This window comes from Mesoplodon bidens (assembly GCF_964165515.1).
Source record: "Mesoplodon bidens genome assembly, chromosome: 2".
Lineage (NCBI taxonomy): Eukaryota > Metazoa > Chordata > Mammalia > Artiodactyla > Ziphiidae > Mesoplodon > Mesoplodon bidens.
This window is the reverse complement of record NC_138177.1, coordinates 38,457,891-38,529,370: the sequence shown is the minus strand read 5'-3', so window position 1 is coordinate 38,529,370 and position 71,480 is coordinate 38,457,891. Positions and strand designations below refer to the sequence as shown.

General features: G+C 44.0%; 2 protein-coding genes across 4 annotated transcripts; one reads left to right on the top strand and one right to left on the bottom strand.

Moving 5' to 3' along the window:
* Positions 1 to 8,218: 8,218 nt before the first annotated feature.
* On the bottom strand, positions 8,219 to 18,142 carry LOC308629516 (major histocompatibility complex class I-related gene protein; the record flags this gene model as incomplete). Its single annotated transcript, XM_081257462.1, is given in 9 exon segments — positions 8,219 to 8,319; positions 8,932 to 9,028; positions 9,032 to 9,100; positions 9,102 to 9,121; positions 10,726 to 10,957; positions 10,961 to 11,002; positions 11,686 to 11,741; positions 11,744 to 11,941; positions 18,088 to 18,142. Coding segments are annotated over 9 exon segments (870 nt in total).
* Positions 18,143 to 24,654: 6,512 nt separating this feature from the next.
* Positions 24,655 to 70,525, top strand: STX6 (syntaxin 6). Of its 3 annotated transcripts, none has more exons than XM_081254640.1 (8): positions 24,655 to 24,999; positions 42,023 to 42,192; positions 43,913 to 44,007; positions 52,427 to 52,489; positions 55,436 to 55,561; positions 56,807 to 56,913; positions 60,647 to 60,741; positions 63,211 to 64,561. In XM_081254640.1, the coding sequence occupies exons 1-8, from the start codon at positions 24,965 to 24,967 to the stop codon at positions 63,273 to 63,275; spliced, it is 756 nt and encodes a 251-aa protein (XP_081110766.1). In that variant the 5' UTR covers positions 24,655 to 24,964; the 3' UTR covers positions 63,276 to 64,561. The 3 variants fall into 3 exon arrangements, with proteins under 3 accessions (XP_081110766.1, XP_081110764.1, XP_081110765.1); XM_081254638.1 differs by lacking the exon at positions 63,211 to 64,561 and adding an exon at positions 64,573 to 70,525 and having other exon boundaries at positions 24,662 to 24,999; XM_081254639.1 differs by lacking the exons at positions 24,655 to 24,999; positions 63,211 to 64,561 and adding exons at positions 33,675 to 34,009; positions 64,573 to 70,525.
* Positions 70,526 to 71,480: the final 955 nt, after the last annotated feature.

Genomic DNA, 71,480 nt, shown 5'->3' with positions numbered 1-71,480 from the left:
CTGCTGTATAAAAAAATTAAATTTAATTTAAAAAAGAAGCTATTTTCTCAGAAGTTGTTTTTCTCCTTAGTTGTTGCCACTCTCTGGCCCCTGCTTTGCTTCTTCGCAGGTCTGGCTGCTGCCATGGCACTTGCCTCAGCCCTGGCCTCGGCTTGCCAGGGCTCCAGGCCAACCCAGCCTTCCAGCTGCCCCTCAGCTGCTCACTCCAACTGTCCAGCTCCAACCGACACAGAACCTTCTGGTCCCAAACATTCTCTCACACCCAACCCACACCAAGGAACAAATGCAGAAGCTTCTGCTGGGTTCAGCTAACACTGAATGGGAGGAAGGGGGAAAGGAGAACAAATACATGATCAATTCTCCTTAGAACAAGCACTTTCCTATACTTTATAGGTCATGGGTAAGAACTGATAGAATTTGTATTTCAAGAACTTTCTCTCTCTCTCTCTCTCTCTCTCTCTCTCTCCCTCTCTCCCCCCGCCCTCTCTCATTTTTGGCTGTGCCACGTGGCTTATGGGATCTTATTTCCCTGACCAGGGATCAAACCTGGGCCTTCTGCAGTGGAAGTACCGAGTTCTAACCACTGGACCGCCAGGGAATTCCCAAGAACTTTCATTAACTAAATACCCAAGTGATGATAGAAAAGAAAATTCAGATTATACAACAGCTCTACTGGCCTTAAGAATAAAAAGATATATATTAAGTATCAGATATTTGGGCCCCCAAGATGGTTGAGAACTCATTTCTCAGTGCCTCTTCTCAAAGCCTTCCAGAAAAAGGTGCCTCATGTAAGAACCTCTGAAATCTGTCCTTGTCCCTAATATGTGTGTCAGGGAGGAGGGGTGTGGTTAGAATATTTGGGATCCCTAAGCTCACAGACAAGGCAATAACAAGGTGAAGTATTAAATAAAGAATGTTAATGCTGATGAAACCTTTGAAGAATTCAGATGAATCCTTGGAGTGTTCATCCTGGACCCCTCAAATGTCATACAATCCTGAGTGGGATATTTCTCCTCTATGACTTCAGCTGTAAGATGACACTGTTCTTTTGCACCAGTACATGAGGACTAGCTAATTAAAATACTGTACTGGTTCATTCAAGAAGTATTTACTGAGTTCCTACTACATACAAGGCATTGTGCAAACAGACTGTCTAATATGACATAGAAATTTAAAAATAGATCGCCATAAATAAATTCGATGATAGGATTATGTAAAACCTTTCAGATAATTTTAGCTGTTTATATCCACATACAGGGCTTCTAATTCTACCATTTCGAATGACTTGACCTGTATTTTTCCATCATTACCCCTCTCTTCCAAACTAATTCATTCATCTTAGTCTGCAGCCAATTTCCATCCATTTTCTAATGGTAGGACCAGAGCTGTCATATAAAGTTGTGCTCTGTACAAGGGCACCCCACCAAGGGGGCAGACAGGGTAGAAATCCACTCTATGTTCTTCTGGCTAAGCCCTGCGACCCGGCCTTAGTCAGTGTCCACCCAGACGAAGGGAACAATTTTCTAATTTGCACAAATGTCCCTTATGGGTTAGCTGTGGTCCTAACCCACAGAAATAGAATAAATGGGCAGAGTTTAGTGTTGTAATCAAACAAGATTTACAACAAAGATACATTTAATGGCAGATATGGTGTCTATCTAGCTACATGGTAAGTCACTCATGTATGTGGCGGTATTTGGTGTTCTTTTTACTCAGCCAAGCCAACTATGGGGAAGCAAGAGAGGAGGAGAAGGACACATCAGTGAAAGCTTGGGGAGTTCCTCTGGAGTCACAGTTTGGGTTTCTTCCTCAGCAGGGGGTGCCCACAGTCCGAGTGTTTCCAGAAATCTTATGTCCAGGGGTCTGAATGCATATTTAACCTACTGAAAGACACAAGCATCCCCCCTCTGGCAAAATGGGACCTTCTTATGAGAATCAAAGACAGCAGGCATCAGCAGCCTCAGTCTCTAGGGGAGAAGCTATTGGGCAAGTAGATCAATGAGCAACTACCTTCACCAGCAGGGATAAAAGTTGGAGGTCGAGAATACCTTTCCTTGTCCTGCAGAGGTTGGGAGATGAGCCTTATAAATGGAAGACAACCAAGTGGTGTGATTTAAAGAAAGGATTGCTGTCCCCCAAATTCCCCCAGAACCACCGAAAATTCTGCCAGATTCATTTGACCTAACTCTTCTCATGGAGAGTTAAGGTAAGGTGGACTGATTACTAGTCAATCTCACTATAGGGAGAATTCATTTAATTAGTTTGATTTCCTAAGTGCTAGCTGATTCACTGGAGCAAAAGGAGCTCTTGCTGGATGGAGGGGAGCCTGCAGAGGTTTGGTACAGGTGTGCTATGGGTTGAATTGTGTACACCCCCAATTCAAGTCCTAACCCCAGTACATAGGAATGTGACCTTATTTGTAAATAGAGTAGTTGCAGATGTAGTTAGTTAAGATGAGGTCCTACTAGAGTAGCATGGATCCCCTAATCCAGTATGACTGGTGTCCTTATAGAAAGGGAAACTGGACACAGAGACACACACACAGGAGAACACCATCTGAAGACTGGAGTTATACAGCCACGAACCAAGGAACTACCAGAAGCTAGGAGAGAAGCCTGGGACAGATATTTCCCTAGAGCCTTCAGAGGGAGCACAGCTCTGCCAACACCTTGATTTTGGACTTCTGGTCTCCAGAACAGTGAGACGAAAACTTTTTGTTGCTCTAGAAGCCATCCAGTTTGCGGTATGTTGTTACAGCAGCCCTAGGACACTAATACAAGGTGGAATGGGGAGCAGATGGTAGGGCATGGCACTTGTGATAGGTTCTATCTTTCCAAAAATGGCCACAACAATACCTCCCACCCACATGTTCTTCTCACAACATGACTTTGACAATCTTCCCATTGAGTGTTGGGATCTCTATACCCGCCCCTTGAACCTGAACAGGATTTTGTGATTTCTTTGACTACTTAGAGTAGGGCAAAGGTGACATTATGTGACTTCCAAGGCTAGGTCAGAGGAATGCTATGCACTTCTGCCCTGATCTCTTGGGATACTTGCTCTGAGGGAAGCTAGCTGCCATGTAAGCGGTTTTGCTGCCCTGAGGCCACCATGCTGTGAGGAAGCCCAATCTAACCCACACAAAGAGACCACATGGAGAGCCCCCAAGTCTCCACACAGAGAGAGATGCCTGACCACCCCCCACCCCCAGCTCCTCCAGTACTGCACTGTTTTAATTCCAGCCACTATTTGACTTGAAACCCCAAGCCAGAACTGCCTAACCAAGCCCTACCCAAATCCCCAACCCACAGAAACTACGAAAGATAATAAAGTGATTGTTGTTGTTTTAAACCACCAGGGTTTGAGATTTGTTACACAGCCTGCAGGGTTTGGGACAACCAGAAGATAAAAGAACTTTGGAGAGAGGGAGCCCAGAGTGAAAGAGAGATGTAGAGATGTTACAGTGAGATCCAAGGCTAAAAGCTGGCAAATGTCCAAAGGAAGAGAGGTGGTGAAGACATTTCAGGAAGGGCAGTGGAGACTCTTCCTGTGAGAACGGCAGTGCAGTCAAGTGGAAAACACCTGGGCTGGGACACAAGCGACCCTGAACCCCTCCAGCGCTGCTTCCCACTCTGCCTGGAGAATGTTCTGTGAATGAATAGTATGTGAAAGAACAGCTAACCCTGGAAAGGGGGAGCTAAAGAGCAAGAATTGTCCCACACCGCCACCCCACCCCATGCACCAGTTGTGGGACTACTACACACAGCTCTGCCTGTGGTTAGCTGTTCTCACGTAGACTCTGCTGCTGGAAGATGTACTGACCAGCTGAGACAAATATCTGACCCACTTGGCAATTGTGTTTCTCACAGTAAATGAATACATTGGCACTCCAGTTTATGCACCCGTGGGATGCTTGACCTGCACATGTTAAGGCAAAGACCCCAGACATGGGCAATCAAAATAAGGTGTGGCCTCTCAGAGGGACCCTGCCGGAAAATGATCAACTGGCTTCCCTAGTGGACGACTATTCCTCATGGCCACAACTGCGAGAACAATCTCCTCTTAGGTCAAAAGTAAACAGAAGGGCTTCCCTGGTGGCACAGTGGTTAAGAATCTGCCTGCCAGTTCAGGGGACACGGGTTCGAGCCCTGGTCCGGGAAGATCCCACATGCTGCAGAGCAACTAAGCCTGTGCGCCGCAACTACTGAGCCCATGAGCCACAGCTACTGAGCCCATGTGCCACAACTACTGAAGCCCGTACACCTAGAGCCTGTGCTCCACAACAAGAGAAGCCACCACAGTGAGAAGCCCGTGCACCGCAATGAAGAGTAGCTGCTGTTCGCGGCAACAAAGACCCAACGCAGTCAAAAATAAATAAATAAATTTATTAAAAAAAAAAAAGTAGAAGAGGAAAAACCAAGTACATCGTTCCTCAGAAATAAGGAATGGCCCAGAAGAACTTGAAAATAGTGGAAGAGGCAGAGAAGGCCAGCCCTCCGATGGGACAGCTCACTCCTACAACAGAGGAGCCTGGTCCAAGAAAACTTTGCCTGACTTTCACCCTGCTCTTCAAACTGCTTTTCTTCCCTCCCTGTTACACTGCCATTTAAATATACTATATTTTGGTCTGTATGTGCTTCAAAAGAAAATAGACAATAGAGTTTTAAAAAAATATGATGAAGAAGAGAGTGGAACAGATTTCTCATCCAGTGTTCTTAACAAATATTAAGACAATCCAAAGTCAAAACATGGTTGTGGTGATGGCACAGTCCTTTGTTTTTAATGTTTAGATCACATTATCAAATATTTCATAGTTTCCAAGTACCAAGCATCTGTAATCAACTAACACAAGTTAATGAAGCAATAAGCCTAAAATTATTAAGAAATAGGGCTTCCCTGGTGGCGCAGTGGTTGAGAGTCCGCCTGCCAATGCAGGGGACACGGGTTCGTGCCCCGGTCCGGGAAGATCCCACATGCTGCGGAGCGGCTGGGCCCGTGAGCCATGGCCGCTGGGCCTGCGCGTCCAGAGCCTGTGCTCCGCAACGGGAGAGGCCACAACAGTGAGAGGCCCGCGTACCGCAAAAAATAAATAAATAAATAAAATAAAATTATTAAGAAATAATGTAATCTTGAGCCACTTGTAAAATGAAGGTGCAAAATTTTAGGTATTATTGAAAAATCATCCCTTTATATTATTTTATATGATAACTCTCTTTATATTATAAAATCCCCAAGGGAGAAACAGAGACGCTGCAATTGCACTACAGAAGGTCTCACCACCACATCCTTGCCCTTGCTTCTGCCTCCCCCTCTTCAACCATGTGGACACTTTTATTACATGTTAAGTGTAGGGCAAGACCCTGGGAGCACAAGAAGGCTTTGACCATTCACGTCTTTGATGAGAGTACCAGGCAGTTGGAGAAGACATTTATATCGTTACAGCATCTGAATCACTGTAAGTGTCCATCCAAAAATATTTTAAGTCCTAACTATTCTAATTGTAAGAAGAAACCATTCCAGAAATAAAGCTGCTCTCTTCACAGTGCAACACTGCTTAAAATATGGTATGGCAATTGCCCATGGCAGCGCTCAAAGCAAAATAAACAAACACAGTTGTGCTCTTATGCAACTCAGCGGGCACCAGTAAAGACACACGGGGTGGGACCTTCAACCATGGAAGGAGGTGGGGACAGTGGAGCAAGGAATAGCCCTAGCATGCTGAGAGTGTCTGTACCTGCGGCTGTGATGATTAAAGCCAGAGGGCAAATGCATTGGTCAAGGGAAAGCAAAGGTCAAGTCTGACATACATGTTCAAAGTCAGTTGTCCAAGTTGGGGCCACTGAAGCGAGTATCAGAGCTGACATGTGCGGTCAGACAGAGTCAGTGAAGTGGGACAGATGAATGTATAACTGATGGTCAACCCAAGGACCGGTAGCTACACAGGGCAGGACAAGAGGTAAATGACGGTGAGGATTTTAGGCGGTTGGGAAGAGTAAGGAGGATCAAGGGGATGTTAATTCTCACGGTGGGGCTTTTATTTATTCCCAGGGCAGATGTATGGAGAAAAAGCCCATGTATAAAGGTGAGTCGGGCCCATCTACAATAAGCCAGTAGAGGAAGGACAGAAATTAGAACTGGATGCTCTTCTGAGACACACTATCATTTTTACATTAAAAGATAGCAACTGGGTTCAAGTCTCTGTATTTCTACTAAAGCTGATAATGTCCGATACTTATTTTTCTTACTTTCTTACAAAAGACAGAATGAGATCACCTCCACAGAGCTGACCAGGTATATTTCCAAGATGCCAAGCTACCAGGCAGAGCTGCCTGGCAAAAGAACAGGGCACTTTTGCTTTCTCTCAGGCCAGGGAAGGTGTAAAATGATCCCACCAGAGCACAGGCCATTGTAGAGACTGGCTGACTGCTCTCATGGGGTGGTCCAACCTGTCTGTAGGGTCACAGTCATGGCATCCACCGCTCTTGCCTAGTCAACACTCTCATGAAAGAAGAGAAAGGCCTTTTGTGACGTAGTGAGGTGACGTTCACTGGTGGAATTCAAGTGGAGGCTAGATGCTCAAGGCAAAGGCATTGGAGAAGACATTTCCGGCCCTGGATTGAAGTTTTCTCCCAGCCCTGAGATTCTCTCATCTACCCGCAAACCACTGTTGACAAATGGGACATAAGGAAGTGTTGTGCCATGAGAGCAGCCACGTTTAGAGGAAATGTAATGAAGGAGTCCATCAAAAGAGCCTGATAGCTGACAGTCTTTTTGGAGCCAAAGAACAAATAACATTTTGTAGCTCCTATCTGTCTGCCATAAATAATTAATCCTATAATGTCCTTGTCTGTTGTGGGTGTGGTCAAGAGCTTTGAGCGCTGGACTTGAGTCCATATGGGACAGAGGAGACCATGGTTCCTAGAGGAAAGACAGCTGGAAAATAGCCATCTCCCCTCAGTGATCTGGTGTAGGAAGGTAGACAACTCCATTTTGCTCTGAAAGGAAAAGTTTTTAGTCAGATATGTGCATTTTTCCTTACAGCTCAGAAATAAATTATGCAATGTCCAGCGAAGACTGAGAAGCTGGCATTGACATTTTTAGCGTACTTGGTCAAGATTCTCTTAGTACTTGACAAATTTTAACTCAAATTCACAAACTCCGCAAGATAAAAAGCAGGAATTCACGGTGCGTATCATTCTTGAGAGAGGTGTGTCACTGTATAAAAAGAAAAAAAAATTTTTTTTTGCTTCAGCAGCTATCACTTGCTGGATTGGGATTAGTGCTATACTTTGTAAAGAAAACATAATGGCCCATTAACTCTGAGTTAATTTTCTAGTAGAGGGTTGGTTTTACTTTGAACTAATAACATGCTTTGCATGGTATCACCTGAATCGAGGTTTAAGTCTGTGGCTATGAAACAAAGCCAATTTCCTGGCCCACACTGGCTTCAAACCCATTATCCAGGACTCATCAATATTATGCTGTGATCAACTTGAGCACCTAGTGAGGCCAGAGGTGGGGAATGACCTTCCAAAACTAGACTGTAAGCTCTCTAACAGGGATCATGTCTGTCTTTTGCATTGCTATATCCCAGCATTTAATACAGTGCTTAGAACACACTAGGCATTTAAGACATGTTTACTGAATGAATGAAGTTTTTTCCCCAAGGTACTAAGAGCCTATATCTCTCCCATTTCTCCTTCCCCTTTTTCTTACCCTGAATTCCATTTTCCAAAGGTATCTCTTCCACATTTCATGGATTGAAAGGTGAATTTAGAAGAAAAGTGACTTCCATATGATTGAAGCAGAATAATGTTTGTCAAAATGGGAAGACTTACTGAAGTTTTGAAACCAAGGACAAAGTTCCCTCAAAAGTTGATAGTAATTAATCATAACAATATCACTTGGGAAAAGACAAACCAATGTCACCGTATCTTCTCTGACCCAACTTCTAGGAGGACTGTCCACCTGGACAGGAACTGTACTACTTTGTTGATGTCAGGCACCACCTATGAAACAGACCACTCTCCTTACAAGCATCATCCATGGCGTGTGTTCCCTATCTGGTGAAAGGGGTGTTCTAGGTCCTGTGATTGCAAAGTGAGGCCCAACCCATTTCTAAATGGAGCTTAGACTAGCAGATGCAGAAAACAAAACTCAATGGAGCTGTGGAGAGACAGTCTGTCAACTCTTAGGATCCTTCCACAGGCCTCTCACCTCAGGGCTTCCTTTGCCAGGCTACGACACCAACTCCCGACAGGGCAATGGCGAGGACAATGAACCCAACAGCTTTCATCGCCAGAAGCATGGTTTCTGATTCTAAAAGCAAGCAAATGAGGGAAAATCCACAAGTGCTCCTCCTCTTCTATGGGAATGTTTGGGAACTTTTGTACCCGCAATCATCCGGAAGCCCAACACTATTTTTCGTACAGTCACTTCTTACTTCACAGCTCCATGGAGAACAGTCTAAAACAGAGGAATAGCAGCTCCCAAAGTATGGTCCGAATGCCCCAAGGGTCCTCAAGACCCAATCAAGGTGTCCATGAGATCTAATTCATGATCTCCCCCCACCACCTTTTTTTAAATCTCCATCTCTCACATGGGCATGGTGGAGTTTTCTAGAGGCCACATGATATGAAATGACATCATCACTCTGATAGCAAATGGAATATGTGCTTGTGTTTTCTAGTGTTTCATTTTTTTAAATTTTTTAGTTTGTAATACAGTAAATAGAAACAGATATAACCTAAATAAACAAAAGCTCTTTGGGTTACTCAATAATTTTTTTAAGAGTATAAAGGAGGCTTGAGACCGAAAAGTGAGAGAACCTCTGGTTTAACAGACTCATTCTAAAGCACGCAGTGATCCGTGCTTCCTGCTCACCCCCTTTTCTTAGTCTCACTCCCCAGACAGCCACAACCCCATCTCTACCCTGGGAACCCTGAAGAACCACGTGGACACTGCCGTGCTCCACATGACAGGAGTAAAGGTCGCTGCTCTGAGGATCCAGCTCAACTGACACCCATGTCTAATAGGTCCCATCCCCACTGGGAAGAAGGCCTCCATAGTCCATTTCTTGGACAATTTCTTCCCCATTTTTTCATCCAGATCATGGAAATTTCTGGGAGGTAAAAGCCGTGAGCTCTGCAGTAAAGAGTTGCAATCCCTGGAAAATTTCTTTGCGATTTACTCTGACCAGTGGGGCCTCTAGGAAGAAGTTCAAGTTAAACAGAAGTATCTTATGTACTGAGTACACAATATTAGAACTCAGCAACTGCATTTCCCAATTAATTTTCTTCTTTGCAGGAAACATCTAAAACCAAGAATGACCCAGAACCCTGGTTTGCCAACAACAACAAATTCTTTGTGCTAAAGCCAGTTTGAGTAGTTTTCTGTTACCTGCAACCATTAAAATTAAGATGGTTGGGGCTTATCTGGTGGTGCAGTGGTTAAGAATCCTCCTGCCAATGCAGGGGACACAGGTTCGAGCCCTGATCCAGGAAGATCCCACATGCCATAGAGCAACTAAGCCCATGAGCCATCACTACTGAGCCTGTGGTCTAGAGCCCACGAGCCACAACTACTGAGCCCACGTGCCACAACTACTGAAGCCCGTGTGCCTAGAGCCTGTGCTCCACAACGAAGAGTAGTCCCTGCTCGCCACAACTGGAGAAAGCCCATGCTCAGCAACGAAGAGCCAATGCAGCCAAAATTAAACAAACAAATTAATTAATTAATTTTAAAAAATTAAGATGGTTATTCAGCTAGTGAGTGAGACAACTGAAACAAACTCGTCACCTGCCTCCAAAACCAATGCACTTGGACAGAGAGTCCATATTCGTACCTGTGGCCCAGATGCCTCCCTGAGGGGCCGCCATAGCTCTGGAAAGCTCCGCCATTAAAAATCACTCCTGTGGGAAAAGGCACATTTTGTCTGGGAGTTTCCCACAGCATGATGCAGGCGTAATTCATTTTGAATAATGAAATCGTACATGAAAAGTCCTGTGTTAACTAAAAGTTGACCAACTGAATCATATCTTCTTCTTTTTTTTTTTTTTTTTTTGTGGTATGTGGGCCTCTCACTGTTGTGGTCTCTCCCGTTGTGGAGCACAGGCTCTGGACGCGCAGGCCCAGCAGCCAGGGCTCACGGTCCCAGCCGCTCTGCGGCATGTGGGATCTTCCCGGACTGGGGCACGAACCCGTGTCCCCTGCATCAGCAGGCAGACTCTCAACCACTGCGCCACCAGGGAAGCCCATTACCTGGATCATATCTTTGATGTATAAGAGGAGCTTTACTGAAAGGAATATTATCCTAACTCCTTTAGTAAAGCAAAGACCCTGTTTGTCTTCTTGGTAATTTCAGACTTTCACTCATCTTGGTGTTGTGTGAGCCCTTGGTTACTACACAACTTGAAGAATTGCATCCCCTCCCAAAGTATTTCCCAACTTATCATTGACAGGAGGTGGAAGGATTTGTCTCACTGGATCCCCCCCACAAAAGGAAGTGTCCCTGGAGGTACTCCACTCTGTCAAGACAAGAACTGCTGCATGTTGTCAAAATGCTGATAAAAAGTAATTAGGGAAAGTTTTCATGGAGAGTTACAGAACATGATAGTAACAAAATGGATTTCAGAATAGGGACGCTATAACTTAGATGAGAGGAAGTTACGTATAAAACCATGGGTTCTGAGGATATGAGGACAAGGTGTTCTCCCTCCTCTTTACCTGTCCTTTGTCGGGTACCTTTCCCATACTCCAGAAATCTCTTTAACCAGGCAATACATTCTTCTTCCAGCCAATTCTTTTGATATCGTAGCTCGTGCTGACTGGCCTCCCATGCCCGCTTGGTGATGTGAGCCACATTATTCAGAGCCATCCAGGAGAGGGTATCTTTACTGAAGATACTGAAATCCTGTCCCTCATATGCATGTTGGAGAAACCCCGTGGTGTTTCCATCCTACAGTAACTCACAGCCAATCATTCTCTGGTAAGTGTGGAAACCCTGGAATAGACATGCAGGCAGGAAGGGAGGGGTTGACATGGGGATGCGGAGGTGGGTTCCCAGGTGACGTGACAGGGGGCATGACTGGAAACATCTTCTACCACAGAATACATCACTGCACAGGCCTGCCATGGCATCACTGAGTCGCCAGGAGGTTCCTGTGATGTAAGCCCATTTATCTACAGATATCTGCGGAGTACCTACTGCATACAAAATGAGTATGATAATTCCCTCCTTGGGAGTTATCCTATATGGGGAACAACTAACTGATAAAGTTTTTAGTGCAGTGGAGAAGGGAGAGATATGCAGGAGCCAGATATATCCCTGGGAAAGTTAATATATTTAGTAAGTTACTGCGCATAAACAAGCACCTCACTAAGCCTGGCCACCAGGAGATGAGACGTGTGCTGGCCAAATTTAGGAGGAGAAAGGAGAAGATACAGGTCAGCAGCCTAAATGCGAATGGGATAGGGATATGGGGGTCAAGGGCTCCTGGGGGAGAAACAGACAATTTGAAAGATGCACAGGACAGAGGGCAGGCACTGAACCCCATCAACCAGATTGTCCAAGTTTTGCCAAAAGAATGCAACTCAGCAACTGCTCACATTCACTGTCAGCCCAGGGACCTCTACCGGGTTGGGGGTTAGAGATGGACAGCATTCGTCTCTGCTGCCTTCACCACCTGAGTGATTGCAGTGATGCTGCTGCTGTTTCAGTTCCACCTTGAACGTCTGCTGCCGTCCCGCAGCAGCTGCGTGGACCTCTCCCGGTGATCAGGCGCCAGGTTCTCCGCCATCCACAGGGCCTGTGGCTCCTGCCAAGAGACACTGTCATACATGGTGATGGGATGAGAATCCACATACCCAACGGAAATAAATTCAGGCATCCCATAGCCAGGATCTGAGATGCCCAGGTGAAAATATCTCAGAGAGTGAGTCCCTGGGAGAGAGGCAAAGAAGGCAGATATTTAGAGTCACGGCTGATCTAGATCCATAAACTGCTGGATTCCATTTAATCCCCATGTTCATCCTCCGTGTTCAGTTACACCCATTCTTCCTGGGACCCAGCTGATACTTCCTCTTATGGAATCACAGAACCCCAGGAACTGGGATCTGGAAAGGACTTTAGAGCTTTAACCAAGACTTGGAGCCTGGTTTTTCAGGTTTGGAAACCTTAGAATGAACTTTTACAGGTAACTCAACTTGTAAGTGAAGTAGAGTGTTCTGGTCTGTGGGAGAAGGGCCCAGGACCACTCACTGGGCCCCTGGGGGAGAGCTGTCCGAGGGACACTGAGGGTTTGAAAACCCTGATAACCCAACCCCCATGTTTCACCAACAGAGGCTCCAGGTGGATAAGTGCGGGCCCCCATCTCACTGCTGTGCTTGCACATGTGTGTACACACACACACACACACACACACACCAGTTTAGTCTGCTTGACTGACCCACAGTGAGAACCCACATAAGGACTCAGGCCTCCTGAGGAAAATTTTTTAAAAGCATAATGCTTTTCCTATTATACCAACCCAACTCTATCAACAATTTTCCTATGCCTTCTTTACTTTTTCTTCTGGCCAAACATCACTATAAGAACTGTAATAATCACTAAGCGTCAAAAGTAGGCTAAAATGAAATGTTTGACGTTGCCGCTTCTGCACTGAACGTCTCTCAGCTCAGCAAAGAAGCTCCTAGGCTGATAGAGACAGGGCAGTTTTGAGGTAGTGGTATGCGTGTTGTGATGGGGTCAGTGCGGGGCATGGGGCCTCAGGGAAGACTTTCCAGAGAAAGTATGTCTTAGGGGAGATCCTGGGACAGGTAGGAGGTGAGCAGGCAACGAGGCTGGGAAGGGACATAGGAGAGAGGACAGTGGCAGTAGAGTAGAAGCCATGTGTGCAGACAGGGGATAGGAGAGCGTGGCCTGCTGTGGGAACCAATGGCCTAGGACGCTGGAGGACAGTGTGCGTCACAGAGGAGAGGAGAGATGACGCCCAAGAGGTAAGCAGAGCCAAGGCTGAGAAGGCCAAGGGCCCCCATGCCCTGCCAAAGAGCTGGAGGGGCGAAGGCATGCAGCATGGTGGCTTTCTTCCCCGGCTCTGCTCGCTGTTGTCTGGAAATGCCCACTTCTGAGCCTTTTATCTTGTTACTTCCTGCCATCCTGACCCATCTACATCCTCCCCAGTCATCAAAACCCATCTCCAAAGACACTCCCAGGACCAGCACTGACATTTGCATGGCTGAGTCAAGAGGACAAAGGAGGCCCACGTTCCAGAGACCCAATATTTTAAAGGAATAAATCAAGCTAACAAACTGTTAAATACGTTCTATCCTACCTTGACAAATATCCCTTCATATGACCTCAAAGTGCCACAGAAGAGGTACCAATGGGGTGTTCCAGCAGCTAGGAGAGAGATCCTGCTCTCACACAAAGGGATCCACAAGGAGGAGGTAGAAAACCTGCTCTGAAGTTAGGCCTTCCGCGAGCCATGGAGGGCAGCAAAATCTGAATCATAACCCTCAGAACCGCACTTACTTCTTGAGCACATGCCGCCATGTGTTAGTTACCATGCTAAGCCTCTGATAAGCATGAGTTACATTTATTCCTCACTGCAACCTTTTGAGTCTTAAAGGTCTTAAAATTCCCATTTCACAGGTAGACAATGGGTGCAGAGAGTTGAAGAAAATTGCCCAAGATCATCCTTAGAATCCATAAGTGGAGGACCCAGGAATTACACTGTGACCTCTCAGGCTAGAAGCCCCTTTGCCTTAGACTGCCCAGCTGATCCAAAGCAGAGGCACTTCCCCATCCCAGGCTCTGTTTCAGGCTCCTCGCCCAGATCACCATTGCTCTCTCCCGCCCTCTTGTGCCCAGGATGACTCACTGTCCTGGATTTCCCAGTCCCTGGGGACCCCGGCTCCAGATCTTCCTACAATTGGCTGTGGGTCCCAATTGGATATCCAGTTCAACAAAGTCCCAATTATCTGTTGGCCCTCCCAAGTAGCCCGATGCCTTAATACAGTCAAAATGATTATGATTCCTGGGAACTACTCTCTGGAATTTCAGGCATCGTGGGAATGAGGGGGAGAAGTAGAGGGTGATATTTTTAGTTAAGAGGGCCTTTGGACACTTCTCAAACTATGCAGTGATATAGGTAGTTCTATACGCATCAAGAACTGCCAGTCCCTCTCCTAACAACTCCTCTCACTACAGGAAGTCATCGGGGGCCCGGAAGTGCTGAATGTGACAGTTTGACTCTTTAGCTACTCTTCTGAGGCTACCCTTTGGAGGTTACCAATGTCTCTTTTAAGTTTTACCCTTTTCTGAACTTCCAGTAGGCACAGTCCTAGCTGCTAGGGATATGGCAATGAACACATCAAATCCCAGCCCTCTGAGCTCCTTTCTAGAAGGAAGACCTGCAGTAGGTGAAGATATAATACAGGATCAGCTGCTGATAAGAGTTGTGAAGAGAAATAAAGCAGGGAACGGACATAAACACACACACACAAATAATAATAAAGAAAAAGGGAAAAAAAGAAAATGAAAAGAAAAAATGTTTAAAAAGAGAAAAACAAATTTAAAAAAGAAAAAGGAAAAAAAGCAAGGAAAGGAGGTAGAGTGTGAAGAGGGCTGACCTTTTAGGTAGAGGGGCCAGGAAAGGCCTTCTGAGCAGGTGGCATCTGAGCAGAGATGTGAATGAAGTGAGGAAGTGAGTCATAGGAGAAGAACCTTTCAGATGAAACAACAAGCCGGAGTCCTCAAGGAAGTTGCCTGTTCCATGTATTTGAGAAATAGCAAGGAGATCACTGTGGGCCGTGTAGAGCTTTGGAGAATGAATGAATGTGCCCTGGTGGGGTTTTTTCCCCCAGTACTCTCTGTATACAATGACGACCATATGTTCTCCTATTTCCCAGAAGAATTACATTTTTATGAATTTTATTCTTTTTAAATGATTCATTGAAGTTGTAACAAAATGTGATTTGGTACTTACAGTCTTGAAGGGTTTTCCATAATAAATATAAATTTGGCTGTCAGAAAGAATGTCCTCTGTCATCTGTCTCAATTTGGGTTTCATAAAGCAAGTGTTTAAAGAGCCACTTGCTTGATCTTTAACCTAGGCCCCTTCCTTCGAGTCCTTGGCAATCCTTCTGGGGTAACAGGATGACTGAGGTCAATGCGTTTTAGTGAGAACAGACAAATATTGCAACTAGTCAGAAGAAAATCTACAAATTAGTTGAATTTCTCAGATTTAGATAGATTCAATGTCAACTAAGAAGGCCTTAAGGGAGTAAGACAGTATCTTGGAGAAATTTCTACTGCATGTGCCTTGGCAACAGCTCCAAGGAAACAGATTGAAGTCTAATAATGTCTATAGCAAATGCCCATATTTTCTCATGTTAACTCTTGGAACTCAAGGTCATTTCTAAGCAGATAATTTGCAAATCTGTCTTTTAACACTAGCCCAGTTGACAGTTCAGGGGACTTATCCATCATTACTCCTTGTCTGTGAAGGACTTCATCATTCATGAAGCAGATTGATATAGCAGATTGAAATATCCATAGAGTTATGAGTAGTATCAAGAGACTGACCTTGGCTTTTTCAGGATGAAACACACAAACCACATATGCCTCTGCAAGAGAGATCCCATGCATGCCCCCGTCCTGATGACACCCACCCATGTCACCAGCTCACAGTCTCCCACAGGCTGAAATGAAGAACAAGAGGAGCTGTAAAGCATGAAACATCTTTCTTTTTCATACAAATTCTGCAACTAGAATAAACCACAGTTGTGAATTTAGTCATTATTGCTGACCAAGTTTTCTATGGCACACGGTCAGATCACTTCAATTTCTTAGGGACATCACCTTGGAACATAAATTCCAGGAGGCATTTATTAAGTGCCTATTCGTCACTAGGAAGTACGAGGAAAATAAAGAAGAGAAAAATGAGAAGATCTCTCTCCCTGCCTTTAAGGAGAGCCTTGAAGGAAAGATTTTGGTAAATAGAAAGTTATAAAGCTGTGAGCAGGAGCTATGGAAGTACAAAGGAAAGCACAGTGTACTGCAGGCCATGGAGTCAATGAAATCAACACACTGGAAGTGATGTTGGAGTGATCTTGTCATTGAGCTGTGACCCCCATACACTCTGGTATCTCCTCCCTGCGTTTCCATGTCTAGAAGCTCCTATCAGGGCTAGCATTAGGCCCAAATATCAAGTAGACCAAGACCTTTTTCATAACCCCATTTCCCTTCCCTGTCATCATCCCTCAATGCTCAGGACACTCAGTCAGGATCCTGGCAGGTAACAACCTTCATCCCAGATGAGTCACATGAAGAAACTTTAATGAAGGGACTTCACGCAGGGGTATGAGCAAAGTTACAGGAACAGATGAGGGATGATAGGGCACCCATAAGCTAACAACTATAGGAAGCCATTACCACCCTTAGGGCTGTAGAGATTGGAGGAGCAAATAGTGCTCCTGAGGCCTAATGGGAGCTAGAACCATGAAGAAAGGGCTGTTCAGAGAAAACTATATTGCAGAGGGACACAGCTACCACCAGAAACATTAAACAAAGTGGGGAAAGAGGAAGAAGGAAATATCCCAACCTCTCTCTCCTCTGTGACTGCTCTCCTTTCAGCATCTCCCATTGGGTGAACCCAAACAGAAATCAGCCTGCAAGAGAGACTGGGTGATGCCGTCTGTAGCAGTCAGCCTCCCAGGGCACAAGACAGGCCAGAGAAGGATGGAGTGGAAGGAGTCAAAAGGAGAATAGCCAGCACAAAGCAACCTTCCCTACCCTTTATATATGACTGGTTCTATTTCTCATTCCACCTATTATCGAAGTGCCAAGCGTCCACATCCAGAGGTGCTGTGATATTGTGGGAAAGCCCTGGACTGTAGACTAAAAGACCTGCATGTACTTCAGACTCTGCTCGTTATGTGAGCTGAGCCCACCTCTCTAGGCCTGGGTCTCCTCATCTGGAAATGGGGATATTTTCTTAGCCTGCCACAAGGGTCAGTTAGACCATCCCATGAAAGATTATGTTTAGGGGATATTGTGGTCATCTTATTGGAGAGTTCTTTGAGGATTAAATACAGGTAATATATAGGCTTTTTACATTCTAGAAATATCACTCCTTTCCTCTTTTTATCCTCTGTCTCTTACCCTCACCCTCAATCTTTCCCATTTCTGACTTGAATGGTAGGACTTTTTCTGGATTAAGTTTCTATAGAAACAGGACCTTTGTCTGTCTTGTTCGTGGTCATGTCCCCAAAAGTGCTGTCACACAGTAGGTCATCAACCAACATTTGTATAATGAACACACAGATGATTTGAAAGAGCTCCTTCCTGTCATGCTCATGAATCCCTGCCTATGGTGGTGGCCCAGACTGAGATGGAGACATTGCCCGCCAGCCACCTGGGAGTGCTGGCCCCTAGCTGGGAAAGCAGTTGCTTAGGGCAGAGAAGCCTGGTGCTTCCAGCCCACAGGTCTTTTGGTGTATTGCGGGCAACAGAAAGCAACTGCTTCCCTAGTAACATAGGCTCCCTAAACAATGAAAAACTCCTTCTACTCAGTTGATATCTCTTACACCTAGTAAACAAGTCCAGAACCATGGTTCTATCTTTCTGGGATCTTGTGTTTCAGGTTGGGCTTGTGGTGAAGAGACAAAACAAGTAAACCTGAACGATGGATCTGCTCTACTGTTCAATGGCCCTGAAACTCTGACCACATCCTCATGAGACTTACCAAGCTAGTAGAGAGGAAAAACAAAAGTAAAAGAAAAGACATGAGCAGAAAAGAAAGGGAGCAATGCTCAGAAGGGAAGTAGGAAGTGAGGAAGTTACCCAGAGGGTCTTTCCAGAATGGCTTCCAACCCCTCAGAAGGCAGGTGACATCAAAATCCTACACACATGAACTGGAAAACTGTACAGCTAGTCCAACCCTCTGACAAGTCCTGGGTTTAATAAACACAATTTTCTGCCCCTGGCTTCTTAATCATTTCACCAGAAGTTTTAGGAAGACAAGCTCTTTCCCTGAGGCTGCCTCAGCTGAGGAGTTCAGGGCAAAGAGAACTTGGGGTACTCATGAGCATCACTGTGCATCACTGCTAATACAATGATGAGAGGTAACAGGAGCACCATCAGCCCCTCTGAAATCCTTCTCTTTCCGATTCTTTTAACCAAAACACTGACATGTCCCTGCTGATCTTTCAAGAACCTATACTCTACTGGCTCTTGAGTGATTCAGCAACTGAGTGACACCTAGGATCCTCTCCCAGTAAAAACAGGGGAAATAGTTAGTGTCATCAGTTGCTGGGTAGAATAGAGAGAGAGAAAACAAAAGTACTGCCTGCCTTCCGCAGTGGCCTTTAACCTGTTGGTCTCAGACACTGCTTGCTTTTTGCTGTTCCTGTCTTGACCCTGTTCCCAACTTTCGAATATTTATGGAACACAGTTATGGGAAAGACACAAGGAACACAAAGATTAATCATATCTGGTCCCCCAGGAGGCTCAAAAGAAAAAGAAGTCTTTGCTTATTCCCTGGAGCTTAGATTTCTCCCAAAGTCCATGACAAAGATTCACACAAAGTTCCCAGGACTTGCTCTGGCTTCCTATAATGCTTCAGTCCTTATGTCTGATATAATATGTATCATGTAGACTGTCCTGACATTTTTAGCTTAGGCCTATCTTCCCTGCTGCTCTAGCACCCAGCCCAATAGCTCAAAAAATGCTCGTTGAATAAAGGAGAATAGAGAGGTAGAAAAAAGCCTAAAAGAAGATTCTGAGGGGCAGCTGGCTTGGCTTGCTTGATTAGCAAACCTCAGCACCAAGCCACGGCTGCACTGTCATCACGAGAGCACGGACGAGTTGGGAAACAGAAGTTTAAGCTTGTTCAGGGAGTTGGAGGACAGGCCCAGACAAAAAAGAAGAAACAGAGGTGAGTGGGAGAGATGAGTGGAGGCAAGGCCACCAGGCAGGCTGGCTTGAGCTCCAGCTCAGGGACCGGGGCTCGCATCCCGGCTACTGGACCTTGCGCAGAATCCCAAATTGTGCTGAGGCTCAGTTTCCTCAACTTTAAAAACAAATCCTGGCATATATTTCACAAGGCTTGTTGAAGAATTAGATGAGGCTCTGTTTACAATGTACCAGATAGGTAGGAGAACATACTGGTTTCCTTCTGCAGCAGGCTGAATAATGCCCCCATCCTCACCCCAAAGATATCCACATCCTAATCTCCAGAACGTGTGAATATCTTACCTTACATGGCAAAAGGGACTTAGCAGATAAGATTAAATTAAAAATCGTGAGATGGGGAGATTATCCAGGCTTACCTGGTGGGTCCAATCACAAGGATCTTATAAGAGGGAGGCAAACAGTCTCTAGAACTGGAAACAGAAGGAACAGATTCTCCCCTAGAGCCTCCAGAAGGAATGCAACCCTGCCATCACTTTATTTATTTAGTTTAACATCTTTATTGGAGTATAATTGCTTTACAATAATGTGTTAGTTTCTGCTTTATAACAAATTGAATCAGCTATACATATACATATATCCCCATATCCCCTCCCTCTTGCATCTCCCTCCCACCCCGCCTTTCTCACCTCTCTAGGTGGTCACAAAGCACCGAGCTGACCTCTCTGTGCTATCCTGCCATCACATTAATTTTAGCCCATGAGACCCACTTTTGGACTTCTGACCCCCAGAATTATAAGAGAATAAATTTATGTTGTTTTAGGGCACTTAGTTTGTAGTAATTTGTTATAGCAGAAACAGGAAACTATACGTCTTCCATTTCCCAAAAGAAAAAAGGAAGACAATAATGAAATTAATATTTGACAGCTTCTCAGCATCTCCTAGCACCTTCTCTTCTCAGACCTTTGTATTTCTTTCTTCCTTTCTTTCCTCCTTCACTTCTTTGTTCTTCCCTTAACTCTTCACTTAAGAAATGTAGGGCACCCTTGTGCCAGAGACCCAGAGACCCCAATAGTCCCAGAGATCTCTCACTAGCACTGGAGTTCCATGGCAGTGTATTTATTTGTTCCTTTGAATTTCTGTTCGTATCTTGTTCCAAAACTGCATACTGTACTGCAGTCTGCAGCATTTACATTAAAAAGTGGGCATGATGACCACACTTTTTAAAGTCATATTATCTTAAGTGCAAATTAGCAAAAACCATCCAGAAGGGAATTCCCTGGCAGTCCAGTGGTTGGGACTCAGCCCTTTCACTCCTGAGGGCCCCGGTTCAATCCCTGGTTGGGGAAGTATGATTTCACAAGCTGGGCTGAGTGGTCAAAAATAAATAAATAAAATAATAATAATAATAAATAAAAAACAAACAAAATCCAGAAAACTTCAAAATACACCAAAAAAATCAGAGTACTAAGATAAAAATCACTCCTCAGAGAAAGCCACTGTTAACATTTTAGTATATGTCTTTTCAGTGCTTTTGCTATGACTATATATGTATGTATACAAACATACTTTGGGGGGTTCATTTTACCAAAACAGGGTTTCACATCCTAACATTATTTGGTAATTTATTTTTCACTTAACAATTTCCCAATACCAACATGCATTTTTTATGGCATAGCTTTAATAGTCCTTAAGTTTTTAAATAAATAGATTTGATAACAGTCAAGATCTTAAAGGACAAGTGAAGACTGCCCAACTAAGCTGGGAAGCATTGAAGTGGGGAGCATCCTGTGCACTCTCCTTGGGAACTAGCTCTACCTCTGAGCAACTGTCTATCCTTGAATCTCAAGTTGTATTTTTCAGAGTGGCTTGTGTTTATCTTGTTTACTACGGATCCCTCTAATTATGTCTTTGGCTTTTTAATACCTGCTTTATTATATATATCTTCAGGCCCTTCTGAAGAATCTGACCCATTTGCAAATGGGACAAATCATCCTCAAAAACCAAAAGACAAATTATTAAGTTAGCAAAAGGGTCTTCTTTGTTAAATATATTGTTTTCAATATACTGTAATTTTTTTTATCATGTTCAATAAGCAGTTTCCTCTGGGCTGTTTTAAAAATTCAATAGGTGTGTTTGTTTGTGTGTGTGTGTGTATGTGCATGTGTGCACATGCATGTCTGTGAAATCTGATTTGAGCCACTTTCTGTGCTTAGGTAAAATCCATTCACCAATTTTGGGGCAAGGCTAGCCCTTATACAAATCGGCAGGAGAGTACTGTAACAAAGAACATGGGTATAGGAGTCAGACAAACTTCTTTTCAAATGGGGCTCTCACTTCCTGCCTATGAGACCTTGGGCAAATTATTAACCTCTCTAAGCCTCAGATTTCTTTTGTGGAAAATGGGGGTAATAAGCAGAGCTGTTGTGAGGATTCAGTGAAACCAGCAGTGGTGGAACCAAGAGGTGACTTTTCACTTCTTGGGACTTTAGAGCACCACTATCATGCACATATAATCATGGTCCCAAATAAACCCCAAATTTAAGAAAATACAGTGGGTCTGCCATGCAACCTCAGTTCAAGCCTCCTAGCCCTGTTGTCCAAACAAGTTACATTCTAAAACCTGCCCCATGTAGAAATTTTGGAGCCACTTCTGAAGAGTATGCATGTATATTACTTAGCATAGTGTATATTACTTAGCACAAACTTACATAGTAAGTAAATGCTAGCAATTGCTATTACTATTATTGTTATTCACTAGTTTACCAAGAGAAATTGTGATTTTTCCTCCCCTATGCACTAACGAATTCATAGAGGAGGGTAAATTCATACCTGCCCTTCTACGATGGTTCAAATTCACTGTTATGTCAAGAAGATCACTGAATTCCAATAGTGTATTTTAACTTTTAGTACTCACTAATATCCATTCATTCATACACTTCTAACTTGAGTTATTCTAAAAAGGATTTAAAATTGCTAACCTTTGATGTACTTTTGCATATGTAGTCACTTGGCTTTCTCACTTATCTTTCTTCAATTTTTCTTTTCTTTTTTACTTTTTATATTTCTGATTATCCAAGTAAATAGTCCACTGTAGAAAACTTCCAAACTTTAAGTACATTTTCTTTTTCCTACGTATAAAAAATCTCTATGCATAAAACTGTTTCTATATATAAAAATGAACAGAATTGAAATCATATCATATATACAATATTGTCTTGCTACTTCCAATACATGTCATTACACACTTTTAAACATTTTTAGTGACCATCAGATGAATGTCCCATAAATTTTTAGTCACTTCCTTGTGTTGGATATATAGATTGACTAAAATTGGTTTTTTTAATCCAGTGTGTAGATAAGGGTGGAGGTGATGGTAACAACTAAGGCAAAGAAAGAAAACATGACCAGTATGTGGATATTTCCTGTGGCTGGTGCTGGGAAATGTAGACAGCCATGGTCAAGTCAATGGATGCCAACAAGAGCAAGTGTCTTCTGGAGTGTTCCAGGAAAGAACATGTATCTCAGGGCTTTTAAAAGATTGGGATAATAATTCACCATGTCCCCAGATTTTGCCTCTAAAGGATTTCTGAAATGTATCCCTCCTTTCTGTCCTCCAGTGAGCTTATTTCAGGACACCCTCATCCCTCCTCTGGATGAAGACCTCCTAGCTGACCTCTCAGCCATTGCTGCACCTGTGTCAAATGCCAGTATTATCCTGTCAATTCCCTCAGCTGCCATGATCTTTAGCACAGTGTCCACAGTTCTTAACAGCACAATCAAGGCCCCCCCCCCCATAAACTGGCCCTGCCCCTTTCCAGCCTTAGTTCCTGCGGCCGCAGTCCCATTCCTTCCATTCCGGCAATGCCCCCTGCTGTGGCTCTCCACCCTCCCCACCCCCACTGCCCCTGCCACAGGCTGCCCTGATGTCTCCAGGCTGGGTTGTTTCTGTGGCAACCCATGCCCTTCTTTCACTGTGTAACTGGCCTGGCTCTCCCACCAGTCTGAGAGTTCCTTGAAGTCAAGGACCAAGCCTGTGCATCTCTGTGTCCTTAGTGCCTAGCACACAGTAAGAATACAACACGTGCCAGCACTGTTCTAAGCACTTCTCAGACACGGATTCATTTAATCCTGATGACACTCTCTATGAGGAAGGTTTTATTATAGTATCCATTTCATAGTTGAGGACAATGAGAGACTAAGCAGCTTGCCCAAGACACAACAGTCAGGAAGTAGCAGAATTAGGATTTGGACTCAGGTAATCTGGCTGCAACTATGGCTCTTAATCACAACTCTCATCTTCTCGATTTCTGTGTGTTTATTGAATGAATGAAAGATGATCCCTTTTCAGTTCCCCATCTCAATATGTTCAGAACCAAAACAGTTCTCTTCCAACAGCTTCTTTTTCCCCCCATACCTGACCTCCACTGCTCCTCCAGGGTCTCAGAGAAGACTGGAGTCTTTGGCTTTCACCTCTCTCCTCCTTAACCCTATTCAATCTTTCGTCATGTCTAGGTGTTTTGTTTTTCCTTGGAAACATCTATCAGATTCTCCCCTTCCTCTCTATTTACAATTGCTGTCATCCTAGTCTGGTCTTCACCCCTTCAGACTAGATGACCACAGCAGCTTCTGGACTGGTTTCCCTGACTTCACTGCTTCATTCCGCTGGGGTTTTGGGGTTTCCATGCATTTTAATTTAACCTTCACAACAATCCATGAGCTAAATATTATTATCCATGTTTTATATATGAGGAACTGAATAATAGAACTCAGGTTCAAACAGGGTTTTTTCTGGCTTTGAGCACTCTCCCATCTCCAAAAAGACTGGTGACTTTAAGCAAGTCACTTAACATTCCAAGAGCCTCAGACTTCTCACTTGTAAAATGGGGATAACAACAGTAATTACCTCATTGTGAGAGCAACTGAGATAACACTTAGCACAGTGCTTGACATACAGGAAATGCTCAATGATACTCAGCAAGTAAAGTTCACAAACCCTACAGCATATCTAGCATATAAGTTTGATAACTGTTCTGACCAAAATGCTTTCTGGAATCGCTTTTGAACCATTTAGCCTGGAAGAAGTTGCTATACCTGGCCCTTTCTTTGTCCCTCAAAAGTTTTCTCTCTTGGGAAGCACCGTATGCTGTATGAAAACAACGCACAACAAAAGAAAACACACCCCAGTCTGGTAGACAGTGTACAGATTCTCCGGCTCTGCCCTGTCCAGGTTGTGTGAGCACAGGAAATCTTGAAACCTCTCTGAAATTCTCCCATCTACTAAATGGAAATAGTAGTACCGCCCCCCCCACCCCAAGAATATTGAGATAATGCACATACAGCCTTCAGCGCATTGCTGGATATAGTAAGACCTACCTAAAGGAGTTGTTCAATATTATCATAGTCAGATAATGTATACGAGCACGCTTTATTGTAAGTCGAGGACGAGATGGCTTTCTAAATCAACATGTTATCAAAAATCAAGTATCAAAAGTAGAGGAAAGGTGAAAGGGTTGTGCAAAGCAGGTACTACAGCGTATCTAGGAAACCCGACAGCCTTTCCCGCAAGGGAACAAGCAGCTCCTCCCCCTGAATCCTGTGGGGCGAGGCGAGAGAAGACCCGCCCTCCCCCACCACCCCCAGAGCCCCGTCTCCAGGGTCTTGTGACAAGGTGCCCAAGCCCCGCCGACAAGGGGCGGGGCCGGGTCTGGTCACGTGAGCATGGGTGCGGAAGTGGTGCGGCGGACGGCGTTCGTGACTGGCGGAGGCTGAGCAACCCGGGGGCGGAGCCAGGCGGCCGGACGCGCTGGGAGGAGCCGGGGGAGGGGGCGGCCGCGGGGCCGGGCAACAGAGTCAGGGATTCGGTCTGCGGTGCTGAACAAGTGCTGGGCCAGCGGCGGGTCAGTGCACCCGGGCCTGCGCGCGCAGAGGCTTCGGGTCCCCCAGGCCGAGGCGCCGGCGGCCGCGCGAGGCGGGTGAGGTGGGCAGAGGGAGGTTCGCTGGGCGCGCTGTGCGCGGAGCAGGCGTGAGGCGGCCGGGGGCCGGGACGCCATGTCCATGGAGGACCCCTTCTTTGTGGTGAAAGGGTGAGTGTCGCCGAGGGCTCCAGTGGAGGAGGAGGTGGCCGTGCTGCCTGCCCGCACCTCCCCGCTCTCCTCGCTGTAGGGGGTTGGGAGACAAGTAGAGGCTGGCGAGGGGACAGTGGGGACGGCTTAGCCTTGAGGGCCATGATCAAGCGTCCAGAGACATCCCCTCCCCGTCCTACCTGGACTTTGAAACCCGTGACCCCAATTAAGCCCCTGGGGAGGGGGTCCCCTTTGGCCTGTACGCTGCCCTACAACTTATTTGGAGGGGTGGAGGGGTTCAGCAGCTCTGCAGGTGGGAAGGGAGACAGGCATCCCAGACCAAATTGCAGCTGTAGTGGAGAACGGGGCCCTGCTTCGAAGGGGGAAAAACAGCATCTGGGCAGGAAAAGGGAAATGGCCCTCCTGAGCTTTGTAGTTGGCGTGCACGGGGGTGAGCTCCCATTGTCCATTGAGTTCGGAGCGCTGGCCCGCAGACTGGTGAGACCACAACATACCCAGAGGCGTCTGAGCACGTTTGCAGGCTGGGAGGCGGGGGCGCGAGGCTCCGGAAGACAACTCAATTCAGTGGGGGAGTTTTTACTGAGTAATGGGAGGGGGGAGGAAAGCAGTCGTTCAAACTCAGTGATGATGTTGGAAGGAAAACAAAATGAAATCAGCCAAACCAAACTTTCCTTAGCTTTCTGTTAGCACCGGGATTTTCCCACAGTGCTAAAGGAAATGAGTGCTTTCTTTTTAACTCCCTGATTTCATCCAGGCTGTTTGACAGGTTTCCCCCGTTTCTTCTGCCTTTCAGGCTAGAACAGCCTTAACTTATTTTTCCCTATGAGCTGTCGTGACTCCATCTTTGATTGCTCAGTCGTTTGGAGGTAGAAACTTTATTTGCACTGTTACATAGGCTTTATAACCATGAAACAAATTCAGGAAAGATCGATTCTGTTGTTATAATTTATAACCTTGTTATAGTATATAACCTCCTCCTCCAGTGTTATAATTTGTCAGCTTTTGTTTTAAATGTCAAACGTTAAAATTCTGAGAACTGCAAAGTTCCGGAAAGATCAGTGCTGATAATCATAAAGTGTCCCTTTGCTTTCAAGTAGTTGCTGCTAGCTTCCTATTTTTGTAGGGGTAAAAGCTGACCAGTTGCTTGAGTGTGTTTTAAGGGTTCCTCTCAGAAAATTTAAGTGGTACTTTAGGTGAAATACTTTATTATCAATGATACAGTAAGATATATTTTTTAACATTTCCCTAAAAAGATTTTCCTTCACCTGACTTTAATTTAGATGGGAAAATGCTGAGTTTAGATTATTAGTAATATGTGGCTCTCTATCTGGAAAATGTGTTGCTTATTAGAAGGATTGATTTTTAGGGGTTGATTTTTAAGTGTGAAAGCTGTGTGTTTTTTTCCCTTGAATGAATGTTCTTAATGCTTAGGTTGCAAAGGTTATCTCTGGCAGTGGAGGCCATAGATAATCAGAATTTTTGGTTTGATTTTTAATGGAATTTGTGAAAATGCTAAATTGCTCTGCTATCTTGACTTTTTTTTCCTGCTAGTATCCAATACAGTTGGCCAAGGCTTGATCACTGATTAGATATCACTGCTTTATTGGAACATTGGCCTGGAGTGTTGGTTGACTTTTGCATGGTTTTAGCTCATGTCGTTAAGGCGTCAAAACCTTCTGCTGAGGAAAAGTAAAATTAGCTATACGAGTGTCTCCAGATTATGCGACGGAATATATGGGGAGCCATTCATGTAGTTCTGTTTATTAAAAGTTTTGAAAGTGCACTGCACAATGTGGAAGAGTTAAAGATGCCTAAATTGTGGTACTTAGCCTAGGAGCTGATAGTCTAATCTGAGAAACAGCTCACCCCAGAATTAAGTAGAAATGACAGGTGGAAATGATTTAAGTGCCGAAGAGAATCCTACAGATGATTAACTCCCCCAGTAGTTCAGAGAAAGGCATCTCATTAGGAACAGTCGTGACTGGAACAGCTTTGGAGGTAGTAGTAGGTCTTGAACTAAGTTTCGAAGATGGGGAGCATTTAGATAATGCAGGCCTGTGTCTCTTCTGGACTCATCAGGAAGAGTCTGATATTGGTCTTCCTGCTTCCAGTCTCTTTCCTCTTGCATCTGCCTTGGTTCTGTTGGATGAGTGCTCTCCAGAATGCAGGGTGAGCCACACATTCCATTTTACATTTCCTAGTAGACACAGTAAAAAGTAAAAAACAGGTGAAGTTGGGCTTCCCTGGTGGCGCAGTGGTTGAGAGTCCCCCTGCCGACGCAGGGGACACGGGTTCGTGCCCCGGTCCCGGAAGATCCCACATGCCGCGGAGCGGCTGGGCCCGTGAGCCATGGCTGCTGAGCCTGCGCGTCTGGAGCCTGTGCTCCGCAACGGGAGGGGCCACAGCAGTGAGAGGCCCTCGTACCGCAAAAAAAAAAAAAAAAAAGTGAAGTTAATTTTAATGTCATCGTTAACCTAGTATAGTGAAAATATTTAAACGTGTGATTAAAGATTACTAAAGAAGATTTTACCCTTTTCGTACTGTCTTCAAAATCTGGTGTGTATTTTTCACTTACAGCACCTCTCAATTTGGATGCTAAATTTTCATCAGGAACACTTGATCTGTATTTAGAGTTCATTAAACTTACAGTTGAAAAAGTATTCAGTAGATTCACATACCCAAATTGTTCCAAATATACTTTAAAATTTTTCGGTAACTGAATTGCATATCAGTTTTTAAATTTAAAGTAATTAAAATTTAGTTCCACAGTCACACTGGCACGGTTCAGCAGTCACATGTGGCATCCATATTGGGCAGCACAGGTGTAGCTTTTCTAGAGCCCAAGGAGTTCCCTACTTAACATCACTGAGTGGCTGCCTGGTGCCTACAGAATAAAATCTCAGCACTTCCTGACCTCCGTGACGTAGCCTTCCTCTACCCTCCGCTCACTCTGCCTGCCCTTAGCACAGAGCTCCGGCTTCACCAGACTCAGTACAGTGACGGTGACCGCAGGACTGGATGCTCTTACTCCACATGCATCCACTCTGCCTGATGCACCCACTCTGCCTTATGCACCCACTCAGCTTTCAGGATTCAGTGTCAGCATCTCCACTGCCTCCAGGAAGTGCTTCCCCTGACACCTGTAACACATTATTGCACCTCTTCCTCTGGCTGTCTTTCATTATTTGACCGTGAGCTCTGAAGGTTGGAACTGTTTGTTTTTCCTGTATTTCCAGCCCAGCACCTTGAATATACAGCATAAATGTTGAATAAATTCTCTTTGGTGGTTGTGGTTAAGGAGTGGTGGTTCGTGGGTGGGAACACTACCAGCAAAGGCAGGCATTGTGTGTTTAGAAATCATCAAGGAGAGCATCCCAGGTGCAGTAGGAAGTTTATTTGGAGAAGTAATAATAATAATAGCTAACATTTAAAGGATGCAACTCCTATGTCAGGTGTCGCGTGCTAAATAAGCACTTTATAAGAATTTTCACTTTATAAGAACAGTTCTGTGGTGTGGGTATTAACCCCATTTTACACATGAGGAGCTGAGGGAGCACAGAGGGGTTGAGTTACTTCCCCAGGGTCACACAGCTGCCTAGTGGTAGTGGACCCAGGATTCAAAATTCAGCTGCCTAGTTCTACTTGCCTAGTTCATACTGTTAACACTTCTATAGGTACATCCACAGGTACAGGTAGAATAGGGTCAAGAAGAGTCTCTGAGAGGCCATTGGAGATTTTTAAAGCAGGGAAATGACATGAAATTAGGGTTTCAGGAATATTGATTTGATAATAGTGTTGGATGCATCAGTGCATAGAAAGAGGTTTTTTTTTTAGAGTTTTTTTTTTTTTTTTTTTGCAGTATATGGGCCTCTCACTGCCGGGGCCCCTCCCGTTGCGGAGCACAGGCTCCAGACACGCAGACCCAGTGGCCATGGCTCACGGGCCCAGCCGCTCCGCGGCATGTGGGATCTTCCCGGACCAGGGCACGAACCCGTGTTCCCTGCATCGGCAGGTGGACTCTCAACCACTGCGCCACCAGGGAAGCCCTGTAGACATATTAAAAAGGAGACCAGGGCTTCCCTGGTGGCACAGTGGTTAAGAATCCGCCTGCCAATGTAGGGGACACAGGTTCGTGCCCTGGTCCGGGAAGATCCCACATGCCTCGGAGCAGCTAAGCCTGTGCGCCACAACTGCTGAGCCTGCGTTCTGGAGCGTGCGAGCCACAACTACTGAAGACTGTGGGCTTAGAGCCTGGGCTCTGCATCAAGAGAAGCCACTGCAATGAGAAGCCCGTGCACCACAATGAAGACCCAACGCAGCCAAAAATAAATAAATAAAAAGTAAAAAGGAGACCAGTTTGAAAGCTGTTTTAATTTAAATATGCAGTGATTAGTGCCTAAGTGTTCGAAGCTCGTTTTGTGAGGTTTTGACACTCTCGATGTCTTCTTGTTAAGAGCAGAATCCCAGAACACGGGAGAAAACTACCACAGTTGGGCAGATGTGGCCCTACCTGGCACATACATTCACAGTGGTGGCCCTACCTGGCACAGACATTCACAGTGGTATTTTCACTACCAGAACCCCTAGCTCTACTGAATCAACTCAGGCCTGCCCCTAAGTTGTAGTTTGTCTAGTTGACCCTCTCCTGTGTGTTCTCACTGGGTGAGCTTGATTATTCCCATGTGTCAAGCAGTCCCTGTGTATCTGTGCACATCCTGTACCCCAGTCACTCTGACCCAACTCTCTCCTGTGTGTTTTTCTGTGTTTTCTACTAATTGTTCGACATCCCCCATGCTAATGGGGTGGATATCTTCCCCTTTTTTTCTTTTCCTTCCCCCTTCTTAAAAATGCCTGCCTCTTCTTAGCCCTCTTTACTCCTGACTCCTCACAGCCCTTCAGTCCCATGTCCACTTGGTCACCAGGGCCTATCAGTGCATCCCCTGGATATCTCTGGAATCCTCTCTTCTTCTCTGGTTTTGGTTCCGCCACCTTAGTTCATGTCCTTGTCCTCTCCCACCTGAACTCTTCTAAGCAGCTTCTTCAGCAAGCTTCATTTGCACCGCTGCCAGATGTGACCTCAGAGACACGGTCAGGTCACAGCTCTATTCGGAATCCTTCATTCTGAAATACTTACCGAGTGTCTGTTTTCTGTGTGCCAGGAGCTAAGGGTACAGCAGTGAACAAATGATATCCCTGTCCTTATGAAGCTTATATTCTAGAGACGGACAGTAAAAAAATGTACGAATATATGGTATGTCAGGTGGTGATAAATTCTGTAAGAAGAACAAAGCTGGCGTAAAGGGAAAGGAAATGCATGTTCTGGGTGTAATTTTTCTTTTTATGTGACCTGCGGAGGCAGTGAGGTTTGGTGAAAGAACTGCGCTTTGTTAATCAAGCTCACCCAAGGTTGGGATCTCACTTTTGTCAATTACTTGGTGTAAGTTTTGGCACATTAGCTATCCTCTCTGAACCTGTTTCTTTTTTTTTTTTTTTTTTTTTTTGCGGTACGCGGGCCTCTCACTGTTGTGGCCTCTCCCATTGCGGAGCACAGGCTCCGGATGCGCAGGCTCAGTGGCCATGGCTCACGGCCCAGCCGCTCCGCGGCATGAGGGATCTTCCCGGACCAGGGCACGAACCCGTGTCCCCTGCATCAGCAGGCGGACTCTCAACAACTGTGCCACCAGGGAAGCCCTGAACCTGTTTCTTTATGTACAAAATTGGCTTAACAATGCCTGCTTTATCGGTTATGAGGATTAAATGAGTTAATGCATGTAAGTTGCCTCAGCACAGTTTGGAGTATGTATCAAGTGCTCAGTAAACATTCTCTTAACTGTCTATATGTCTCCATCCAAACAGGCCGCCCTTTCTGAGAGGAAAGACCATGTCTTACTGGTTTTGTGTGTGTGTGTGTGTGCGCTTTTTTCTTTTTAGAGTAACATTTAAAGTGATATATGCTCATTTTAGAAAACTTAGGGAAAAAAAGGATTAAAAATTCATTGAAATACCACCATCCAGAAATAATTAGTTAAAATTTTGGTGTTTTTTAAATCTGTTTCTATTAACAGTTTTATTTAATACTATCCATCAGTTTTTGATCTCTCTTTTTTTTTGATACAAATATATCAGTCACTGTCCTGAGAACATGACAGGGATTGTCTTTTTAATCCTTATGAAGTAGGTACTAGTACTATTATTATTATCATCTTACAAATGAAGAAAATGAAACTGAGAGTAAAAAAAAAAACAAACTTCCAAGTTCATAAGCCTGTAATTGGAAAGGCCAGGATTTATATAAATGGGTATTATTGTTGTTATTAATCATTAAGAACTTGGGATCATACTGTCTTATAATCTTTTCATCTGTATTTTTTTATATCCTTAAAATGCCTTTGGTGGGGAGGCTTTAATGACTGTATTGTATTTTGTTATATAAATGTGATATAACTTATCACCCAGGACAAGGTTTATGATGTACCTAAATTTTTCACTGTTACAGTTAATATAGTGGCAAGCCTGCTTGTCACAGGTCTTCATTGCTGCTCCTGATTATTTCCATAGCCTGTAGTCCTGTAGCAGATTTGCTAATTCAGAGAGGGTGCACATTTTCAAAGCTTCTGATGCATGTTGCCAAATTGCCCTCTAGGATACACCCCTAACTCCACTCGACTCACTACCCCACCCCCAAAAGTTTGATGGGCCCATTTCCCTTGACCCCTTGCCTGTACTGAGTCTCCTTTTAAGAAATCTTAACTAATTTGCTCGGTGAAACATACCATATTTGAATCATGTTGTTTTCATCATTATGTTCAGTAAGGTGTCACATAGTATTTGTTTGATGAGTGAGCCCATTTTGAGTTTTGGGTTCTGTAGTTTTTTTTCCCTCTCTTGTTTGCAACTTCTAATCAGAATAAGCCACTAAGAAATTGAGCGGTGGAATATGAGTATTTTGGTACCAAGTGAGCCTCTCCTATAGGTAAAAGGCATGAATGTTGTGGTTCTTTAATATGTTGCTGATTTGGAGGCGTTGTGTGCCCGAACAAGGACAGTTTTATTTCCAGGTTCTTGGCTGTGGATCTGTGTTGAAATAAAGGCGTAAGTAAGCAGATGAGCCAGATAGTGTCTGTTACATTGCATTATTCTTTAACCATCCCTGGTCTGTGTGTACAGACTGTTAAACTCTAGATTATGAGCTCCTTGAAGGCAAGCATTGTGCATTTTAGTCACACTGTTGAAAAAACTGTTTATTGGTATAGTCACTGTGAAAAAATTATCCTTATTTACAGAGTAATTTTATCCAGTAAAATTGAATGTAAGTCAGGTCTCATTTTCTACTTTTTAAAAATCAAGCAGATGTTTCTTTCTTTCTTTTTTTTTTTTTTTTTTGGCTGTGCTGTGTGGCTCATGGGATTTTAGTTCCCTGACCAGGAATTGAACCTGGGTCCTCAGCAGTGAGAGCACGACATCCTGACCACTGTACCACCAGGGAATTCCCCAATCAGATGTTTCACTGTAAAAACCACTTTGCAGACATTTGTTATATTGAATCAGGCATTTATTGAATGCGTAATAACTCTATTTGGCTCCTGAAATTATAGTCTGGTTTGGAGAACACTGTGCAGATATGTGAAACAGTGTAGGTGATAGACAATATGCTTTGCGTACAAGAGTTTGGAATAGAGCTGAGATACTGTGGAGACTGAAAAAACTTGGCAAAACCCCCAGGGGGAATGTTGGTCAGTGACACTTTAGTGAAGCAAGGAGGGCCTCAATCTGGGCCTTGAAGGAAATGTCTGCTTTTCATTTGCAGAGGTGTAAGGACTCTTCCAGCTGGGGAAACAGTGAGTGAAAGTAGAGCCAGGGATGAGGAAAGGGAGGATGGGAAGAAGACCTGCCAAGTGAAACAGATTTTGTTTCAGTGAGAAATCAGGTTGGAGATTAAAGTTGGCCAGTTTTGGGGTGGAGGAGGCGTAGAATACCCAGCTGAGGAGTTTAAAGTTAATGTTTCCTATTGTAAATTCTTAATCAGGAGGTGGTTTTAACTAGCAAGTTACTGTGGCACTTGCCTATGGTCAAACAACTTCTGAGGGCTCAAACCCGGGTCTTCTGATTCCACAAAGAAGATAGATTTGTCTGGAGCCTTTGCAAAGATGGGATTGAATTAGGTCTTGGTACTGGAAGGCCCCTCATGCTCTGGGTCAGCAGAACTAGAGGCCAGAAGACAAGAAGTCTGAGCCCCCGTTCTCTTATTTGTTTAATGAGTGCAGACTAGTTATCGTGAAAGTTCCTTCTAGATCTAAAATCCAGTGATGCAGCTTAAGTAGAGGTTGTGCAGGGTGAGAAGTAAGAGGAAGAGTCAAAGATGATGCTTGTCTAGACAAGTTTCAGATCTTGGAAAATAGTGTTACTGTTGACTAAAATGAGGAAGTTAGAGAAGGAAGCTTTTTTTTCTGTTTCATTTTGTTGTATGAATATTTACTGTTTTGTAGGGAGGATATGATTGGTTTGGTTTTAGGCAAATGGAATGATCCTGTAGGCAGCTAAAAATATAGGAATTAGTCCTGGGTGAGAGGTCAGGGTTGGAAATGCAGTGGGGAGTCATCAGCTTCAAGGAATCTTTTGAACCTGCTAGTGTTGATGAGCACCTAGAAGCTATAAAAATAGTGCTGAGAAATACTGGGACCAGGTGGAGGAAGAGGAAAGAGAAAATTAGTAGAGACTAGAAGAGTCACAAAAACAAGGAAGTGAGAGTTTCAAGAAAATAGGCTGTGGTGTCAAGTACACTGGAAATGAGGACGAGTTCAAGTCACCCACGACTTTGACCTGCAGTGTCATTGGTAGCAGTAGTGCTATCCCAGGGGCATTGTGGAAGCAGCAGCAGGCTGAGGTCAAAATTGGATATAACTATAGGAAGCTAAGTGAAGACTCTTTTTTCCCCCTCCAGGAGAATTATTGTGAAAGATATTATCACAGTGAAGTTGAATTTGGAAATGGCAGTAAGGTCAAGTGCAGGGTATGTGTGTTTTTCCCTTTAAATACAAACGATGTGAGTGTGGAAGTCAAGGAGTACAAAGAGCTTCTCACCTAGCCCAAGGGGTTGGTGGTAGAACAGGTTGGTGGGATATGGGGTAGAAGGGTGATAGGGCTGCAGAGGCTTGCCCAGCCTAGGTTTTTCAGGTTTCATTAGTAGAGTGGAAGCCATCTGCCTTCACTAGCCTCTCAGGGTGTTGATGAAACAGGGACCCCACTGTAAAGAGACATGCAGGATGGGTGCTGCCCCAGGTATAGGTGTTGTGGCTTATTGTGTTTTTCCAAAGGTGGCCGCCCCAATATATATCCTGTCCCATTTGCTTTTCTTAACTTGTGAAGCCGGCATTCTTCTATCAAGCTGGGGTCCTCATTCCTTTTCTTTGAACCCAGGCAGACCTTTGTAACTGCCTCGACTGACAGAATGGGGCAGAAATGACACCGCTTGACTCCTGAAGCTTTCATCACAAAAGACAACCAACCAGTTCAGCTTCCACCTGCATCTTTCTGACTTGGGACACAAGTCCAGCTCTACTGAAGCCACTCTGCTGGAGCACTCATGTGGAGAGACTGCGCAGACACAGAGATACTACCGAGGAGCACCTGCTTCTGCAGCCCCAGCCTGGCAGTCTTTCAGCTGAGGCCCCACACATTGTGGAGCGGGGACAAGCCATCTCTTCTGCGTTCGGCATGAATGCCTGACCCACAGACTCCCCATAACAAATGGTCGTTTGATGCCATTAAGTTTTGGGGTAACTGTTATACAACCACAGTAACTGGAACAGATGCCAGTTCAGAGCCTATCAGCATGGTCAAAGAAGAAAGGAGAAATCAAAAGGCTGATGGAGGCTGCAGCTATGGTTATCCTGCAATTCGTTGGCCCAACTGAATGACAGATTCCGGGAAACAAAAGCTCCCTAATGGCTAAAATACTTCTTCCTCCCATCTTACCAACAAATTTAGTGAGATCCAGATAAGAAATTATTTTATGGACATCTGGACGTATTGCCTGAAGCCCTAAGGGTTGGTTGGGATGGTGAGCCTTTTACCATGGTGGAACAGACTGGAATGTTATATGGGAGGGGCTCAACTAGCAGTGACCAGGGGTTAGTGCTGGGCTGGCTTCAAAAACAAACTGGGGGGGCTTCCCTGGTGGCGCAGTGGCAGAGAGTCCGCCTGCCAATGCAGGGGACACGGGTTCGTGCCCCTGTCCGGGAAGATCCCACATGCCGCGGAGCTGCTGGGCCCATGAGCCTGCACGTCCGGAGTCTGTGCTCTGCAACGGGAGAGGCCACAACAGTGAGAGGCCCGCGTACTGCAAAAAAAAAAAAACAAAACACACAAAAACAAAACTGGGGGACATCCGTGGTGGTCCAGTGGTTAAGATTCCGTGCTTCCAATGCAGGGGATGCGGGTTCGATTCCTGGTCGGGAAACTAAGATCCCACATGCCACATGGCGTGGCAAAAACCAAAACTGGATTGGTTAGTCCTGCCAGTGTCAACTCTTTATAAGGATTGGAAGAATCTGGTTTTGAAAGCTTAGATGAAAGCTTTATTTTTGCCTGAAAGATACATTCTTCAAAGATGTGAACTGTGTTTTCGTTTTTGACAGTTGCTTACTGTCAAAAGAAAGAAGCTCTGTGTTACAGGTGGTCCCATGGGCACTGGCACGGCTTGCAGTGAAGGACCTTCATTCTGGTGGTCATAAGGAGTTCATATCCATGAGGATATGATGGGTCCCATCATTTCGATGGGCCGTTTGGTGGACAGCAAGGGAAAGAGGCTCATCTGTAGTATTTCCAACGCTGTGACTCTTGTTACTCATGAAACGTGTAAGACAAAACTGACTTTGGAAGCATCTGCAACAGATATAGGAGCAGAACGTCTGCTTGACTGTTGTAGGAGATAGCCATCTCTCTCCTTCAGTGGATTGAAAGATTTCTCTGGGTCAGGAGCTAAACCTGTAATTCCTAGGAAAGCAATTAGCACGTTTTCGGTGAAATGGTGTCAGACATGATACCCAAAGCTGTCTGTGAGCAGACTATTATTTACCAAGAAGATTGCTAAACTGAAGAGCTCCAAAAATTCAAGGTATACATGGCCCCTCATAGAAAGTTGTGAGTGTCAGACTTTAATCATTCCCATTACACACTTGGAAGAACAACCTGAAAAGAGCTGCACCTAACTCTACAGGAAACAGAGGCAATATCTTGTGATTTTGACCTTTCTGGAGAGCACAGATGAAAGTGGATCACTGTTGACTGAGGAGTCGGCAGCTGCAGCGCTGCCCACAGGGTGCAGCATGCTCACATGGGCTCACTGTGTGGTGAGCACTAACCATGGAGTAGGTGATGCTGGGCGTGCCTGTGTGGGAAGTGCCTAACTAGCCAATTCATGCAGAAACAACTCCCTTACCTTTCCTGAGAAAGTAGGTGAAGAAAATTCGACCAGCTCTTCTCTGTTGAAACCCTCACAAATATCAAACAGCTGTCGTGGTTATATTGCCTAAAACCTCTGTCCTATTCATCCATTTACTTGGAATGACAGGTGATTCTAAATATTTAGTCCCAGATATTTACAAATAGTTCTGAATTGAGCAGGTTGTCTCACTAGGTGGGGTCTTGTACATTATTACATTGTGTCTTGTATTTCTTGAAACTATTCAGAAATTCTAAGTTCTTTGGTATATTCTGGTTACCATTAATATTTGGCTTAAAAATAGGTTTTGTTTGTGACACACGTTTTCTCTTCATTCATGCCTTCTTTTTCAGGGTAATGCTATGCTGAGTTGATATTGGAAGAAGAAAAATTGGGAGGTGTTTTAAACTTTGAGGGACCCCGTTAGTTGCTTTTAAGATAGGATTCCTTGCCACACTGCATGTTCTGGCTTTTCAAGATCTGAACCATTGCTGACAGTTCCCACCTTTGGGATCCCTTAAAACGTGTCTTAGAAATGTAAACTAAGACTACTTTGACTTTCTCGTGTCTATGCTACTACATGAAAACTAAAAATGAAACCTCTTAAAAATAAGAGATTGAGGGGCTCCCTGGTAGCACAGTGGTTGGGAGTTCGCCTGCTGATGCAGGGGACGCGGGTTCGTGCCCCGGTCCGGGAAGATCCTACATGCCGCGGAGCAGCTAGGCCCATGAACCGTGGCCGCTGAGCCTGCGCTTCCGGAGCCTGTGCTCCGCAACGGGAGAGGCCGCAGCAGTGAGAGGCCCGCGTACCGAAAAAAAAACAAAAAAAACACACCTCAGTATGTCCAAAATAAATTCTTAAAAAAAAAAAAGAGATTGAGAGTGGAATAAGCCAGGTCACTGGCCAGGCCTGTTGGGTTTTGAATGTCATCCTGGGATTGCTTTGCAGCATTTTTCTAATTCCTGCCATTTCTTTCATTTCTTCTTTAGGACATGCACAAGTTCTTGCATGCTTAAGGACTCCTTGATTTCACTCTGTGCTGCAAGAATTGAGTCTACCCACCTGCCCCTCCTCCCCCTCAAGTCTGAAAGTGTGGCCCTTGGATCCCAAGGGTGTCTCAAGATCCTTTCATAGAAGAGCCCCTCAGCTTAAACTGCTTTTCATGATACTACTCAGATGTTATTTGCTTTTTCTCATCATGTTGACAATAACACTGATGGTGCAAACTGCTGGTGCCTTAGCCTAAATCAAGGCAGTGGCACCAAACTGTACTAGTAGTCATTGTATTCCTCCCTCACAGTGAAAAAGAAAAATGAGAATCATATTCCTTCAAGAATGTTCTTCATGAAACAGTAAAAAAAAAAAAAAAAAAAAAAAAATTAATTTTATCAAATCTTGAGTCCCAAGAACACCTTTCCTCATTTTTTTTAAAGTTATAATTTACCTACAGTAAAATTGACCCTTTTTAGTGTATACTTCTGTGAAATTTGACAAATGCATATAGTCAGTAACGACCACCTCCACAAATAAGTTGCAGGACAGATCCATCACCCCCAAAAGTTTCTGTGTCCCCCTTCCCCCATGCCCAGCATCTGGCAACTACTGATCTATTTTCTGTCCCTATAGCTCTGCCTTCTCCAGAATGTTACAGAAATGGAATCATATAATGTGTGGCCTTCTGAGTCTAACTTCTCACATTTTGCATAATGCATTTGAGATTTGTCCATATTGTTGCATGTATTTGTGGTTTATTTCTTTTTATTGCTGAGTAGTATTTCATTGTTCAGATGTACCACAGTTTGTCCATTCCTTAGTTGAAGGACATTCGGGTTGTTTTCACTTTTTGGCTGTTATGACTAAAGTTACTATAAGAATTTGCAGGTTGTTATATGAACCTGTGTGTTTTTGTATCACCTTGAAGTGGGGTTGTTGGGTCATAATTGTAAGTGTATGTTTTTTTTTGTTTTTTATAAATTTTATTTATTTTTGGCTGAGTTGGGTCTTCGTTGCTGCGCGTGGGCCTTCTCTAGTTGCTGCAAGCAGGGGCTACTCTTTGTTGCGGTGCGTGGGCTTCCTTATCGTGGTGGCTTCTCTTGTTGTGGAGCACGGGCTCTAGGTGCGCGGGCTTCAGTAGTTGTGGCTCATGGGCTCTAGAGCAGAGGCTCAGTAGTTGTGGCACATGGGCTTAGTTGCTTCGTGGCATGTGGGATCTTCCTGGACCAGGGCTTGAACCTGTGTCCCCTGCACTGGCAGGAGGATTCTTAACCACTGCTCCACCAGGGAAGCCCCTGTATGTTTAATCTTCAGAAACAGCCACACTGTTTTCCAAAGTAGCTGTACAGTTTTGCATTTCCACCAGTAATGAATGAGAGTTCCAGTTACTCCACCACCTGGTTAGCACTTGGCATTGTCAATTGGTTGGTTAGTTGTGTGAAGCCATTCTAAGTTTGTAGTGGTATCTCATTATGGATTTACTTTGCATTTTTCTGATGACTAATGATATTAGGCATCTTTTCATGTGCTTAGTTGTCATTTGTATGTCGTATCTGGTGAAGTGACTGTTCAGATCTTCTGTCCATTTTTAAATTGAGTTTTCTTAATTTTGAGAGTTAAAAAAAATACATTGTAGATACAAGTCATTAATCAGACATGTAATGCACAAATGTTTTCTCCCGGCCTTAGTACACATTTAATACTCTGTGTGACAAAATGAGAGAGTGCATGAAACACTTTTGCTGTATTGTGAGCTAAGATGGTGACTCCAGGGTAAGCACTTCTGTGATCCAGCTGTGAGCTGAAATAGCTCGTTTTTACCTCCACAGAATCTCATTTTTTATTCAAAGAATGACATGTAAACTGGTTATTGAGATTTGCGTATGTTCACAAATCTCAAAATTATCTTAAAAAAACTTGAGTTTTTCTCAAAAATGAATGAGGTGAACCTGTCACTTCTCGGAAAACAACTGAGAGTATTTTTGTGGATGATGAAATTAGAGCCTTTTTTTAAAAAATAGAGTTTTGGAAAGCTCGTATCAACTGCTATCATCTTACAGATTCCCCGTAGTTAAGTTTTTCTGATGGAATTGGTGGTGATATTATTATATGATTTTGGATATTGTATAGCGAAATGAGTCAGCATTTGGAAGATCTCTGATGCTCAGTAAACTAATACTTTACAAATGACCAGTACGTGATGCTGTAAAATCATATGTGGGTAAAACATCCATTCACAATACAAGATGGAACAGTGGGTTGTAATGTATGAGAATATACAACGTCTTTGGTACAGTTTCAGCTTCCACATTGCAGCTAACCTTTAAGAAACTGCCACTTGTTGAGTTTTTGTATTGTGTCAAGAAAGAATATCCACAATTATCCGAAAAGACTGTTAAAATACTCTTCCCTTTTCCAACTACCTATCTGTATGAGGCTGGATTTCCATCATATACTTCAACCAAAACGTATGTCAACAGACTGAATGTAGAAGCAGATGTGAGAATCCACCTGTCTACTGCTAAACCAGATATTAAAGAGATTTGCAAAAATGTGAATCAGTGCTACTCTTCTTACTAAATATTGTTGTTTTAGAAATTTTTGGTGAAAACATTAACATATCGTAATTTCATCATTATGTTTGATTAATTGGTAAATATTTTAAAATATCTGTTTGCATTTCTAATACAGTAAGTGGCAATAGATAGAGTCCACATTAATCTGAGTTCTTTGGAGTCTTCAATAATTTTGAAAAGTGCAAAAGCGCCCTGAGACCAAGAAAGTTTATGGATCACTGCTTAAGAGTTTAATTCCGGCATCCTATTTGTCTACTGGTGTGGAGAACATGGTATGCCCTAGCCTGAGGCTTCTAGTTCTCAAAAAGGAATTCAAATTTCCTTTACAGAACTGATAATTTTCATATTCTTTAGAATGAGATATTATTTTAATTGTTTTTTTTGTTTTTTGGTTTTTTTTCCCCTTTTGCGGCACGCGGGCCTCTCACTGCTGTGGCCTCTCCCGTTGCGGAGCACAGGAGCGCAGGCTCAGCGGCCATGGCTCACGGGCCCAGCCGCTCCGCGGCATGTGGGATCTTCCCGGACCGGGGCACGAACCCGTGTCCCCTGCATCGGCAGGAGGACTCTCAACCACTGGGCCACCAGGGAAAGCCCAGATATCATTTTAGATACCTTTTTAACTCTGTCTTCTGTTGTCGTAGAGGATATTCAACACTTACAAATAAACCAAGTACTTCATATTATGGCAAAATGTATACCTCTTTCTTGACCAAATCAGCCAGAAACCTCAGTAAAGAGTAAAAATAGCAGATTGACATCTCACTTAGTCCTTCCTCTTTTTGTCTCAAATAGAGTTTCTCTTTAGCAGTAAAAGCATAAGACTGATGTGAGAGGAAAAATGAGGGGACTTGCCTAACCCATGAAGTGGTTATGAACATAATCTTGGTAGATTCATTGTTGGCCGCGTAGCTCAGTGATGGATTCAGCCGGGCCCAATGGCTGTATTCTCTATTTAACATTCAGCTTTTTAGCTCTCATCAGTATTCACAGTCCAAGATATTGTAAGGCACCTTTCTTCATTTTGTTAGTTCTGTCTCCTCTGGTACTTGAAATGTCAGAGGGAATAGGATGTGTGCAATTTCTGTTTTAAAGCAATAGATAACGAACACACTGATTGAACACCCAGAAGAATTGGTTAAGAAATCATAGAAGGATCAAAACAGATCTCTTAGCTTAGGAGCATGAAGATTATAATCTTTGTACACAAGAGACCATGATTATAAAATGAGTCCTTTTTGGCTTTTATATGTGGTAGTGTTAGATTATAATATTTAAATGGTGGATATTGGCCCAATGGCAGGGGCAGGGGAGGAGTTTTTAAGACTCCTTGTGACTGTATCTAATCTGAAAGCAAAATAGGCCATAGCTCTTAACGGCCTAGTCTCACTCACTAAACATGAAGCACACTAATCTGCTGTACAGAGTTGCTTAATCCAGGAAAGTAGATAAATTTAAAGCTAATAATGTTTACGAATCTTCTAATGAGATGTTGGATTTTAAAATGTCTCAGATTAAAATACTTGCCTTCTAAAAGACTAGCTGTGTAAGAGTTACCCTTCCTTCTATCTTTTTTTACCCCCCTTCCACATGAACCTCCCCAAGAAAAGGAAAGTTGTTTTAGAACCTTTTCTTCTGAATATAAATTACTTCACTCCAACTGGCAACATGTGTGAATGTTAACGGCCCTTTAGTTAATTTATATTATAGCTTCTTAGACTACTTCTAAATACAGTCTGTTAGAAAAATTAAATTTTGTCCTTCACAAACTTGGTAATTATAGCTGCTTAAGTAGTGGCTGTTTTATTCTGAAATCAGCTGAGAACATAACACTCAGCCTATTATTTTAAAGTTTTGAACTTTGATATTTGTCCATGAAGAGCCTTCTGTAATGACTTAAAAGCATGGTGGTTGCTGAGGATGGTGTCTGATCGTAAAGGTTCACCTAAGTCTTGCAAGTTGTTCATGGATCATACTGTCTCATATCTCTCCTTTCCCTTCACCTGAATACAGAGAGGTACAGAAAGCAGTCAACACTGCACAGGGATTGTTTCAGAGATGGACAGAGCTCCTCCAGGACCCATCCACAGCCACGAGGGAAGAAATCGACTGGACCACCAATGAGCTGAGAAACAACCTCCGGAGCATAGAGTGGGATCTAGAGGACCTTGACGAAACCATCAATATCCTTTTCTGCAGTGTCTGTGCCACGTGAGGCAAGCAGACAGATGGACAGGTTTCATCCAGATGTCTCAAGTACATAGATGAGATATTGCCTTTTATCGTTGATTGATGTTGCCCTTATTCGTACCACGACACACTTAAAATTGTTGACCAGTAATCTAAGGTAGAGTAGTCAAATCCTGCAACGTGAAGGTGGCATAGTGCAGTGATTTTGAGCTTGGACCCTGGAGTCAGACTGGGTGTTCAAGTCCTGGCTCCGCCAGTTACTGTGACTTTGGGCACATTGCTCTTCAGTAGAACGTTCGGATAACAGTTGTACCTAGCTCATAGGGTTGTTGAAAGTTTATTAGGTAAAGAGCTTAGAATGGTGTCTGACACACAGTGAACTTCTATGAAAGTGTTAGCCGTCATTATTTCAGAGAGGTGTATACAGACTAGTGTTATACATTGGTAATTAGAAATCAAAAGAAGATCCTTCTCTAGACTTTTTCCTGTTCAATGCCAGTGTCCATGAGAGAGGCATCTTGTACCATGAAACTGCATTTACTAAAGCAGATCTATTATGCTGAGTCATGCTATCGATGTTAAGTAACTCCACTGATCTGACTGATGGACCAGAGAATGGTAAAAGCTGGATTATATGGCCTTTCTTTTAACTGGAAAAATCCCATTTAATCAGAACTTTAGATTGAAGATATGCCATTTGCATGTTTTGAGTTCTGTTTTGTTTTTTTCCAAGTGTGGCAAAACATAAAGGAAACTAGCTTTTGTCAGGATCACTCTGTAGTCAGCACACAGGTTCACATGCAGTTGATATGTGGAGTGCATAATTTCTATTAATCACAATGACCCCGGGGCACCTTTTAAATTATTAAAAGACAAATGTGTTCTCTAAAACTACTGGAACAAAATATGTGAGGGAGTGGGATCAAAAGCACAGTTACAGGGAGATATGTCTTCCCTCGAGGTAGGAGGGATGAGAAAAAGATTGGGGGAGATAGAGAAATTTTGAGATAAAGAGAACAAAAGTTTTAATAGATATTCATCATTCAGCAATAGTTATTGAGTGTGCTATGTGCTGGACATTTTATTAGTTACTGAGATTGGATTGATAAGCAAAACTGTACCAACCCTTGTAGAATTTACCGTGGGAGTATAGAGGGACTTGGGGGCGGGAGAAACAGACATTAGTCAAATATTGGCACAAGTGTATACTTGCAGGTGGTAAGAGGTAAGTACAGAGAGCCATGTGAGTGACACGGGGCAGCAGAACCAAGCTGGGGGTGAGGAGAGCAGGAAAGCTTCACGAAAGAAGCCTCGATCTCTAGGTTAAGAAGCAGAGTTAGCTTCTTGACAGAAGTGGAATGAGTTGGAATGGCAAATGAAAACAGCTTGCTGTTTCCCAGGACAAAAGCTGTCCTGGGAAAGGTGATCTGGAGTCAAAAAAGTGCTGGTAGGCCTCTGGAAGAGCCCAGCTCAGCTGTGGTCAGACACCCATGGGTTTGCAGTGAACCCAGGCAGGTCATCTCTGCCTCGGGGCACAAGGATCCTCATCTAGCTGTGGGCAGAGAAAGTTTGAGAATGATTAGTGTCAAGTTGACTATGTGTTCAGAAACGCTGGGCCAGATTTTATTGCTGTGAGAGATTCTGTGGTTTCACATGATGTTGGTTGTTAGGTTTTCGATGATGAAATTGCTTTACCTTGACTTTTTGACCCACGCATAGTCGAAGCAAATCCTAGGAAATTCAACCTCGATGCAACCGAATTGAGTATAAGAAAAGCTTTCATCACAAGTACTCGGCAAGTCGTCAGGGTAAGGGATGTGATCTTACTGTGTTATTTGTGCAAGAAATAGCCAGACTTCTCTGAACTCTTTAATTTAAACTAATAGGTCAACTCTGAAACTCCTTTTTAATATGAATTAAATGCCAGTTTTCTACATATTTCTCTGATTGAAAAGAAATCTGTTTTTAGTATCAGTCAGGCTTTTTTCTCAGCAAAAATGAGAGAGTAAACTGCTGGCTTTGGGAAGGTTACTGTAATCTTCCTGTCCATACCTCTCATTCCTCCAAACCAGTTATCTTTTTTCCTCTTTATTTCTTAGTATACTGTATTTCTAGACAAAAAGAAGACCTGCTATTGTAGAAACCATTTGCTTTCCTGATTGATTGGTAATCCCTTTGCATTGTGAAAGGGTAGTCTTACTGGGTTTGGATGGCGGCCTCTTCCACCATCTGAATTGCTTCTGGAACTCTTGCAACCCATTTACTGACATTTCCATATACAACTGCTTGACAGCCTTTCGGGAGTTATCCAGAGCAAGCAAGCATCTATCAGCGTGGAAAAAATCAATCCAAGGGAACAAATCTTTAGTCTCAAATTATTTAGATAATAACCTATTATTAAAAAAACCTAAGAGAAAATAGCATTTAAGTGAAATCTTGTATCGTTAAGATATGTTTGTATTTTGAAACTATATGGCTAAGCCAGTTGATTAGCATAACTAGATGTAGGAGAACCACCTGTCTTTAACATATGTACTAGAAAGCAGCTTCCTTGAATAAAAAGACTTGGGATCATACCAGTGCTAACATATGGCTTTTTAAGAGTCATCTTAGGCGGGAACCTTGGTGTGTGCTTGCCAAAGACTCCATGTCATGTGATTTCCTTTTGAAATTATTTCAGATGGTAGGTTATCACTGCACTTTAAATATTCTTGTTCCTTTACTCATTAGTTGCCTTTCTGTATCCATGTACCTAAATTGTTTAGAAATAAACCCACATTGTAATGGGGGCAGTAACCTTTTTAGACCTAGGTGCCCCATCTATACAATGAACATTTGGATTAGACACTCCTAGTCTCTAGCCAGTTCAGAGGCTGTTCTGATAAGGAAGCCCTGTTGCTGGGTGATGTATTTTTTTGGTAAGGTAAATAATTTCCCAATTCCTTATTTTATAAATGTAGTGTGTGCTTTTTTAATTGTTTGTGATAGATTTTTCTGAAAATGACTTCTGTAGATGTTGGCTCTCCCGTTGCGGAGCACAGGCTCCGGACGCGCAGGCTCAGCGGCCATGGCTCACGGGCCCAGCCGCTCTGCGGCATGTGGGATCTTCCTGTACTGGGGCACGAACCCGTGTCCCCTGCATCGGCAGGCGGACTCTCAACCACTTGCGCCACCAGGGAAGCCCTATATTCTTGACTTTAATCATTATATTTGTTTTTTTGCAAGGTAGTACTTGTAAATTCTGCAAATTGAAATTCAGAGGTCAACATAGTAAAAGTTAAGTGAGTTGGTATAATTGGAAGTATAATCCAAAGTTCATTTTATAGTAATTGAAAAGCTTTTTAAAGTACGTTCTTTGAAAGAAGTATTCTAAATCAAGTCCATACTTCATAATGTTGCAGTCCTTTTATAGTTGAGATCTAAACTGTACTCAACTGTGTGACCCAACTGAATGTTTTAGGGTTTTTATTCATTCTTCTAATTTATTACTCCTTTTTGGAAGCTGTTACTATTTGCCGGTGATGGGTTAATAGTACCTAACTGAGTTTTTGCTCATCCGATTTTAATAAATTCTAATTGAGGTTTTGTGGAAGAGAAGTGGTAATTGATGCTAACTTGATTTTTTTTTAAAAAAGCATTGTGTTGATTCAATATTATTGCATTCAGCTGAACAGTATTTGTATCCAGAACTCTCTGGGTTCCACTTGGAGGACACTGATAGTGTGGGATCAGAGAGTTAGCAATTTTGGGAAATGAAACACAAGACCAAGCCCAGATTAGGAATTTGTACATCACAAGTTTATGTAAGCTCCTGTTACCATTATCAGTGGGTTTTCATTTAGTTGCTTAAAGGAATACCTTTTGATCCACAGTGTATGCCAATTGTGCTTTCTCCTTCTTAGGGCATTATACATTTTTTGTTGCTGTTCTACCCGAAGAGCTAAATCTTTCTCTTGTGTTTGTTCTCAATTAGCGTCCACTGTTTTTGCTTTTTAATAAGTTATTTGTGTTTATCTTCTCAGTGTCCACTGTTTTTGTTTTTTAATAAGTCATTTTTGTTTAAAAAGTCTTGTATATGTTTTTCCAAACGTCTTTTAAGTTTGTGCAGTTTTTATTAAGTTTTGCTGGCAGTTTTTACTAAAGAAAGCAAAACATTCTTGTGTTTGTTTATATAACCTTGGTATTTTTGAGGTCATCATTTTTACGTTTGTGGAGTCACCTATACATCAGAGTTTTCGCTTGTGAGATGTTCGTGTTACGGAAATCTATTGCAGAAGTGATGTTGCGTTAATTTAGTAGTGAAAGGTTTTGCAGTGAATGGCAGAATGGTGAGAGAGGTGAGGAGACCTGAGTTCTAGGCTCAGCTGAGACATTAATAAATTTTCAGCGTGGCAAGTCATTTAGCCTCTTGGATCTCAGTTTTCTTTATCAATTAAATGATCCTCACTAACATTCTCCAACTTTGTTTAAACTTTCAAAGGCAGTCAGAACTATAGCACCGCCTCCCCCAAATGCAGCCTCTTCAAACCCAAGAATTGTTGGTAGTCAGTTATAAGTCAAGATAGAAATGGCTTTGGTTAATCAAAAAGGGTGAGTCATACTCTGTGGTTACAAATGACACTGGGATGTGACTCCTCTGAGTGGGAAGCACTGGGATTTATAGTGTGCCGTTCACTCAGCTTGGAAGATGGCATAAAATGGGAACAGGAGCGTAAACAGCCGGGACTGTTGTTGTTCTTTTGGCAGGTGAACCATTTTTTATCGGTACTAACTGCTGTCTTGACTGCTTGTTCTAAACTTCTTGTATTAGAAAGAAGATGAGGAAATTTCCTGGTGGTCCAGTGGTTAGGACTCCACGCTGTCACTGCCAAGGGCCCGGGTTCGATCCCTGGTCGGGGAACTACCCACAAGCTGCGCAGCGTGGCCAAAACAACAACAAATAACTTTTTTGTTTTTTTTTTAAAAAGATGAGTAATTATGTTTTTGGCATGACAGGTTGTTAAAAAATGCTCAAAACTGTTTAGTGACATAGTTTAAAATTCCATATCCTAATAAGAAGGTAACCTGTGGTATGGTATCTGGCAACTTTTACACTACATAAAAAAAGTGCCATCCTGAAAGTGAAAGCCATAGCTCTTTACCATCTGCCATGGCCCCAAACAGGATGTGCACCACACAGCTGTTGAGTTCACTGACCATCAGAGCTAACATACACCCACACACACATATTTTATTAAACAGAAAATTTTAAAACTGGAACTTTAAACCGTGTATTTCATTAAAGTAACGTGTGCTCATTTCAAAGAAAATTAGAAAAATTTTACAAGAGGAAAAAATAGAAAAACCTAAACTCAAAGTAAGAAACGTAAACACAAAACTTTGTTGTGTTTTTTACATAGTTGTGATCATACTGTTATGCAGTCATAAGCATTTTTTATTTTAATTTTTAAAATTAAAAGTAATTCATACTATTTTTAAAATGCAGATAATTTTGATTAAGAAAGGTGAAATGCCCCTCCATTCTGTAATTCCACTCCCTAAAAAAACCCCACAATTTTAAGTACTTTTTCTAGCCATTTTATAGACATTGAAGTACACTTTTAAAAGAAATGACATTAGTGTGTAATTTTTTTCTATGAAAAAATATTGTGGACATAGTCTTATATCAATACAGATATATCTAGACCAGTGCTGTCCAATAGAAATACTAAAATGCAAGCTATCTTTAATTTTCTAGTAGTCATATTTTAAAAGTAAAAAGAAACAGGTGAACTTAATATATTTTTTAACTTAGTATATCCAGAAGATTATTATTTAAACATATAATCAATATAAAAGTAATAGAGATTTTTAAAAATTTTTAAAAATTTTTACTAAAACTTCTAAGTCTGGCATATATTTTACGCTTAAGGATATCTCAATTCAGAAGTGAACTTTTCATTGCGGATACTTGATTTGCATTTAGAGTTTATAATACAGTTGAAAAGGTTGATTTGCATACCCAGTATTTTCCAGACATGTGAAAGGTTTCCAGTAATTGAATTTAAATCTAAATTAATTAAAATTAAGTAAAATTTAAAATTTAATTCCTCAGTTGCATTGACTCCATTTCATGATCTCAATACATAACCATAATTGGCTAATAGCTATTGGATAGAGTAGGTTTGGATTATCCTTTTTAATGGTTGCATACTTTATCAATCCCCACAATGACCTTATAAAATATTATACAGAAGAAACAGGCACTTAGAAAAATTGAGTAGTTTGCGCAACTTTGCATAGTTACTAAAAAGCATAACTAAGCTTGAACCCAGGTCTTTGACATGAAAGACTATGCTCTTAACCTCTAACCTGGTTCTATTATGATCTGTTTGATCATTGACCCTATCGGTAGATATTAGGTGGTTGTTAATTTTTGGCAATTGCAAATCATACTTCAGGAACCATCTTTGTGAGCATATTCTGAATATTTAAGTACTAAAAAGTTCAATGAAAATGCACATTTAAAACATTGGTTAATATTTTCAAAGTATCCTGCAAAGAGACCTTGTCAGTGATATTTCTAAAAGCAGAGTGCAGATTCCGTGTTCCTTAATACCTGTATCAACACTAAGTAGTGTTCATCTTTTTCATCTTTCCCAATCTAACTGGGAAAAAATATCTCTTAAGTTGCACTTCTTTGATTATTAATGGGTTAGTGCATCTTTTCATGTTTGATCATTTGTGTTTTTCTGTGAATTGTCTGTTCACCGAACTCTCTTCCTAAGTGTAATGTCTAGTACATGATATTACGTTGTGTATAGGTTTACTATAAGTTACTATTCTCTTGTTTGGATATGATGCTTATTTCTACTTTTCTTTCATATTGTAAATAACACTGCAGTTTACATCTTTGCATGTCTGTTTCAGTATATATTTTCTATCATTTCCTTAAATCCTATTAGAATTAGTGGGTCAAGGCAGTGGATATTTGTTACAAATATCAAAGCTCTTAATACAAAATGCCAAATTTATTTTCAAAGGGTTGGTCTAGTTTACCTTCCAGCCATTGTTCAAGAGCAGTAGTTTTCTTTTAAACATTTTTATTAAGTTATAATAGTACAGAAAAGTGCATGCACCCCAAATATACAGTTTAAAGAGTTTATAAACTGATCACAACCATGGAAGCAGACCCAGAAGCATTCCAGAGCATTCCCAGCACCCCCAGAAGCCCCCTTGTGTGCTTTTACAGTCATTACTGCCCCCCTCACTGTCCTACCTTCTAACAGCAAAAACACATTCTACTGACAGTGTTCAAAGTTCAACTGAAACTTCAAAGTCACTTTTTCCATACATGTGTGCTGATACTTTCATTATGCAAGTAATGTTCATTATTTTTAAAAAGGCTACTGTAGAATGTATTAAATGCATTTTAGAAAAAGCATATATTATCCCACCAGTGAACAATTCAGATATTTGCTTTGTGTAGTTATTAATATATATTAAATAAATGGGATTGTACTATTTATATTGTTTGAATATCAGAATATCATCTTAAACTCCAATTTAATTGATAATTAGAAAAGGAATCCTGCAGTCCAGGAGATAATAGCATAATGGTCTCCTTTGAAGGCTTCTAGAATTTGTGGGGATCCGAGCTTCTCAAACAGCTTCTCACCTGGGAGACTTGTTAAACTGTTCCTTAGAGTCTGACTTAGTAGGGCTGAGTGGGGTCCAGGGACCTGCATTTTTAACAGCACCTCAGGTGACTGACTCAGGTAAATCTCAAACATTTAAGAAACATGGCATATATCACTAAGTTTCCCTTGTTTTAAACGTACCACTACCTCCATTTTTATGGTGAATACTTTTTTTACTAAGTAAATTTTTCTCAGTTTCTGTGGGTGGCATTCTTTATATATATATATATATATATATATATTTTTTTCTTTTGAGGTTTGTGAACAGATAAAGTAGGTAAAGAATCCTAGAATTTATGGGTCAACTGGACCCCAGGTAGAGCATCCTCAGAAATCCAGTGGGTGAACGACACCCTACTTGCCCAGTGTCATTTCCAAGGGCTCACATACCCTCTTGTTGAAGGCCCCCAACATCAGGGCACTTGTTCCTAGAGGCACCCTTTCCCACCTTGGGCAGCACTTTAATGTGTGGCAGTAAAATGATCTCTTTACTTCTGCTTTGCTTGATTGCCAGCATTTTTCCCACAGAACAACCAAAGTGATCTTCTAAAACATGAACCAGAATACTCCATGGCCCTGCTCAAAATATTTTAAGGGCTTTCCATTGCCTTAGAGCAGGGGCCTGCAGTCTGTGGCCTGTGAGATCTAAGAATGGTTTTACATTTTTTAAAGGGTGGTTAAAAAAAAAATGTGACAAAGCCTGAATATTTAATATCTACTCCTTTACAGAAAAAGTTTGCCAACCACTGGCTCAGAATAAAATCTAAGCAGCCTGAAGGCCCTGCGTGTTTTGGCCAGCCTTGTCTTACATCCTCCGTCTGACACCCAGCACACAGTGGCTCCTTCAGACAATCGGGCCTTCCTTCTCAAAAGCTAAAGCATTGAGCCTTTCCTGCCTCCAGGCTTCTGTGCTTCCTGTGTCCTCTGCCTGGAATTCTCTGCCCTTGCTCTTTCTGTGGTGAGCTCATTCTCGGCCCTCAGGTCTCTATCAAGTGTCACCCCCATCTTTCTAAAGTGGCGTTCACCCGCTGGATTTCAGCCCCGTTGACTCCCTTCCTTCCCCAAATGCTAGTCATCCTGTTGAAGTGTGTGTGTGACTGCTGTTTGCCTCTTGTCCACCATGACGTGAGCTCCGTCAGGCAAGGCCACTGTCTGAATCGTCACTGCTGTGCTCGGGCACACACTAGGCATCAGTCGGTATTTGCTGAGCGAGGGATCAGGCAGTTTGAAGGTTGCAGCAAGGTGGTTGTCATTCAGGCTTCTCATAGTAGGAATCAGGAAAGCTGTGGCACCGTCTCATCTACCATTCACTTGTCGTGGGTCTTGGAAGAAGTTTTTTAAAGCCTAATACTTCAACATTTGCACCTTAAAATAGCCTACTTGCCAACAGGAAATTATAAAGTGTTTTGGCATCCTTTTGTTTTTTTCAAGAAAAATTGTATTATAATAATCATGTACTCAACTGAAATCATTTTAAAGTACATTGGGTTGTAGTTAAATATGCAAATGGCTCATATTTAATAAAGTGTTTTGTTTTATTTATTTTATTTTTTAAAATTTTGGCTGCATTCGGTCTTCGTTGCTGCGCGCGGGCTTTCTCTAGTTGTAGTGAGCGGGGACTACTCTTCGTTGTGGTGCGCAGGCTTCTCATTGTGGTGGCTTCTCTTGTTGTGGAGCATGGGCTCTAGGCGCACGGCTTCAGTAGTTGCGGCACACGGGCTCAGTAGTTGTGGCTCACGGGCTCTAGAGCGCAGGCTCAGTAGTTGTGGCACTTGGGCTTAGTTGCTCCGTGGCATGTGGGATCTTCCTGGACCAGGGCTCGAACCTGTGTATTGGCAGGTGGATTCTTAACCACTGCACCACCAGGGAATCCCCAAGTGTTTTGTTTTAGATTAAGTAATTCATTTTTCTTTCCATACAAAATTATTTTTGATACCACTCTGGAAAATACTGGTGTTAGAAATAGTCTATACTTCACATGAACACAACTCAAATAAAATACATACCTGTTTATCACTATTTGAAAATATTCTCTTTCGTGTAATGGTAAGTATACTTTATCATAAAGCGTGCGGTTTTTTTACGTGTATTATACTTAAAGATGCTAGCCCTTGAACACAGCTTTTGTTTGTATACCTCAGGGTTGCCATTTACTGGCTATGTGACCTTGAGAAAGTATCTTAGTCTTTCTAGATCTTAGTCTCCTCAATTGTAAAATGAAAGTAATACCAGCTTCACAGGGGCATTGTGGAAAGTCAGTGATCATATGTGTACATGTTTAACAGTGTTTCTGGCCTATGGTAGGTACCCAGGAAGTACTTTCTCTTTCCTCATATTTAAATTTAGTATCCAGGTTACTTCTTCTTAAGGGCGTGTCCTTCTCTTTATTTCCTTTATTTTTGAGACTGAAAATAGAAGTCAAAGAATGCTGTATTTTTGTTTAAAAATTAATAATAAATTATGCATATTTTGCTAGTGTGCAAAATATTAACCATGATTTTGTTTAAGGATGTTCATTTGTTTTCTGGTCTTCTACTTATCTCATTAGGACATGAAGGATCAGATGTCAACTTCATCTGTGCAGGCATTAGCTGAAAGGAAAAATAGACAGGTGAGTAAATGTCAGAATATACAGTATCAATCAAAGAAAATACAGAGATATTTGGAATTTAAAAATTCTGACTTCGTGTATCATGTATTCAAGCAGAAGACCTTGTGTGCTGAGCCCGTAGTGATGCTGGCAGGCAGCCTCACCTCCGCTCCCCTCCCTCACACCCTCTGGTTCCCTCCTCTGGGCTCCGGTTGCACCCTCTGCGTACCTTAGAGCCTTTGCCACAGGCCATTTATTCTGCACCTGTTGCGCATATTCCGTGTGCCAGGCGCTCTGTTAAGAGCTGTAATTGCTTACTTTCTCTGCTGGACCTCAAGCTCTTTTAAAGAGTTAGGAGGGATGGTGTCATGGTCTTTTTTCTTTTTTTTTCTTTTTATTTCTAGCTGCTATTACCTTGCCTAAGCATAGAACTCACTAGACATTTAATGATTGAAATTTTATGTAAAGCATATGAGGAAACTTAAATGTGTGTTAATTTAATGTGTGTTAAATCTTTCACCATGTAAAGTATCTTGTTTTTTTGATGTGAGGTCCAGTTTTATAAGTTATTACAAATAAATTATGAAATCTAATTTCAGAAACCAAAGCCCAGATATTGACACATCAAAAATAAAAGCTACAAGAGACCCAGTCCTCTTATTAGACTGCTAACTCAAGAAATCAGCTCGGCATTTTTAACTAACTAGGAATCAGTAGTTTATGATGTAAATGCTCACTTTATACCTGTAGGTGTTTCTTGACCCACTTAATTTTGAAAACAAGTATTATAAAAGCTTGAAAAGGGGAGAAGACTCTCTAAATATCACCTAACTTAATCCTGTTTCCTTTCCCTGCATCTCATTTTCCAAGTCATTGTTTTTTTCTTCCCATTTACCCTCCTTGCTCTTCTCAGTGCATCTAGGAAAGCCATTAGCTAGCCATCCCGTCTGGCACTAACTCTTAAGAGAAGCTAGTGAACGGCCGCAGGCTGGCCAAGTTTGGGAGTCCCCTTTTCGTTTCTGCTTCAGCTTACAGAAGTTGAGTGACAGTACCTGAAGTATCACTAGTTTTGACAGTGAATAGTAACACCTATCCTCTATTCTATTTGAATTTTTATTCTCTAGATAGTATATTTGAACTAACATAAATAAATAAAATGTGTGTTTATACGTAGCCTTTACAAGTATGGCTGGGAATTTTGTTCTTGGTGGTGAGTAAAATGTCTCCGAGTCACAGGGTTTCAAGGAAAAGCGGGGCCAGGGTTCTCTAAGCACTCACACGGGCACAGTCCACCTCGATGCTTCATCTAGCACCAGGTGCTCCTTGCTTAGCCAGGACCTCCTGCTCTGGCACCTACACACAGGCTGGTCCTTGGTGCTCCGGGCCCTCTGTCTTCTTTCCCACTAACCAGACTCCTGGAGGTCAGAGTGAGGAAATCTAAACTGCTTCACAATAAAGCACAGATGACTCTTAGCAGCATGACATATGTCCACCCAAGAGTAGACCATAGGTAAGCTAGAAAAAATAGCCCTGACTGTGACCCCGGGAGCTCCAGTTCTCTGCCCATAGCCTAATGATGCACTATAGCCTTTCTCTGACCTTGAAAAAATTATCACTAGGCCCCAGTATCCTCCATAGAGTCCTTAGAGCCTTCGCATCAGAACGAGCAGGACCTTTGAAATCTTGACAGCCCTGCAACCAGTCTGGAGCGGAGCCATCCCCTAAAAGCCTTGGGTCTGCCTTCTACCGGAGACAGTTACCATTCCAGACTCTCGACTGAGGCCCTGGGCTGCTGGAAGCTCTCAGGCCTCCTGATTTTCTTCTCATAACTGCCTCAGAACTTAAGATGCATCCTGAGCGTCCCTGAACTTAGCCTCAGGTGTGGCCATTTGACTGAATTCACATCTGAAAGTCAGGTGAGGCTGATGTCAACATTGAGGGGCTATGGGAGGGCTTTTCAGACAGAGCCGAGTAGTCAGGTCGGCTTTTAACAGTTCCAGAGCTAAAAAGTACCTGGTGAGAATATCTGACAGCTCTACGAGGAAGAAGAATCCTATTCGCCAGCTTCTTCTGATGCTTTGTGCAGGGCTGGTTTGAGCAGTACTTTGGCCGAGTCAGAAAGGCTTGTGGGCATTCCAGGCAGGGTCAGCTCACATTGCTGGCTGGCCTCTTCAAGGAAGGAAGACATTCCCAAACTTACCCTTTTCTGGCTACAAACTTCCTCAAATTCATACTGAGAAACCTGACCCTGGCGTCTGGGGGCCCAGGTCGAGAACTGACTTCAGGGCCAACGCTTGCCTGGGTCATCAGGGTCACGCACCCGCTGTGGCCATGCTGCCTGGTGAAGCAACCCCCAGTTCTGTCTGGGAAACCTGCAGCCTTTTAGTTCACCTGAAGGGCATTGGGATTTAACTGTGGGTTACATTGAATACACATTGATGGTTCTTGCACCTTCTGTGTGTGAGGGGCTGTGACTTAGCTTCTTGTCATTTTAGGGAACTCTCTCCTCCCCCCTCCAAAAAACCAAAACTTCCCTGGGTCATACTTAAATAGAAAGGACTCTAGCTGTCTGGAATCAGTTAGACTAGAACCTACAGCAGGTCTCTGGTGAACTTCCAAGGGTGCTAGGAAGAGCTGGCCCACAGAGACCAAGTGCCTTTAGATCCACAAAGCAGTACGCAGATGGGCGTTTGTTGATTTCAAGTTGACATTTACTGGCATTTTAATGGGACAGAGCCCATTTGTGAGTCCCGTTGGAAGAGCTTGGAAATAGAGAGTACCCTTCCTGGCATTCCTTAAATTGTACCGCACAGGCACTACCCTACACCACTACCTAAAAGGCTGACCCCGGGGAGGCCAGCTTATGAGCACTGGGAGAAATCTTTATATCATGGTGGTGGGGTCTTTGTTCAGAGATAGTAATGGTTTGTTTCTTCTGCCCTGTTGCCCCCTGCCCCCCTCTCGCAGGCCCTGCTAGGAGACAGTGGCGGACAGAACTGGAGCACTGGAACGATGGATAAATACGGGCGCCTTGACCGGGAGCTCCAGTTGGCCAACTCCCATTTCATCGAGGAGCAACAGGCACAGCAGCAGGTACCTGAGGACCACCAGCCGAGGACAGGGAGGTGGGAGGCCAGGCACCTCCCTCCCCGCTCCTCTGCCATCCCGGGGGCTTTGTTGCTCATGACAGGCAGGATGGACCAGAGCTCGCCCTGCAGCTGCCTGAGTCTACCTGTGTGGTGACTGCACATAGAAAGGCTGTTTAAAACGTCCTTCAGAGCATGACCGTTTCCAGCGAACCAGTCTTGATTAGATTTCTTAGGACAAGCAGACCAGACACCCGAAACTGACCGAGGAGGCCATTGATTTAAAAAACGCAGCAGCCTCTTCCCCAGCCTCCACGTCCGTGCTCGGCTTTTTGTTCATTTCAACAAAGGCACTTGGAGAAAAATTCAGTCCTTGTTTTTTCATTGAAATTTTTGGTTCCATTATATACAAAAATGATTGCTTTGGTGGAGGTTAAGGGGTAGTAGGAAAGTGAGGTTGGTTACACTTGTATTGTTGCTTTTGATATGTAGTTGTACTAATAAAAGGAAGCTAATAATAAAGTCTCTGGGGATTTGAGGATTATCTATCCATCAAAACTACTGGTTCTTAAATACTGTGTTTTATATATTCAATGTAGATTATGTGTTCTTTTGTTCTTCTATTAGCATGTCTGCTTAACCATCTGTCTACTTACATTGCTATTAACCAAGCACACTTTTTTCCTTTTTAATAAAACGTGAGGCGACTACAACACGGTTAAAAGTAACTATGGCTCTGAAGTTGTCTGCTTGCTGCCACAGAGCCTCCTCTAGTTGTCCCTGAGGAGGGAGCAAAGGACTCGTGTGTGCGTAGTTTTCCCACGTCTAGAGATCTGCCAGACTTTCTCTTGTAGTTAAGCTGTGGCCGGCTGTTGCGGATTGAGACCTTGACCCTGGCAGCGGGCTTCCTCTTCCCAAGCGTCCCCATGTGTCTGTGGTCACTGCACAGGTGCTTTCGGTCATTGTCTGTCCCTTGTTGGACTTCAGCCAACCAGGGTAAATCTCTCTGGGTGGTTTCAAGCCCCGCTGACTGTTCACAAGTTGGATCAGCAGGGGAGATCAGTAGCTTTACAACCCAGCCTTTTGAGCAGCGTGTTCTCCGAGGCAACGGTCTGGTCCTTTGATTTCTGGGCTTTGCTTCTGAATGTGAATTGTCCCGAGTTGGCAAGGAAGCTAGCAGCTGCTAGAGTGCTGGGCTTGGAACCAGGTAAGATAGATTTTAATTGCTGATTTCCCATTTCTCTGGCACCAGCTGATCGTGGAACAGCAGGATGAGCAGTTGGAGCTGGTCTCTGGCAGCATCGGGGTGCTGAAGAACATGTCCCAGCGCATCGGAGGGGAGCTGGAGGAGCAGGCAGTGTGAGTACCGAGATGCCCCTCTCGCCCCAGAAAAATGGCGGGAAAAGCCGTCTTAAGGACCCGTAAAGAGCCTGACAGTTACATGGCTAGTAAAACCGAAAGCTGTTTTGTTTATAGCTGCATCTTTATTCTGTTTCACAGAATGGCCTCTCCAAAAGAAGCGAATCAGTCAGATACAATTTTCAACAGGGTTTAGGCAAAGTTATTAACCTTTTTAAACACCTGCAAAAACAGGAACAAATTCCTCCAAACAGGTATTTGAAGTATTGTTGTGAATGGGAATGTGAAACTGATATGGCTGTGTAAGCTCTGTGGAGACTTTTGTCCCAAAGAGGATAGGACATGGGCTAACTTAACATCCCATGCCTCTCCCACTACATTCAACCGGACTTTCTGCTCTGTATCTTAAATTTTAATTTTATGGGGAAAAAAGTATCAATTGAATTCCAACTGATAAAAAATTCTTCCCCCACAAAAAGAAAAGAAAACGCAAGAAAATATAACTGGATTTGTTTTTCCTTAAGAACAATCTCTTTGTGCACTCCTGAAGTATGACACCAAAAACGGCATTCTTAAATGCTACCATATAATAATACCTTTACCATTTCACAGATATCTTTTCTGAAAAAAATAATCGTTCCACTAGGATATTTCAGAAACTCTCCTACCTCGATTTTGTGTTCAACGTTATAGATTGATTCATTACAAATTCAAACTGGGCATCTTGTTCTACTGGAAGGCCCCTGGGTATCCACAGAGGAGCCCAGAGAATAGACAGTGTCCCTGCCATCGGAGTTTACTGGTCACTGGGTAGAACAGATGTTGCATAAATGGTGCAAGTCGTTAAGTGATGACAGAAGTGGAGGGCTAGGCTACCGCGGTAGGGGGATGCGTGGTGCCTTGAGGGCCCTAATAGCCTAAACTGCAGACCTGACTCAGTCTAAAGTCCCTGAGAAGAGGAGAGAGGTTTAACTGGGACCAGAAGGATGAGTAGAAGGTAGCCAGGTGGGGTGAGACTGGGTGGGAGAAGGGGGGGACAGGGGAGGGCCTACCGGAAGGAAGAAGGAGCCCTGTGACGATTTCAGGGTGAAAAAGTGCACGGAGCAGAGAGGTTTAGTGTGTCTAGAGTGTGGGGATTGAGAGGGAGGTTGCAGGAGTCAAGTCAGGGAGGCAGAGAACAGATCAGGGAAGGCCCTAGAAGCCATGTTAAGGAGTTTGGACTTTTTATTCAAAGGGCAGTGGGAAACACAGCCCCTGCGAAGGTTGTGTTAGTAATGCTGTGGTCAGGTTTACGTTTGGGGGGAGCCCATCGTTCTGTGGTTTAGATGATGAACCACGGTGGAAAAGACTGGAAGCAGGGAGACCAGGTCGGAAGCTGGCAGAATAAGCATCTAGGTATGCAGTTTAATTTGTCTAAAATGCATTATTACCCTCAAGTGTATTGTGGGGATGGGAAAGGACTAATTATTTGAGCAGTTTCCCTGGTTAGGTAGAGGTAGAGCCTGCCAGACTTCCGGTTACAGATGGTGAAGTGAACACAACCTCTTATCTCTGCTCTTTCTCTAAAGTCCACTAGAACAGGAACAGAGGGAATTTATTATTATTATTTCTTTTTTTGCGGTACGCGGGCCTCTCACTGCCATGGCCTCTCCTGTTGCGGAGCACAGGCTCCGGACGCGCAAGCTCAGCGGCCATGGCTCACGGGCCCAGCCGCTCCGCGGCATGTGGGATCCTCCCAGACCGGGGCACGAACCTGTGTCCCCTGCATCAGCAGGCGGACTCTCAACCACTGCGCCACCAGGGAGGCCCAACTGTGTTTTTTTTATAAGAGGCCTTGTAGGTCTGTTTAGCTCTACAAACCGTGTATGTGTATAACTCTAATAAAAATAGTAAGTAAATTAAAAGGAAAAAACATAGGTCTTGGACTTAGACCTGTGCTGTCCAATACAATAGCCACCAGCCATCAAGTACGTGAAATGTGGCCAGCCTGAACTGAGAAGGGCCCTGAGTGTAAATGCATACCAGATTCTGAAGACTTAGTATGAATAAAATGTAAAATTACATGTCAAAATGATAATTTTTAGGTATATTGGGCTAAATAGGTTATTAAAATTAAGTCCCCCCCCTTTTTTAATGTGGCTACTAAAAAATATTAAGTGGCATATGTGACTCACATTGTATTTCTTTTGGACAGCGCTGAGTTAGTTAGAGGTGGGCTAGAAACTTGGTGAGTGGGTGGTTAGTGGGTGTACTTGGGCTGGAGGTTGTATGACTTACCCGTTTTTGTCTTCAGTAAGAAAAGTCCTACCCAGCACACAGAGGTAGCTCAGCATTTGGCCCTGCCTGGATAGGTCTGCCAGCTGCAGGACCCAGATGCTACCAGGATCTAAAATGAGCTAAAAATGTTTTAATTTGAAAATTAAGGTAAGGGACAAAGGCTTGTTTATTCAATGTCAACATGGAGTTTATTTAATGATTGACTTAATGAGGAGTTGGTTGCCGGAATCCTGCAGGGCTGTCAGGTGCCTCGTGTGGGCACAGACCAAGACCAGTAGTTCTAGCTGCCCTTGATGCTGCCAGAGGAATAAAGCCTTGTTAATAAGCCCTCCGGTACTAATTGGTACGTCACATTCTAGCCTCAGGGTAATCATATATTAATCTTAAGTTGAAAAGTCTGGAATGCTTAGTAATTTATGAAATAAACACCGTTGGTATAAGTATCTTGGTGTCTTCTTTCCCACCTGCACCTTGGACAGCAACCAGTGTGAGCTTGTTCTCTGTGGGTGTAGACGAGGCGCACACACCGTCAGGAACTCAGTCCTGAGGCCGCCAGCTTTATGCTAAAGCACAGGGGGCCTTAAAGGACGTGCTTATTTGATCAAAGTGTATTTCTTAACTCACATTGCTGTAAAGTGCTTTGTGTATTACAGGAATCCTGGCAGGAAAGCTGCGCTGATAGGATTGCCCCATTTTACAGATAAGCAAACAGGGTCCCTTGTCCAAGGTAGCAAGTGGCAAAGCCTGGTTGTCTGGCTTCACACAGCGTTCTTTCTGCTACACTGCACTGCTGCTGAGTTTGTATTATTGTATGGTCAGGTCCACACTGGCCTTATCTGCAATTCTGAAATCTAGAAAGCTCTAAGAAATTCAAAATTAAAAAAAAATTTTCAGCAAGCTCATGTTACAGAAAAACCTAACCTGAACTGACTGCAGCTATGACTCCTCAGTTTTCTTTGCAGAAATATTAACTTGTGTGTTTGATTATGGGGACTGTCCCAGACCCTGCTGGGGGCCTGGCTAATACACAGTGTATGTAACTTACTATTTCTTTAAATTTCCAAAATTCTGAAATCAAAAACATATCTTGGGGCTTCCCTGGTGGCGCAGTGGTTGAGAGTCCGCCTGCCAGTGCAGAGAACGCAGGTTCGTGCCCCGGTCCGGGAAGATCCCACATGACGCGGAGCGGCTGGGCCCGTGAGCCATGGCCGCTGAGCCTGCGCGTCCGGAGCCTGTGCTCCGCAACGGGAGAGGCCACAACAGTGAGAGGCCCGCGTACTGCAAAAAAAAAAAAAAAAAAGAAAGAAAAACATATCTTGTCCTAAGGATAAAAGACTGGGGGCTTGACCCCAACGTTGCCTGTTCGATATTTGCTAAAACTGAGGCCCGGATCCATAGCCAGTGTATCTGGAGACTGTGCTGACCAGCTGCCTCCTGCGTCTGCTTGTCTTTCTAGTATGTTGGATGATTTCTCTCACGAGTTGGAGAGCACTCAGTCTCGGCTGGACAATGTGATGAAGAAACTTGCAAAAGTATCTCACATGACCAGTGGTATGTATGCGCTTTCAAGCTCAAGAATTCTTACGAAATTCTAGAGACACAGTCTAGGGGGTCTCTCACAGGTGTGCCCGTTCAGATCCCTTTCCTCCGGCACGTGTTTGTCATGCTTTGGGGCCAGAGTAGAAGACGAGCACGCACGGGCTTTGTCTCCTGCTCGTGGCCTTCACCTGGGAAGAGCCTTTGTGGTCCGCCCCGTGCAAGGCTGATGGTGTCGGATGACGTTCCTTCCGGTGGAGTAACTTTCTTTACAATTACAAAATCCTTCTTTTTTTTTTTTTTTCCTATTTCCTTGCCAAAAGAGGGAATTCATTTTAAAATGAATTAAGAGCCAGTTACTGTTTCTCCTGGACTGACTTTTCACTGAAAGAAAAACCTCTACCGTTTCAGGATAAGATGGCCTTGCAGATCTCATTTAAACTGTTTTTATTGAAATTTGTAGTAAACTGTTCCAGCAAATTTGCACCAGGCTGGGGATAAAGAAGCAACATTTTTTCAAATTAGTTACTGTGTAGGAAGATGTTTTCCAGTGACTATTTTTTTGTTACTACAACCCATCTTCCCTATTATATGAGAAATAATACCTTTTTAAGTCAAAAGAAAATCCAATATCTTTTTTTCCCTTTATTTGTGGGAGTCTCCGGGTGAAGGGAGGAACTGAGACATTCTTCAAGGTCATTGTGAGGATTAAATGAAATAATAATTAGTGTACAAGCGTTTAATGGTGTCTCTCATGTATTAGTACATAGTAAATGTTTGTTTGAAAAAAAAATAAAGGATAAGACAGGTGGAAGTTGGCCCTGGGGGCAAAGGACCTGTTATATTCAAGACAAAGGGAAACTCCTAGCTTCCTGCTTTCCTTCATTCTCTCCAGGGGCAAATATCTTCATGCTTCTAGCAGGCTCTTCATTGCCTGCGGCAGGCACCAGCTTAGTTCGTCTTCCACACACCTAGAGGGAGGTTTGCAAAGTCCTCTTCCTGCTTCCCTCTGTTCTCTCCTTTTCCACCCCACCCCTCTTTAAAAAATTTACTGAAGTATTATATAACCAATTTCAACCAGATCTCTCACTAGTTTATGTATTAGTCGCAAAGTCAAGTAGCTACTTCAGCACCAGTTTTGTTTGGAGAAGAGCAGCTGAACAAAGATGCACTGTGTCCTTGCCCCCAGCATTCTGGGTATGAATAATTTAGAAAAGTACTTGCATTGTGATAAGTGTTTCAGTGTGTATAAATAGCACTAGGCCTGCTTATGCCTTCTCCTACTTTCTCCCAGAAGAAAAGTTTGGGGAGCAAAGTAAGAACTTCAGTTATGTCTGTCTAAGAAAGAGAGCCAGGAAACAGAGCCTTTAGCCTGAAAGGCCCTTAGGTTTGGACAGCTTGCCTGGGGGTGGGGCTCATTTTAATCTCTATTTGCTCCCCAGAGAGATTGCTCGGGGCCTCCTACTTGGTGGTGTTGGCTTCAATTTGACAACGAGGCAATTTGTGTTTGTCTCTGTTTTCCTCCATAACTTTTAGGAAAGTTCACTGCTTTTCAACCAAGCCTGTGCATATAGAAAGAGTGTCAAAAAGACACGCTGAAGTTTGATTAGGCAGTAACTGAACGCCCACGCTCCACAGCCCTGCAGAGGCGAGACCTCTGCCCCCCGCCCCCCCCAACCCAGTGCTGGCCGCTTCCTGGGCAGAAATCACCCAAGATGCCATGCTTACATTTTTGAATGATCCAAGAGAGACTCATCTTGTCATTCTCCTACCCTCAAAAAGTATATTCTTTTGTGTGGATACCAAGGTTTTCTTCCCCTCACTTTCCCAAATTCTGTTGTTCATCTTTTCTCTTTAGGGGAAGAGACTATACTGGGAAGGGGGAAAAACCTGTGGAGTCCCCTTTGTTCCCCCTGACTTTCTGAGGCAGGTCCTGAGCTTGCAAAAAGCTGGTTAGGACTATTCACTTGAGGTCACAAAAGCCCTTGTAGTTAGTACCCGCCCCTTCTGGGGGGAAGTCTGCTAGGGTAACAGCTCCGTGGGGGGTTGCCCAGTTCATGCTTCATAGAAGCAACTTAACACTTCAGAGGAAAGTGCATTTAAAAGAGCATTCCTGGGTTGTGCTAGCTTGTGTGATGGCTGTCCTCCTTGATGAAAACCCCCATTTAGTGCAGTTGCAGGAGAGAAAGTGAGTGGAGGTGGGAGGAGGGTTGGGTAGAGGCTGACGGGAAGCTGGTTCAGTATTGGAAATCCAGGCCTGAGATGGCAGGATGCCTTGTTAGGAAGCATTTACCTTGACTGTATCATCCTAGAATATAGACTAATCATTTTAATGAGAGGGCTTTTAAATTGTCATAAACATTTTTAAATAGATGAAAGAATGCTAGGTACTTGAGTTTTCTGGACCACTGAAGTGATAAACAGATTAATACTATTATCTATTAATACTATAACCTATTAATCTATTATCTATTACTATTATAGGCCAGCTCTGCTTCCCCACGCCTTTTGGACTAGTCTTGTTTCAGAAAAGGAACAGATGGACTTGAGGTCTTGACCCTAATCCCCAGTTACTAAGTGAGTTTCTAGCATGTGTGATGGAGAGCAGGATGAGCCACTAGGAAGGTACTTGCTTTACTTACTACTGTTTGGTAGCAGTTCTGTTGACCGGTTCTAAGACTTTGCTGTCCATGACATTTAAGTAACTTAAGTACATGTTTTGTGGACTTGGCATTGCTTTGTGGAAAGTTCTGCAGTGTATTTTCTTAGATTCAGACCTTTTTATAATGTGATTCTCAATAGCTCTGGTGTGCTAAAATCTGCAGGCTTTCAAATAAACTTTTGGTGAATCAGTATATGTACCTTTATATTTCTACTTAAAAGGAACTCTTACTTCCAGCAGTTGAGCTGCATTGTCACAGGCTTTATCTCAGCCTGACCCTTTGTGCAAAACAGCAGGGCTCCTCTGTGGAGAGAGGCTTGCTCTTCCTACATCTGCCCAAGTGAAGGGTGCATCCTGACGACAGACAGCATCCTGTGCCCCGAGTGTGGGCCCACAGAGTGTGCAAGGGTATTCGTGTTGTGTAGTTTTCCCAGCAGCCCTGAGAGTTAGGGGGACACAGTCAGGATTGTGGGCGGAAGCCTGTGTGGGCCCTCCTGTCCCTCGGGGCCTCCTTGCTCTCCGACATTTAGATGGATTCTGGCTACTTTGTTTACTGCACCTGTCCTAAACTGTGAGTAGGGCAGAAAGCTTCAGAAAAGACATTCCACTTTTATTTATAGATAAGCTGTGTCAGTTACTCTTAACACAGTTACTGGTTAAGTGATCTTTCTTGCCCAGGGGTGGTGTGAAGTTCATCACCCCGTGATCACTGCAGTTTGCTTTTTCAGCTCATTGTTTCCTGAAGTGACCAGCAGTAGCTTTCATCTCCTTTCTATCGTTCCATTGTGTTCATTAAGAGAAGAACCTGATTACTGTTTAGTTAAATGATTTGATTTTGGTGGGAGATTAAAGCCAACGAGCTTGGATCTGTAACACCAATGCCAACACCTTTTCCAGGGATGTGGTAACTGCCAGCAGAGAACTGTGATCCATAGATTTTAATTAGAGACTTGAGACACAAAGCAGGTACTTGTTACAAGGCTGGCTTTCAGGGGACGAGCAGGGTTGGGAGTGCATGTGCGGTGCAGGCCAGGAAGAGCAGCGCTAAGAGTCCCAGGCGCCCGGGCAGGTTCAGGGCCTCTGCCCATTCCGTCTGCATCCAGGTGTTGCCTTAAGTTTCCTGTCACTGTATCTTGGGGGGCGTTGAGTCCCGGGAGAGTTGATCCTCGTGTCCTGCCTTCCAGATCGGCGCCAGTGGTGTGCCATCGCTGTCCTCTTCGTGGTCCTCTTGGTCGTGCTGATCCTCTTCTTAGTGCTGTGACATCGGGGCCCCCGGCTCGCTTCCTCCTGCACAGGAACCTGAGGGGAGAGGGAGAAGCAGTGCACGGTGTGCCCGCCCCTCGCGTCCCTCGCCTGGAAACACAGCCTGCGCTGACTTTTCTCTCCGTGACCCCACCATGGAGACAGGTCCTTCAGCCCAGCTTGGGGAGGGCCGGCGGGAAGAGGAAGTCAACGACTGCACACTCCTGGTGCCCCCTGGCCCTGATCGGAGGACAGCAGGCCCTGCTTTGCCCCCCTGGACCTCGCTCCCCCGGAGGGCCATCGAGGAATCCAGAAAAATTCGCAGACTCGGCTCGTGTTGGCTGTTGCTCATTCCATCCGTCTTGGCAGCTCCCCCCCCCCAACCCCCGCTCAGACCCTTCCCCCGCCAGACAGCACACGCTGGCCCATCCAGAGGCATCCATCGGGGATGCGGGCCCCTGGGTGGGTTTCACATCCTGTCGCGGCAGCGTCCCTTTGCCCCTGAAAGCTGGCGGTTAGTGGGGACAGGGCTCAGAAGTACTTTGTGACAGAAGATGCAGTGACTGGTTTTTCAGGGATAAGTGCTAGGGTGAAGGTGCTTCTCCGAGCACAGTTTTTTGTGGTAGGAATAACCAATGGAAAAGAATGAAAAGCACTGGGCTTTGGGGGTGCTGGCAACTTGTGGCTTGAATTGAAGGGAGGACAGGGCAGCAGGACACAGCTGTAGAGGGCGGGTGAGGTCACCAGGGTCAGGCCCTTGCTGGATTCATGCCGCTATCCTACCGCCTTCCTCCCTAGAGGTGCAAGTTGCATTTCTAGAGTGACCCTTAGATGAGCAGCTCACGTGAGTGGCCTGAGATCCTGAGGTGGTGTCATTGGCAGTTATTTTATTCCCGCAGCACTCTGCCTTGGGGGCTGGCGGGGGCAGGGGCGCACATTGATTACATTTACTCAGAAACTGTAATGTCAAAAAGACTAGTTCTGGACCAGATTTTTCTTACCCTGTGAGTGATTGCAAGGATGGGTAGGTGAACTTGGTTCCTTTTTCCCTGAGATGACAATTCAATTTCATCATCCATTCAAATAACTGAGCCAATCCAAATTTAAATGACAGACACTTCAATTGGGTTTTAGTAGCTGAAACTGCTGAGACACTATACCCTTCAAGCTTCTGATGACCTTTAAAATGCCTGCAGTGTACACATGTATATAGGATATTTTTATAACCTCCCTGATGAAAACCTAATATTGAAGTAGCAGCTGAACCCAGAGCCAGCACTTGGCAAGTGGAGGCTGCATGTCTCTCCTCACTATCTTTTTTGCACTTGGGAAGCACAGCAACATCTGGGTAGAGTTCTAGCTTTGACTTCCATCTCCCCATCTCTTGGGGCCCACTCCTCAGCACGCTAACTTTTTTTTCTTGTTTTGTATCTTGTTTTGTTTGTGTTGGGCTTTTGTTTTCCGTGTGTGTGTGTGTGTGTGTGTATGTGGTTTGTAATGATGTACTTGCCTAGCTAACCTTTGAATTGCACTTTTTAATAAATATTTGTAACAGTTTTTTAAAGAAGGGTATTATATCATGGTAGGTAAGGAAATCTGCCTGTTGATGAAAGCTAAAAGCAGGTTTATAAAACTAAAAGGGTGATTGACATCCACGTTTACATTCAACTCTATGTGATATATAAGTTATTTCTTTTCAAATTAGGGAAAAAAGTGATTATTACAAAGGGCTTCAGGTGTAGGATACTAGATTATTTGTTTTACAGAGTTTTGAGACTTTGTTAAGATAGTCTTCTACAAACTGAGGACAGGGCTGGTCCTTAGATTTGCATTAAAATATACACGTCTTTTTAAATATCCACGTGGACCTTGTCTCAGTACTGTCATCCCCACTTTCCACATGACACGAAGTAGCCGGCTTCTTGATGAATTACAGGATTACCCTGTTTAAACGCCATGCCATTATCTGGGTGTTACCAGATTTACCGCACCCCCTCGAAACTGACGTGTGTCAGCAGGGCCTGTTGGGAACACGCTGGTCATTAGTGAGTAAGATTCTCCCCAGGCTTCAGGGACCAAGTTTTGTGACGCCGAGGCTTAATTACTAAATGTGTGGGGATATTTAGAGTAGGTAGGCTCGCTGATTTAAGGTGTTTGCTAAACAGTGGCTATTGTAGACCAGACTGGGCTGAAGCCGAAGAGGAATCTGTTTAGAAAGAAAAATTGCTTAAAATCCCGTCACTACGGCATTCTTCCTGTAGGGCCACGGCGGCTCTTTCTGGCCTCGGAGGAGCCATTCTCCGATAGGCCACCTCTTCATGTGTTTGTCAGCGCCGCTTGGCCCGTGGTGTAACCTCCGGCCTACGTGGCCTGATCCTGGGACCCACCCTGTTGTACCAGGACTGAGCAGTCACTACAGACCAGTGTTCACTTGAAGACCACGCCCACCGCCCAGTCAGACTCCAGACTGGCAGAGAGAGCATGCCAGGGGCTTAGGTTTCCTCATCAGTGATCCTGATGCTTTGGGTTCCTTGCAAGTGGTCCCCTGACCCTGAGTGGTGGACTTGGGGGGGGTGCGGAGTGGATGCCCGCGACACCCCTACAAGGCTTAGAGGCACTTCCTGTAGCCGTGGGGCTTTTTCCCTCCTTCAGCCTCTGTTCTTCGCGCTATACTCGTCATTGCTAAAAAAACTGGCAGAATATGGCGGATAACAGAAAGAGCTCAATTTCTGTTTATTGGAAGAGCATTTCTCATCCACTGGTTTGGTGAGGTGGGGTGTAGAATGGGGGAATGAACCACGGAGAGCGTTTGCCAGAGTGGCACTCCAGCTGGAAAACCGAAATACCTTTAGTTTTTAGTCCTGATTTTTGATCTTGTCTTTGTGAGAACTGTGAAAAATCACAATGCGCTCTGTGTGCCGCTACTGTGTGGCAATTGGAAGTCACAGCATGTATGTTACATGAGGATCTTCACGCCAGAGCGGGGGGAGAAACTTGGTAACTTGCCCATTATTCTCTGCTTTTAGCCAGAGTTAAACAGACTGATGGGTCTGGTAGCCAACAACTTGGCAACTTCCACTCCTTCTCACCTCGTGAGATTAAGGGCTGCGAAGAAAAATGTAGTCTTAACTCCAGCAGAAATCTGTCTCTGCTAAGTGTTTTACCTTCTGTAAGTGAAGGTGGCACAGCCAAGATTTCTCTTTTGGTAATTTCCCTGTCAAGTGAGACCATTACCACCTTTCTAGAGAACTCATAGCATTTGAAGATCTCAAAACAACTGATAAATAGGAGTTGCTTTCCCACTCTGGAATTTGGACCATTTGGCGTTACCTTGTACACAGGACAAATTTGTAAACAAAACAAAATTCGGACTGTCTGGAAAGCTGAAGTTCTAAAATACGGAACGCACTACCGCCAGTGCTCCCTCTTCGTCTAACTCTCGTTGGCATTTCTTCCACTCCCAGGTTTTTTAAGATTTTTTTTTTTTTTTGAAGACTGTTCTTTGTCGATCAAGAGCAGAGAGAAGGTGAAGCCAGAGGGTCCTCAGCCCCGCAGTCAGGTGGCACTGTCCCCGACCACAGTCAGGACACGAGGACAGGGCCCGGGGCAGGGCCCCGAGGGGCCGTCAGGTGCAGCAGCCTCTTCCTCCAGGGCCCCTGCTCCTGCTCGAGGGGCAGCTTAGCTCCCGGGCTGCCCTGGCAGGAGGAGGTAAGACTCTGTCCTGCCCAGCTGCCCGTACCCAGCTCCCATCCTTTCCAGAATATGCTTGTGCTGAAAACAAGGAGCTCCTGTCTTGCAAGGCCTGTGTGTGTCTGTTGTCTGTAAAACATGGGTGCCGCCCCACCATGTCTGCCTGATAAAACACACGGAGGCTGCTGTTGAGTCCAGAACCCCAGGAGAATTCTTAGTAGAGAGGACAGCCCTTCAGAGCCTAGGACAGCACTGCTGTGAACCTGGAGACTGAAGCCGGGTGCCGGGCCCCCCAGGCTGGGGCCGAAGCTCCAAGCTAGCAGACTTCTGGGGTGTTAGCGCCCCTGACGGTAGCCTCAGAAGGACTTGTGGTCACTTAGCTCAGTAGTCCTCTTGTTTGAGTTGAAACACTTTCAGCTCCCGCAGCAGACATGGGAGTCATTGGGTGGCTTGCCGTCCAGACTTGGCACCGGGGAGCCTGCACCCCGTCTGGACCAAGCTGACCTCAGTGACATGATGTAGGCTGGTAGTGGCTTGTCACGCTCCCCCCTCAGCCCAGCCACTTGATGTCTTTTGCTTTTGGACAACCACTGGCGCTCTGGTCACGTTGCTGTGATCTCCATGCGTTGAAAGTTCTTTATTATATGATATTATAGTCTCTTTACTAGGACAGAAGCTTGGGGAGGTGAGGAAAAAAGAAAAAGAACTTGGTTTCCCTCTGACATAAGCTAATGTGTTGGCGCTGTCTTCCTTCTGATGTGACCTTTGTCCAGAAGTGTCCTTCCCCGAGGCCGTGCAGATGGGAGCTGTGCTTAGACAGTGATTGTCCAATCACCTGCCCTACTGCTGGGGTTTCACATGAACATTTCATGGTCCTGGTTTGCCAGCTACAGCCAGACACTTTGTGAGAAAGTATATTTTACCTTTTTTGTTTCTTTAAAGGTTATGAGTTATCAAACCTGGAAGCCACTTGATTATCCAGGGGTGTTAGAAATAAGACCACCTGGCTTTGCTGTCCGCTGACCACAGCTCTTGAGCCTGTTCCCTGGCGGCAGCCCAGCACTCCACTCCAGCCCAGCCTTCCGTCAGCCCCGGGGTGGGACCAAGTTCAGGGCGGTTCTTTCTTGCTCTGCAGAAAGTAGGTTCTGGCCGAGACCCTGCTACTGAATGGGAATTGTGACGCCACAGTTAGTCGGTTCCGGGAGAGACAGCCGTCCTAATCCTCAGGAAGATAGTGCGTCTGTGCCCTGTTGTCTGTGCGAGGTGAGGAGAGGCCAGGCAGGTGTCCCATTAATAAGTTATTGGAACTGCTTTAAGTGCCATGCTATGACGTCCTGGCTGACTCAGGCTGGGAGAACGCTCAGGGTTGGGGGGTGGCCTGGAAACCCGGAAAGGGCCAAAGAAAGCAAGCTGTAAATGATGATGGATTTGGTTTTTGTAAGTGGAAGTAAGCTTTCACTGGTTCATTTGTAGTAAAAAATTAATGTAATTAAAAACAGAGTGTGTAATACGTGGCAGTGCTCAGCAGGACTAAACCATTGTTTTTTTCTTTCAAGGATAAATAACCTTACGGCGTTTTATTTTTAATTAACTAGAAGGTACAAACAAAAGAAGTGAGATCAAGGATTAGAAATGCAAACGCCGTGGTGATTTCCAGATGGTGCTTTCTCCCCGCACCCCCCAACACGAGAACAGTGCCAGAGCCCTGGTGCCAGCAGTTTACAGCCCCGCTGTGGGGCTTCCTGTATGCAGTGGGTCTCCAAGTGTGGTGTGGGACCAGCGGCGGTGGCATCCCCTGGTAACTTGCTAGAAATGCAGATTCGCGGGCCCCGCCCCAGACTCACAGACTGGGGTGGGGTGAGTGGGCTGTTTAACAAGCCCTCCAGGAGATTCTGATGCACAGTCAGGTGTGAGAACCACTGCTTCTGCACTGTGGAATTTAGGCTGCAGTAAACCACCCCTGTAAAATAAAACAGCTTCATGGCCTTCATTGTAATCCTGACATTAAACAAAATTTGATGACCCTATAAACTTGAAAACTTAAAAAAAAAAAACTTGTGTTTAGAAAGCCTCAACTAGCCATCCTTAAAAGTGATATTTTTACACCCTGAAGTTTATCAGTAATGTTTCTTCTACTCTTGAAATCATGTTACAACTGTATAAAGACTACTGTTCAGTATTAAAGAGAAATGGAGAGACCATGAACTTTGTCCTGGTTTTTGATTTGGTTGGTTTTTATTTTTAGTTCTTTTCATACGGAAACACAGCTCCCTCCCCTCCTTCCATCCCCACTAGTAAACATGGATACGTGCATATGTCTGGGGTGGGAAAAGTTTGTGCCTGGTGGAAGATGTGAATTCTAAACTGTTTTCGCTGGCTGAGCACGTTATATGAATTCTTAAACCCCCAAGCAGCCACACTATTCCTTTACAATATCATACGACACAGTTTCAGTTGGAATGAGACACCTGGGGGAGCAGAGAGACTAGAACGCAGAGGAACTGAGCCCCGTATTTCCCTCTTGCTGAAGTGTTAACCAGCAAGGATAGTGCCCATCCCAGTTGGTAGCTCTGTGGGGCAAGGCGACCAGGCTACGTGAGCTCCTTCAGGGCAGGGATCTCCATCATTCCTTTTGCCATCATCATCCTTGCTCAGACTGATTGAGCACCTTCTGTGTGCCAGGCACTGTTCTAAGTACTTGCTGTTAACACATATAGCACTGGAAATGGTTGTGTGAACCAGAGAGGTTTCTTCATCTAATATTATCTCAAATCTGCACATGGGGAAATTGGGAAACAAGTAGTTTCTCAAGGTCCATCCACTGGACCACATACTGCCCCCGCTGCCTCACACAGAAATTGGCCCAGCAGTGCTTCCTCAGCCTGATGTCCCCCTAATAGCCAGAAGGGGCGGAGGCGAATCGACATACCAACCGGCCTCGACAGAGGAGTGAGTGCTTATTTTGAGAGTTACGGTGAGTATTTCAGGGGGAGGAAATGGTTCCACGTATCTCCTCATAAAAGCCGATCACCTCCCTGTACCCCAGGGGGCAATGTGGACCACGTGGCGTGGACAAGGGGAGAAGCGCATCCCCACGGCTAAGCAAGAGTGCTGTTGTTCCCAAGGTCCCACTGGCTGCAAGTCTCACACAGAACTCTTG

Coding starts and splice junctions, on each gene's coding strand:
- STX6 (XM_081254638.1), top strand. CDS start 24,965: ATGTCCATGGAGGACCCCTTCTTTGTGGTGAAAGG. Junction 44,008..52,426: donor GTACTCGGCAAGTCGTCAGG/GTAAGGGATGTG, acceptor TTATCTCATTAG/GACATGAAGGATCAGATGTC. Junction 55,562..56,806: donor AGCAACAGGCACAGCAGCAG/GTACCTGAGGAC, acceptor CTCTGGCACCAG/CTGATCGTGGAACAGCAGGA.